We start from the raw sequence: 72,089 nt of genomic DNA, 5'->3' as shown, positions 1-72,089 counted from the left end.
ACATTTTGTTGAGGCACCCTCATGTAGGCGACCTCCTCTTGAGACTAGGGCTAAGAACTCCTTCTTCTTCACCCAACCATGCCAAAAGCAACCCCGGTTCCTATATCAATACCCAAGCTCTTTTAATAGCATAGTGCCCTTCACACGTGCTCGTACACTCTTATTAGTGCCTAGTCACCCTAGAGTCTGTAACCGGCCTCTTGTCTCCCCTAAATCCCCCCCCGTCGGTGCCTTGCCCAGACGGTCGAGCTCTCTAGGCTTCCGTTTCGTTGTCATGACATTAATCCCCCCTTAAGAAGAGTTTTCATCCTTGAAAACGAAATTCGAAAACCTCTTTCTAAGTGTGCTTACCTTTTCCCAGGTAGAACCTTCTTTTGGTCTAACCTTCCACTTGACTAAACACTCCTGTTGTACATAGTGTCAAGTTCTTTTCTCTTGGAAATCCAAGACATTTTTCAGGTTCATGTGGTAAGGATGGGGGTTTGATAAGTTCTACTAGGATCTCTTGACTGATGAGATTATTGTCATCACCCAACTTTTTCGGTCTACTGACATGAAAAATTGGATGAACTTTAGAAATTTTTGTGGTAAAGCTAACCTATAAGCAACACTACCTACTTTTTTAAGTACTGTAAATGGACCACAATACCTTGGAGATAGCTTTGGACTTCTCCCCGTTTTCAAAGATTCGGAATGTGCGGGAACCTTTAAAAACACTTTATCACCTTTCTCAAAGATGATTTGCCTACGATCTTTGTTGGCATAATGTTTAGCATAGTCCTGCGCTCTCTTAACATTATCTTTTGCGATTTTCGTCATCTTCTGGAGATCTTGAAGAAAATCTTTAACCTTTTTTATCTTTTCTTTCTCGAGTCCAACGACCATTGGAGCTCGTGTTTGAAAACCATACATCAACATAAATGGATTAATCCCGTGGTTGAATGCTTGGCACTATTATAAGCAAATTCCAATATGGGTAAATATTCTTCCCAAGGGGTTTGCTTTTTGCTTACATATGCTCGTAGCATGTCTTCCAAGGCTTGGTTGACTCTCTCGGTTTGACCATCACTTTGAGGATGATCAGCCGTACTCATACTTAGCATGGTGTCCAATCTCGTGAACATAGCACGCCAAAAGTGACTATTAAACTTTGTATCTCTATCACTAACTATATCGGTTGGTAAGCCATATAGTTGATATATATTTTCAATGAATAGCCTTGCTAACTCAGGCGTAGTGATTGTCGTTTTTGTCGAAATAAACCGACACATTTTAGTCAACCTATCTACGATCACCCAAACCGAATTGTGGCCTTTGTTCATTTTAGGTAATCCAACTATAAAGTCGATTGAGATACTCTCCCATTTGTCATTTGGGATCTTTAGTGGACTTAGTAAACCACCTACGTTTAGGCGTTCTACTTTATTGACCTAGCACTTTTGGCAATAAGTCTTGGACGTCCTTGCTTAAGCCAGACCAATAAAAATTGTCTCTTAACTAGTGCATATGTCTTCCGTACTTCAGGATGAGCACTCGGACTATCATGACATTCATATAAAATTTGGTGCCTAATGTCTGAGTCCAAAGGTATACATACTTTACCTTTGTAAAGTAGGTAACCATTATCGATGGAAAAAGTCTTCCAACGATTTCTTTCATCACTTTTAAGTGACATGTCTCCTTGAGACATCTCTCGAGACTTATTGCTAGTGGAAGTGTTTGTCTTTTTTCTATGATACTCTGCATGTGGGCATAATATGGATTATCAACGCACTTCCCCTTAAGTGATTCCAAAAAAATCACTCTTTATTTGAGTAAAACTCAACTTGTTAACCATGGGCATATGACTCAATGAATCAGCTACCAAAAAAAATTGTAACATCCTTTTCTATATCTCAGTTGAAAGTCAAACTCTTGGAGCAAATTTGCCTATTGAGCTTTGCATCCTTTCAACTCTTTTTGACTAGATAGCCATTTGATACTCTCATGATCAAAGACTATCTCAAATCTGGCACCATATAAATAATGCCTCCACTTCTTTAAGGCATGAATTATAGCATATAACTCCCTTTCATAAGCTGAATAATTTTCGTAAAGTACTTTGCCCCTTGGATTGATTAAACAACTCATCTCTTCATGGAAAAGGATACTTATTCTTAATCGTGATTTGATTCAAACCACCATGGTAGTCTATGCATAGTCACATAGACCTATCTTTTTTCTTTACCAATATAATTAGTGAAGCCCAAGGCAAAGAGCTTGGTCGAATGAATCCACTTAAGGTATTCCTTTAACTATCATTCCACTTCTTGTGGTTCCTTGAAACTAAGCCGATAAGGAGGCTTACTTATACTAGCTTTGAGCCAGGTATTACTTCAATCGGATGCTCACTTAGAAAGAGGTTTTTGAATTTTGTTTTCAAGGACAAAAAATCTTCTTAAGGGGAGTAATGTCATGAAAATAGAACGGAAGCCTAGAGAGCTTGACTATCCAGGCAAGGCATGGACGGGGTTTAGGGGGGAGCCAAGAGGCTGGTTACAGACTCTAGGAGGGTGACCGGGCACTAATAAGAGTGTTCGGGCACGTGTGAAGGGCACTATGCTATTAAAAGAGCTTGGGTCTTGATATAGGAACCGAGGTTTGCTTTTGGCATGGTTGGGTGGAGAAGAAGGAGCTCTCAGCCCTAGTCTCAAGAGGAGGTCGCCTACATGAGGGTGCCTCAACACTTGGATCCTCAAGCGCTGAAACCTACAAATCATTGAGCGTGTTGATTCCCACAGCCAGGGAACAACACAACATTGAGCACTGTTCAAACTGCTCGCTTTTGGTTAGCCATTGTGAAGGCAGACCTTCTACGTGTAAAGGAGGAGGGAAGCCAGCACGCTCTGACTAAGTGTAAGAGGGGAGGAAACAGTGCCGTTACAAAGCGTCGACTTCCATAGTGTCGACTCTCACATCATTGACTCCTACATGCGCTGTGTGGCCCAACTCGCCAAGCATAGCCAAATTTAATTGGCTAGCCTACATACCACACGTCGGCTAGCACAGCCAGTCACATGCTGGCATCGCAACAATCCTGTGGCTTTGAGGCCAACCGGATAACCCTGTCATCTCCCTCTCACCCAACAGTTACCAGCCAATAGCTCTGCCAGCCGTCTAGAAAATTTAGAAGAAGCCTCCGCATTGTAGAAGAGCAGAAAATTCTTTTAAAAAAAAGTTTCCACAAAGGTTTTTATTTTCAAAGGTTTTAAACCTTTGGAGATAAGAGGCTATTCCCACGGTATGTTCAAAAACTTGTTCCCACGGAGATTGGGAGGCCGTTTTCATAAAATTCGGAGGTGTTTTACCACGACAACCTTCATCTTTTCCTATACGAGTAGTTTTGGATTGTTTTTACAAAGCTCAGGAGGTGTTTCGCCCCAATAACTCTCAGCTTTTTATACCGCACTAGTGATTTCGCTTTGAGGTAGCAATCCGGTCGCTTTCCTAGAGCTTGGACTTGAGGTTGGTGCTTGTGTTTATTCTTTTGCATTGCATCTAGAGAGTCCAAATGGAATCTAATAACCCCAATGAATTTGTAAGTGGAGATCCTAGTCGATTGTCAAACATGGAGAAGGCAGTGGCCAATACTAATGTCGCGATGATCGAAGGCGATCTACTGGATGATAATTTGGTTAGCACTAAACAGTTTAAGGCTCTAGAGTCTCGTACTTTGGACATTGAAGCAAAGTACGATAAGATACTCCTCTTTCTTCAGGAGTTAAAGGATAAAATGCAAGCTTCTACCACTATAAGTACTTGAGTGGGAGGGATGCCAGTTGCTCCCGCCAAAGGGAGAAACATGAATGTCGGTACGTCTCACTCTAGAGATACTATTGCTATTCTAAAAGATTTGAAACCTCTAACCTTTAATGGGGAGGAGAAGTAATGCAATAAGGATGCGATCACACTTTTTTATTGAAGTGGCAGGATTTGCCATCGATTGCATCACACTCTAGAGGAGATACAAGCGCTTGAAGCGAGCTTAACTCTAGGAGGTAAAGCATACAAGTGGTGGATGAGCTTGGAGTCCGGAAATCGCCCTACTACATGGGCTGAATTTGAAAGTGCATTCATGAAAGAATTTCTTTTGGAGAATGAGATGGATCGTAATTGGGAAGCATGGGACAATTGTGAGATGAGAAATGTCACATTGACTCAGTATATCTCTAATTATCGAGAAATCATTCTCAAGTTGAAAGGAATGGATGACTTTCAAAAAATTTGTGGATTTATTCATGGATTAGACTCAGAATATAAGAATCGAGTTAAATAAAATGAGCTAAAAACTTTAGAAGAAGCAATTAAGTTTGCTTAGATTTTTAACGACGCACTCGGAAAGAAAAAGCGTGCATAGAATGCACAATGGACATCTAGTGTGTCCAAGGGTTCCAAGCATCAAGGTCAAAATAAAATAAAGGGACTTAACTAAAAGAATGATCGAAGAAGACTAAAGGACCACATAAATTTTTGAAGCATGAAGATTTTGAAAGAGCTAAAAAAGAAAATTTATGTTTTCACTACATGGAAAAAGGTCATATTAAACTACAGCGTTCTAAGCTAAAAGAAAATGAGAAGAACCAGCGTGATCAAAGTAAAGAAAAGCAAGTGCACACTATTTAAGTGCTCCCTTTAGAGAATTCTCGTAAGTTTAAAGAGATTAAAGTTTATCATGTTGATTCTACTCATGCATGTTGTGTCACGTCATCGATGTGGGTGCCAACATTTGGACCACATGAGTTGGTTCGAATGCATGGTCACGTTAAAGGTCACAAGGTGCGAATTATGATTGATGATAGTGCCATGCACATTTTTGTGAACTATACTTTAGTCAAGAAATTAATGTTTCCGCAAAGTCCAAGTGATCATAAGTACATGGTTTCTTTGATTAACAGCTATGATAAAGATGTCTGGGATAAAGTAGTTCGTGATGTTCCATTAGTCATTCAAGGTCATGAGATGCATTTGGATTTTCAAGTTATGCATATCACTTGAGCATATGTTATTCTAGGTCAAGAGTGGTTATATAACATTGGTCCATCTTTGTCTAGAAGTTGTTTGCATAATTCTTTTGACTTTGAAGTAGATGGTAAGAAAGTACGCTTGCAAGAAGGTGAACATTATGTATCCTCCTCACCTATTATATGCTCTATGGAACTCAATCGCCTTGTACAAGCTAATGAAATAAAAATCATCTTTTTGTGCTACATGAGTCTTGATGATGTCATTTCTTTTTCTGCATGTGAAATCATAAGTGGTTTGAGTAAGCATAGTGTTTACATGACTTCTTTTCAATCAAAGCATGTTAATAATAAAAATGTTAATGAATCCTTAAAGCAATTGTTACAACAATTTAAAGATGTGTTTCCAAATGAATTACTGGAAGGATTACCTCCTGTCCGCGATGTTGAGGCACCCTCATGCAGGCGGCCTCCTCTTGAGACTAGGGCTGAGAGCTCCTTCTTCTCCACCCAACCATGTCAAAAGCAAACCCCAGTTCCTATATCAAGACCCAAGATCTTTTAATATCATAGTTCCCTTCACATGTGCCCGAACACTCTTATTAGTGCTCGGTCAACCTAGAGTCTGTAATCGGCCTCTTGGCTCCCCTGAACCCCGCTTATGCCTTGCCCGGAACGGTCGAGCTCTCTAGGCTTCCGTTCCATTTTCATGACACATTTCATCTTTGGTTTTAAGCTCTTTTAACGCTTTCCAATTTTCCAATTGTTATCTTGAGTGGTCTCTTGATTGTTGATCTTTTTGTGATTCCCCGCTCAAGACACTACCTTCTTCTAGGATGGGATCTAGAGGTCTCGGTGTAGGAATCTTTTGTGGAAACATCATGATATGTTCTTTGGGTTGTTATGAGAATGTATTTTAAGCTCTCTTAAAAATATTATTCTATCCTCTTAGATAATTCGAGGATGCTTAGATGATTGTCTTTGCGTCATGCCAAATTTTGTTAATATCTTGGGTGATGCCATCACAAATATTAATAAATTTGGTTCACATTGACGTATGCTTGTGACTTTTTACATTTGTTGTAGTTAGTTTGTATGGCTTCCTATAGTACTTATGCCTGATGAATATGTGTGTGGTGATGTTTTATATACCTATGGAATAATTACCAAATTTTTATTAATTATTTTATAGGTGAAAAGGACTCAAAAGATTGAGATGCAAGTGCATAAATTATTATTATTGAAAGGTTTTCATATTTTTGGACAAGCTTTGTATATATGTGCTAGCTTGTGCATAACCATTATTTATTTCTACAAGCTTATACTTGAAGCATAGACTTGCTAATATTTATATAAGCTTAGACTTGCTAATATTTATTTTGTGAAACTTAAAAGCTTTCCCCTCGCCCCAAGTAATTTAATATTCAAGAACTCTCTATTTTGGGTAAAGAGAGAGAACCGTGCAAGAAAAAGCACAACTTTTGCATTTTTGAAGGCTATGTCCTATTATTGGTAATTGAATGCTCAAAATACTCATGTGTGGGGAATAGGACACACATGTGAGAGGGGAAGATTGCACCCAATGTTTGTGTTATGTGCAGGAGCTAAGTGTTTTCAAGTATTTTCATATGTTAATTTTTAAAGCTTGGTTTATGTTAAGTTTTTTGCAATAGCTTAAGTTGAATGGTGGAATGATTATTTTTCTTGAGAAATTATTTTCACAAATTCCTAGATTGTGATCCTTGTGTTAGGGGCCCTCTATTTCTAGTTGGGCCCAGAGTATTGAGTCATCTGCTTCACTTAATCTTGAGACCTCCTCTCTTGAGTTAAGGTATTCTTGTAGTCTTTTGGGGAGGGGTTCTCCATATTTTGGTCTCGCTTTATACCACCCTTCCATTACCTTCTTTGGCCATTTCCTGGATCTCATCATATCATGATCGATCTATCACTACCTTCCAACCCTCATTTGTCTCTGAAGGTTCTAGAACATCTTCAATCTCAATATATCATGGGTTATCCCTTGGATTCTTGGTATGTTTTCACCTCTCGTCCCTATGCCAGATTTATGATGCCTTCAAGGCTTTCTCCCTAAGTTCTTATGTTTTGTCCATGAGAATTGGTTTGTCAGGGTTTTCCACTCCTCCCTCTCCATTTTAAGGTGATTTGAGTGGAGAAATATGGAACATCCTCAATCTCAAAATAACCTGGTAGGTCCCTAGGGTCTTTTTCTTTGGTTTTGTTTTCCATCTTAGAACTTTGGGAAGTTCATTGCTTAAGTTGTTCTATTGTAGGCTCATTTGCCATTACCTGTGCCTTTCCTTTGTTATGGTCCATACTCTTTCTTCTCCCTTTTTTTCTTTTAAGGGTTTCTGATGTGGAAGAAATTATGGACGAATGTGGGTTAGGTCGACGATCCGAATTCAAGATCGGTGTGATCACAACAACAATGCATTTGTGGTGGTATCTGGTGCCAATTTCTATGTAGTACATGGGTCTTAACTTTATACCCTCTTCTAAGAGAATATTTGTGGTGGTAGTAGTAGCTGGAGCCGATTTCTATGTATTTTTCACGTAGTACAGGGGTCTTAACTTTATACACTCTTACAAGAAAATATTTGATTGGTACCTTGACAACCCACATTCTGGTAATGAAGGTTATTTACTAACAGACAGTCCCTCATCAACCACTTTCAAGCTTTGGTCTTAGCAACCTAGACGCAAATTTGACGATCTAAATTTGGATGATCTAGATTCTGGTTGATAATTCAAAAATTCTAGAGGGTAAAAAATATATTAAAAAATAAAATTTTAATTTTTAAAGGTTTTTCTTAAATTTTTTTTAAAGGTTCTTTGACATGATAGGCTTACTTAGCAACACTCTAACATCATGATTTTTAACTCAATTTAATAAAAAATAACTACAAAGATTAATCATGCCTTGATTAAACTAATCTTGGTAAAAAAATACTAATTTACACTAATGTCCTAATTAATCTAAGGCTAATGCTCATAGTCATGATGAAATCAACCAAGTGGAGAGATAACCTACCTTAATCACACCCAGGAGAGCTAATGCTCAAAATCAACCAAGTGAAGAGATAACCTACCTCAATTACACCCGGGAGAGCTAATGCTCATAGTCATGATGAAATCAACTAAGTGGAGAGATAATCTATCTGAATCACACCTAATTGCTCTTCATTCTACCACTCCTATGAGATAAAGAATATAACAACTTAATCAACATAAAAGAGGTTAAGGTTAGAAGCAAAGCCTAATCTAAATCTACTCCTAATCACATCAATAGCACTCATACTCACACAAAGCAACTCAGATTTCCTTCACATTCTGCCAAGGATTTGCATTTAAGAGCAAGATAGAGTGGGAATAATAGAATATTTTTTAGTAGCTCTAATTCCTTACCTAAGCCAAGACTAGTTTTATCCTCGGAATAGCAATGGTGTCATTTGTTCATGTCAAGAACACTCTTGCTCTCTAGCACTAGGAACCGTAGTGCCATTTTTTAGATCATTTGTCTTGGATCATGGAAGTCCCTATTAGAGAGGCTTAAGAGGCTTAAGAGGTGTGTTGGTCCCTCTTGTTTGTGCCCTTCCTCTACTCTCAAATCAAGAAGTAATCCTTCCAAAAGACAGTGGTTAGGCTAGAAATCTTGAACCACCTTCTTCTCAATCATCCTCAATCACACTCTCACTCAAGCAAGGAAGTATGCACACTCAACACACTCCATCCACACACACAAGCATGTATCCTAAAAACAAGCAAGCAAGAAGGTAAGAGCTTAAGAGAAGAACAAAGATTTGCACTTGAGAGATGATTGAATTCCCCCATTCACATTATCAAAAGTTACATACATATATATATATATATATATGGGCTTTGCGATCCAACTTAAGTGGGCACCCATTGCCTATCTCTACCCATATATACGAGGCCTATAACTGGATTTTGATGTATTCTTGGCTCAAAACCATGGCCATACATATAATGTGAATAAATCCTTGGCTAGAGGCGTGGATTTCGGATGCACGAAAAATAGTTAATAGACCTACAGCTAGCCTAAATGTTGATATCATATTCTTCTTTGCATTGTTGAATGCTTCTTGGCTCTTGGTCTTTGCTCTTTGGCTTGACTCTTGGCTCTTTGATGTGGCCTTGGTTCTTCTTGCGTGGTTCTTCTTGCGGCCACTTTGTGCTTGGTGCTTTGATTCTTCTTTCTTAAGTGCCATTTATGCTTCATTGCATATGCTTCTGCCATACATGTGGTCACTTCATGCGTGTGTAATTTTGGCATGCTTTGGAGAATGTGTTGTGCAATCAAATTATGCTTTGTGAGATTCTTGATATCCTCATAGTGAAAATAAGCAAAAAGATAAGGAGTTGGAAGAGATAATACTGTCCATGGGGTGGAGACATCTTGGATGACATGATTTTTAACTTTGGGAAGATAGTACCTAGGATTCCCTTATGTAGGTGTGTTGTTAATACACGGGTCTATGAGCTCAAGACAAATCTATCTACATTGAAAAGGGCCTTTGAGATTGATGGCTATGTTGCTACTAAGGGGTCCTTCATTCTCTCAACAGTTGCTTTATAAAATGGAAGCACCAAAGAGATGGATGAGGAGATGAAGGCAAAGTGGGATAACTATTGGCATGCTATGAATGAGTTTGAAAATGAGATAAAGGAAGATGTGGATTGGGCTTTTCTAACAAGATGTTTTTTATATGGGAGGGAAACCACATAATGGCCTCTTGGATGGAGAGTATTAATGAGTTGTTTTCAACAAATAAGGCATGCCATATTAGGGTTCTAGCCTAGTTCATCAATCCTCATCCCAACAATGATGAGATGAAACTTAGTGCAGCATTGCACAGATTTAACTTGTAAGTTAATACTTGTCACATGGATTGAAACTATAATTCTATTTCTATAAATGTTTATGACTCGATTCTTCTTAATCTTGTACTATGTAGGCTCAATGAGATTACTATTGTGGTGACTAATCTCAGAGACTATATTTATACATGAGCACATTGTGTGCATACTCAAGTCTTTGTTGATAGCTTCACTGAAGAAAAGAAGAAGGGCATTGATAAAGATTGTGCACAAGAGGCAATCCAAGGAAAGAGGGTTTGGTACCATTGACACAACCATTATTGACACAAATGTTCTACTCTATGAGTATCCATTATGTAAACTTTGTTTTTGGTTTGAAATATATAAGACTTTCTTGATTGTTGGTCTTCTGGCATGAAGTTATGTTCCTTTTATTTGCAATTGCTTAGGGGAATTGGAAATCATATTTTGATAATATGTGCTTGAAATTTCCATTTTCCATGCCAAAAGAAGAAAGGGACGGCAAGATCATACAAATTCAAAAGCAAGTGTATAGGACCTATTATAGTAGGAGGATCCATCGAGTAAGTGATCATTGTGTGGCTATTTCATGTTTGTGATGTATTCATGGTCCTTATGAGTAGTTTGAGATATTTTCTTTTCAAATCATGCTTTGTAGATCTTGTTTATTGTGAATCTTGCTCATGGTTGACATGCTATGGAAGTTGGTTGACATACTATGCAGGCCCTATGGAGGTTGCCATTTGAGGATCTATCCTCAAGGATCACTTTGGATAAGTTATACCAAGTGTCAATGGCAACATGCTTAGAGATAGAGACTATCATTGTTGTCTCTTTTGGGTGCAATTAGTTATTTAAAAACTCCTTATGGGATGCCACCAACAACTGATCATTTATTTATTGATTGGCTGCTGGCAAAGGAGGTGTGGATAGATCAAATTTTCACAGATGCAATAAAGTTGCTAAATCAAGTAGTTGAATCAAACCATGGGGCTGATAGAATGAAGCTTCCTAATAACCCCATCCTTCAAGACTACTTTGATGATAATTTGTTTTGACATAGAGCAAACCTCTCTGAGCTACTAGTTCGTGACATGGAAATTCCTCCTCCTGCCATGAAGCAAGTTGACCTGCCTACTACTAATGCTTTGAGTCGGCTTGTTTTAGAGTCGTTTCATTGATATTTTGGTTTTTGGAAATTATTTTACATTTTCAAGAATCACCATCACTTATTGGGATATCTAAAATGATGTTGTTATTCATGAGGATTATTTTATATTTTATCAATTATTCTTCACTTGTAGGTACCCCCATCACTTACTTGGGACCAAAATGATAAATGCCATGCCAAATAATTGCAAGGCTTGGACCATGTTGAGTTTGCCTACTACTACGTCTTGTATGTACACTTGTCCTATTTTTAGGGACGACATATCTGCCAAGGGACCATTTCTATTGTCTGAATGGGAGAGAAATCATTTCCCATGACGGATTGACATGAATAAGGGCACATACATTGAAGAAGAGAGAGAGAGAGAGAGAGAGAGTTGTTTGAGAAACATGCCAAGGGCGAGTGTAAGCCTGAATCTAGTTCATGCAACTTGGATGAGAATACAAGAAAGACGTTGGAAGAGGAGCAAACATCCTTGGTTGCAAAACAAGAAGCTGAAAATGAACAAGAGCATAATGTGGGAGGATGTCCAAAGAATATAAATATAGATATGCCAAGTAAATGAGCTACACTAGTATAACAATACTCGGTGACCCTGCTCATATAAACAGAAATCCAAGAACAAGAGAGCTATGAGTCTTATAACTAATAAGACCCATATGAGTAGCAATAGTATGATCCCTATGGGTATCTTGAGTGACTACTGTCCACCCATAGACTACACCTCTCTGTTCGAAGTGATGGTGCCATAAAGAGTAAGAGACCTCAACAATATGGTACGTAGGCCACTAATGTAATGTTTTTGATGCAAAGGCCTACACTGTATTGTAGAGTTCCCTTGCAAAGACCCTGCACCAAATCCCTATGCTCCTAGCACTCCGAATCTCATGGCAAAACCCTAACCTAATTCCTTATGGAGGCACATGATTCAATCATGCTTATAAAGGAATGTCCTAATAGAATGATAGTCGCCCTCGTGGAAAAAGCATCTACCTCTACTTCGACGAGCCTTAACCTATTAAGTATATAAGGAGGACTCATTCACACAATCCCCCTTAATGCAATTACAAAAGACAAGGGTGACAGCCAAAGGAACATCCAATGCTACTAATAAGCACAAAGCCCAAGCTTTGACTTTGAAGCAAGCAGCTAAAGAGCCAGAGATGCAAGCCCAAAAAGCTATAGTAGCCCCTAAAAAGGTCAATGGCTCAAAACTAGAGGTCCAGAAGAAGAACTCAAAGAGTATGCGTAAATGCAACACACGATCATTTGTCAAGGGCAACGACATCGTGACCATTGCGAATGAGAGCTTCAAAGCTACCTCCTTTCTTGCGGAGACAGCCAACGATCTCCCACACACAACCTCACTCTTCCCACAGAAAAGAAACCCATAGACTATGAAAACCTTCTAAAGAAACTAAAGAATGTTGAAGTAAGAGAGAGAGAAAGAGAGAATGAAACAAGTGGTTCAAATGAGAGCCTCAAAGCTGTCTCCCTTCTTACGAAGATAGCCAATGATCTCCCACTCAACCTTGCTCTTCCCACCACACAGAAAAGAAACCCATAGACTTTGACAACCTTCTAAAGAAATTCAAGGATGTTGAAGTAAGAGAGAGATAAAGAGATAATGAAACAAGCCCAAGACTTGTGAGGAAGGTACATGCTTAACTAGAGCCAATGTTAGAGCAAGTGGTCTCGAGTATGACCACAAACCATGCATTAGGATATCCTAGAACATATCCCATAGCTAACTAGAGAACTGGTGAAGGATCTCCAAACTTTGGCCAAGGCATCAGATAGGCCTGTGTCCATTCTTAACATGCTGCAAATAGAACTAGTTCCAGAGCCTCTAAAACCAATCTAGCCAAGCCTTTAATTTCTAAGTGAGGAAGAACTTAGAGGAGGTTAGCCTTCCATGAGTCACCATAGCCAATGCAACATCTTTTCTAAGGTGATTGGTGTCAACTTTGTCACGTCCCCTTCAGAGGCACTACCTCCTAGGAAAGGATCAGTGCACATACCTTACACATTAGCAAGTCGTCATAGCCCACCTTAGATTGAGTATGAGCCTAATGAGCGATATTGCCCGTGGGACATAGTAGGCCTCACAACCTTCTTATCCTCGGAGGTACGAGTTTCGATAAGTTCTCTTTTACAAGGAAATTCTCAACTTTGGAGAGACATATAAGGCTAGATAAATAAGAATTTAAGAGCCCATTACATTTGAACCTGAACCAAAGGAGGAAGAGGATAACCCATGCCCCATTGAGCATCCTCCCTCCATAGCCAAAATCAAAGGATCACCCAAAGTGCCCATAAATAAGCTAGGACACTATTTTGAAAGTGACAAAATGAATGCAGTGCTACCTATTGTACAAGGGACTTACAGTCTCTCCACATTCTTGGATGGTAGTGCTGGCATTAGAATAATCACCAAGGATTTCTAGAAGAGGCTTGGGGTAACCCACCAATCATAGGCACAAGCCTCATGGCCAAGCTTGCCAACTAAGCCTTTAGGCATCCTACAAGATGCTTGCGAAGATTAAGGCCTTTGGACTAAGTCTCCACCACACATTTGTGGTGATGGATTTTCAGAGGAGAGGGTCATACACGACGATGCTCGAAGGCCTTACAAGGCTATTTCATGATTGGGAAACCATTCACAGCTATATACACAAAGTTAACTAGTCCTTGAAGATAGACTTGAAAATAGGAAGACTCATCCCATGAAGGCATTCTCACCAGCGAGTCTGACAACACAAACTGTCCGAACTACTTTAGTTAGCATCTGTATGCAAAGGCAATCAGTCCTCCTTGAAGATAAACATGAAAACAAGAAAGACTCATCCCATGAGCCGAGGCATTCTCACCAATGAGTCTGACACAATTGTTCGTAGTACTTCAATCAACATCTGTAAATGTTACAAGTTGTTGGATGGTGAATATGAGAACTTGTTGGATAGTGAATATGAGAACCATGGTTTACGTACCTCTCCTAGAGCCTAATGACTCTCAGGATTGGGTCCATCTTGCCAACCACAGGCACTCTTCCACAAAAGGTTTGTACAATTGGATGGGACGAAAATCACCTCCCTTTTCCTACTTATTAGTGCAACGTCCCTCTTAGGAGCCAACAACAATTTTGAGCTTGGAATAGCTAGTGACTCATCTAGAAGAACCAAATTTTGCATTATCCACAATCACATGGACAAGAAACAAGTGGTGGATGGAGAAGAATCTAATGCGAGGGAGAAGCGTATGATTAAACCTATTAAGGCAAGTAAATAATCTAGCATGCAAAAATTTAATTATAACACAACACAATTAAGCAAGAGTTGCAAGGGAATGCATATATTGCTTAATGTCAAAATTGACTTATATACAAATGACTAGTTTTCACACTAGGTTGCACAAAACTTAAAAATAGTCCATTGGCACTAGTTCTAGTATTGAGAAACTATGTACATAAAGTTGTAACTTCATGATTTGGCATTAGGCTCAAGCTAAGGCTATTGATAATGCAAATGGATCATTTTCATTAAACTTGATGTGTGTATGCTACCTTGTATACTTTCATTAAGAGAGAGAGAGAGAGAGAGAGAGAGATGTGGACCCCCAAGCGCTTCTTGCTTGGATTTCTACTCGGATCTCGGATAAATTTATGTATTGGAAAGCTCAAGGGTGGCCTATGCACGTGAGGGTTAAGGTAGCTTAGGTTATTATGCTTAGCATGATTTCCTATTTTTTGCCTTTGCTACCTTGGACGCACAAATCTCTTCTCCGTTTGGTTGCTCCCATTCGGTTTATGCTCTGGAAGAGGCAAGGAAATATTATGGGTCAAACATGGATAGCTTGGAATCACATTACGACGCCCAAAAGAATGGGTGGGGCTGCTTTACTGGATGTCCGCTTGCATATGGTGGCGCGTAGGTGGGCGCTTTTTCAAGATATGTGTTTGCAGGAGCAGCCTTGGGTATTCATGGCTCGTCACTTGTTGATTGAGTTGGAGGGATTGTCACATGGACGGACACTGTGCAGGCTTCATGGTGGGACATTGTGAATGCGGCTCATCCTGTTCGTATTCGCTCATCTCACATTTTATCGCATATTCTCCTTTCTTGGCATGAAGTTCTACTATTGGCTCGGTGGGATCCTGGTCATGAAAGACTACTTTTGAACTCTTTGCAGTTCGAAACATTTGTGGAGTCACGTGTCATTGTTTGGCCAGACAGAGATGCTTCACGCATACGACTCAACCGCATGGTCAGGTTAGGCTTGGTTAGAATCCGAGATGCTGTGATACCTGGTCATGACATGCCATATTCGTTTCGTCGTATTCGGCAGCACTTTAGGGTTCCTCGAACATTTCAGCCACTATGGGTTGACATCATGCATGCAGTTGAGCCTTTTACTCCATTGCCTCGGCCATCTGCAGATCACAGCCTTGGCTTGATTGGGCACTATGTAAATCTGGTGACTTGATATCACTTTCAGCTAACCAGGTCTATCATAAGCTCGTATCAGAGAAAGATTGGGTTTCAGCCAAGGCCAATAAGGTGTGGGGATTGCACAAGTCTAAATCATGGTGGCAGAAAACTCTTATGCATGGTTGGCAGTCTAAACTCCCTTACCAAGGTAAGGTTTTCATTTGGAGGATGTTGGTGGGAGGGTTACCTACACGGGATCAGCTCAACCGTCGTAAAATTACATTGGCCTCTTGCTTCTTCTGCACGACATGCACTGAAACAGTTATGCATCTGTTCATGAGTTGTCCAGTGGCCCGTCAGATTTGGTCTTTTGTCTCTCGCGTTTGGGAGGCAGTAGAGAGGTCTACTGTTTCGGCTCATCAGTGGATATTTGGGATTTGTCCTCAAGTCATTACTTCGGACAGGCACCTTCTGATATTCCATTTCCTTAGATGGACAGGACTTTGGCATATTTGGACTACACGGAATGGGTTCATCTTTGATTCCTTGTTTGGAATACATGGACACATTCTACGTATCCGCGGTTTGCTGCTTTGGCAGTTTTCTTCCCTTGTCTCAGCTCAGCTCTACTGGATGCAGATGCTATTTCGTTATGATCTACGGCGGCTCGGCTGGCTCATCTTTGATGCTTTTATCTGGGATGCTTATTTGGCTAGCAGGCTTTCTTATTAGTGTACAGGTTTGCATGGTCATAATCCTTTAGAGGATCTTTTGTGGGGGGTTTTTTGGGGCCATAGGTTCTGTGTGAGCCATGTGGCTGATGTACATTTTTACATATAATATAAAACACCATTTCACAAAAAAAAAAAGAGAGAGAGTTTAAATTGCATTATCTAGATGTGCTTATGCTACCTTGTATACTTTCATCAAGAGAAAGAGAGAGAGTTTAAATTGCATCCTCATTTAAGAGCACATCAAGATGATGCAATTTAAACTCTCTCTCTCTCTCTCTCTCTCTCTCTCTCTCTCTCTCTCTCTTTCATAAGTTTTGAGAGTGAAGATAGCTAGATATGGGGCAAGGTAACTGCACTAGAGGACATGATATGCTAGCTTTGTCATACAGAGGTTGACACAGAGGCCCATTATATATGTTGATGCCCGGTATACTAAGAGATCAAGGGAAGGTTCCACTGTCTCTTCCAAGACGGATTTGGACCACATGGATTTCCTAGATCAGAGATGCATGTGTATCTTTCTTCTAGAGCTCCACAACACACAAGGAGTCCTTATTGCAGCCCAGACCAGTTGCACCCGAGGAGGACCAACACAGAGAGCTCTCACTGACTTATTCCAGACTAGGGCTCTGAGAGAAAATCCACCCACTACACTCAACCTCCAGGTTGATGCAGGAGCCCGACCGAGAGGAGTGAAATTAGATAGAGCCATGGAGCTATGCAGAGCCTAATGCCTCCAACCGTGTGCCCTTCGCCCACACTCTCACCATAGGAGGATTAGAGCCATCGAGCTATGCAGAGCCCCGACGCCTCCAACCCTATGGCCCTAGCCCACACTCCTATCACCACAAGAGGATCAGAGCTATCATTTCCCACCACCATAGGACTTTCTTCCACCAGCTCATCTTTAAGTGCCCTATGCGGGATATTTTAGGGTGATGTGAGAGCTTGATACTCTTTGTATTGGGATTAGCTTTTGCATTTAAGCTCTTATTCCTTTCTTTTATTTTTAGTATCCATGATGATGTATTCCATGGACATGATGTAATCTTTTGGTCTCATAGGTCATTTCGGCCTTTTGGAGACGTTAATATCTCTCTCTCTCTCTCTCTCTCTCTCTCTCTCTCTCTCTCTCTCTCTCTCTCTCTCTCTCTCTCTCTCTCTCTCACACACACACACACACACACACACACACACACACACACACACACAAATCTTACATATAAGCTAAGGTGACAAGGATTCCAATGACATTTATGAAAATGCATGATGGAAATGTGGGAGCATGTTGCTCATAAATTTCAAGAAAATTTTAAGAAGAAGTGGAATTAACCTCACCATGGGAAAGCATCGGCCAAGGTAGAGATCAGAGGTCCAAACCTCTTGGACACTACCAATGTCATTTTTTTGGGATATGGTCATGCAATGTCCATAGTGTTTGTGTCAAACATTTCTTTGAAAATATATCCATGATTAGATATGAAGGTATGAGTAGACAAAGTTATATGCTGGATGATGTAAAGAGGTTGCTCGCTTTGGACAAAATCTTTAAATTCTTGCCAACAAGAAGGTAGAGGATCCCCTAAGAAGACATCATCTGCATCCAACGGTGTAATTCTTTAGAAACATCCACCTAAGCGATGAGATTATCATGCCTCAAAACCTCAAAGCTAGTCATGTAAGATAGGAATGTAAATATATTGCATTCTACCTGATCTTCAAAGTCCTAATGGTATTTAAAAAAAATAACATTGTAATCTAAATTTCATCTTTATATCTCAACTCATTCCAATGTTTTACAATTTTGATTGAGTCACCTCTACTAAGAACATGGATGTAGTAGGAAATAGTTTACCATAAGAACTATAATGATCATGTTTACAACCCAGTCTTACCAAGTGATTGGATGTGTAATATGATAATCATCATGAACCTAATATACATCAAGATCATGAATTATCCATATCGATGCATGTGTTAAGGATGTTATGTGATGGAGTTCAAACTTTCGTCCTCATCATACCCCCTCAAGATCAACACAGTTATAATATGAAAATAATTCCAATTACATGATATTGCAAAGGGAGGGGAGGGGTTGCACTTATTGTGCTGAATCATCCCCTCTTAAGGACAACATCCTAAAGTAAAGGTCAAATTATGCCCTATGTTTTGCAAAAAAAAAAAGATCCCAAAGGCTTTGTGAAGATATAAGCTGTCCTTTTTATCCAATTTGAATTCACTAGATGCAAAGAATAACATCTCCAAAAATTACTCTTTCCCTAATAAAATGCTCTTTTGTATCAATATGTTTTCTTGCGCGATGAATCCGGTTCTTTGTGCAAACATATTTTCACAAAAGAGAGATGTGGGTTGAGTAACATCTAGAAAACCAAGTGAAGAAACCAGTCTTCTAACCAAATAGCTTGACATGTAGCTGCAATTAATGCTTTATACTCAACTTTTGTAGATGACAAAAAATAGTATATTTTTAGAAAGCCCAGAGATGGCTCCACTACCAAAGAAAAATGCATTTCCATGAGTACTATCATTGGGAACACCTACATAATCAAAATCTAAAGAACCGTGTAAGTTTATCAAATTTCCATGAGTATTCCTATCATTGGGATCACCTGCATGATCAAAATCTAAAAGACCATGTAAATTTATCAAATTTCCATCATATGTGAGACCGAAGCCCCTTGTTCCATTAAATTATTTTAAGTACCCTCTTTGTTATGAATTTTGCATCATGTGTCAGACCAAAGTTCATTGTTTCATTGAGGTGTTTAAGTACTTTCTCTGTTATTCTCCATTGGGAAACCTTTGGATGATTAGACATAAAGTGAGCCAACTCTCCGACACTATATTGTATACATGGTATACATGTCCTAGTAATAGTAAGACAGAGAAGTGAACCAACGAAACTTCCAGATTATTGTGTTGTATTCAATGTTGGCTCCTCCTCATACTTGAGAAGCTTGTTGGATGTTTGCATCCACCATTGAAATCTTAAATGGCTTACAATTCGCTATGTTGAACTTCTACAAATACTTCCCTTGGTAAATAAAAGTAGTGTCATTTGACCTATAAATCTCAACTCCCAAACAATAGTGACCTAGGCCAAGATTCTTCATATCAAATTGAGCATGCAAGTTAGCTTCAAGATTTTCCATTAAAACATCATCATTACTAGATGTCATGAGTAGGTCATCAACATTTAAGAAAACAATCATGTTTATAAATATCCATGATCTCATAAAATGCAAAGGTGAGAAATGCCTTTAGTCTTGCATACCAACTTTTAGGTTGCATAACAAATGCTCTCTTCTTTGCATGACAAAACCTTGTGGCTACTCCATGTTGATCTCTTCATTAAAATCATCATTAAGGGAGGCATTTCTAACATCCAAATGCATAATACTCACTATGGTTGAATCAAGCTTTTGCCCATGCATCAAATTTCATATATTTTGCCCACAAGTTTTACCAAAGGCATTCCAATTACATATTTTGTTGTTTCAACTTAATCCATTTTAAATGCCCATGCTGCTTGTGCCATGATTATATGGTAGACAAGGATTCATGGCATTACATGAACTCCTATAATACTAGTTAACAAGCTTGAAAAGCTTGCTTTGCTTCACATCTTTTGCAATCACTTGCTATGCTTGGCTTTGGCTTGAATCAAACATTCATTTTTGTAAAAAAATGATTCTATAACTTTTCTTTGTCATGGCTCCAACAGAGATCCAATAGAGATTGGAATTTTCTTAACAAAACCTTTCATGCCTATATGCATTTGCATGAGAATTCTATCTTTACCTTGGATTGAATTTGGTGTTTTGTCTATTATAGTATAGATGAGGGCTCTTGTATCTAAAATAGATGTGTGTTGTATCTAAAATAGATGAGTGATGTTATATCTAAAATAGATGTGTGCTATTGTATATAAAATGTAACCTAAACTTGAAAATAGTTCTTTACTATGTGCCATATGAGTGGAGGCTCCACTCTCTATCCACTAAGGATAGTGACATTGGGGAACATTAAGCCTCCTCAACAAGGATCCATATTGTAGTCACTGGAATTATGTACCCAAGTTTACCACAATAATGGCATGCAATATTCACCTTGTGCTGGAAATTTTGTTGATTTGGAATGTTTGGTTGCCAAATCTAATTGTTGCCTCTTCCTCTTTGTTGAGGGTCTTGACCATTGCTTGAGTTAGAGCTTTGTCATGGAGTATATTGGCTGTTATGAAATTTGCCTTTGCCTCTTTCTTAACATTTTCCTTGAGATGAAGTCATAGCTTGCTCATTGAATAGTGAGAAATGGAGGGCATAGCACCTACTAAATTCCAACAAAGCATAATGGAAATAAAAAGTGAAAACTATGGAATCTGCCTAGTACCCAGTGATGATCACCAAGGTTCCATATGTGAAAGCCTGATATGATTATATAGCCATCTCAAGACCTCATCTCGTGATAAACGTGACAGGGTCCAAACTCGTAGATTTCCATAAGATAAAAAAATGAGGGAAGTGCTGTGAAAGCTTGACATGATTATATAGCCATCTCAAGACCTCATCTTGTGAAAAACGTGATGGGGTCCAAACTTGTAAATTTCCGTAATATAAAAAAATGGCAAGGGAGGAAAGTGCTTGTGACACCACCTAGTGGTTGATCCTCTGTGTTGTGCTTTAGGCCTCTTATGTATAGTGTCATTTGAGGGCATCTAGCTGCAGCAAATTGTTTAGAGGTCACAAAGCAAACTCCATGGCTAGGTCACTCAATGTGTGTGCTCATTTAGTTCCCTTCAATCTCCTCTTTTCTCACTCAGCTCACTAGCTTGGCATTGTCCAATGCTCTGGAAGAATGGTGATAAGTCTCACTTTGACTCTTGTCATGGTCCTTTCGGCTCCTTTGTCCCCTCAAGTTGGTTTCAACATCATCGTATCTCATGCAAAAAGAGTGGCATCAACATGTTCTCTCTATATATATGACCCCCTGGCTCTCACTCTTACCCTTTTACACCCACACTCTGTCACTTGACAAAGAGGGCCAAAACCACCTCTAAAATAGACATTAAAAAAGACTTCGTCTCACAATACGTCGGGCATCAAAGGATAGCTTGCTCAATCTGAACCTCACGTGTGTATATTTGCAAAACATCAGTTCACACGTGTGGATGGCACACGTCCCCCTACCTCAATATGGAGTTAGCATGATCACCCCCATAGCTGGCTCATGGAGATCCCTAGTGCATGCATCATGAATCCCTAGGTGACTAAACATCCTAATAAAACCATCTGCCCTCACTAAGACAACTATCTCAATATAAGCACATTTTGATCAGGAGTGCCTCTAGATATATTCATGTCCTATGGATGTGCCAAATGTTCTCTCTCGTAACTCATTTCAATTTCCAACTCAATGGATACTCCCCATCATCCACCTCATAGTCTTGGTATACCATCAACAATTTTTGACCCCTTGTGATTTTAAATGCATCAATGAAGACAGAACCAGCCATGGCATCATTTTCTACCCTATGCTGTAGTTCCAAACTGGAAGGTCTGTAAATATGTGCTCAGCTGAAATGAGGCATCTGTATGGTATGGATGCATTGGAAACTCATGTAGAAATACGTGCCTGCAGGTGTGCGAGAGAGAGAGAGAGAGAGAGAGAGGATACAAGGTAAAAGCACCAAAAATCAAAGCAATGCATCAATCTTTCTAAGCTAGACTGCTCAGCACTACAGTTTTGAATAGCAGTCAAATTTCTGTTGAAAAGAACAGCTCAAAAACGAAGATAATTTTTACACTAGACTTTTAGATGGGTAGATCTGCGAACAAATACTTTCATAGCAGGGGGTCATGCCCCGTTCTGATTAACAGTAAGAGATCAAAATATCCAACAGTTATCAATCCCTACTAAGACACCAACAAACATAAAGAAGCTAAGTAAGAGTGCCATGGAATGGCTTCAGCTGCTCCTCTAATAGACCACCTCATTGATCAACTACAACTCCAGTGGCAGAAATAGCCACTTTACTTAATGGTGACATATCTATTAGTACCATGTTTTGCCCAGTGATTCTTCAAGTCAATAGGTTTTGTAACATCTACACCAGCTCCTGCTAACCTTTCCAAGAGCTTCTTGAATGCCCCACCACTCATTTTACGACCTGCAACTCGAGAACCGCGTTTGGTCTGATTCACAGGGAGAGGGTATACTGAGAGAAAATTGGTGCAGCAAGCTGATTGCCAGCCCCCACTACCCCACCTGTAACACTGCTGGTTGGTTCCGGTACACGAGCAGAGAGGAACAGGAGTGGAAGACAAATCATATGGAGCCACATAAGCAACTATACTTTTGGAGACATCCTCCTGCTTAATTTTCTCTGTTTTAGCTGGTCCATCCTGCTGAGCTTGCTGCTTCCGTTTCCTCTTTGAAGACTTGGATCCTTTCTTATCCTGGCTTGCCGTCCCACTAGCTTTCCGTTTCTTGGGAGTCTCATTTTTTGCTTTCTTAACCTGTTGCTTTCCTTGCTTCTGTGGGGGCTTGGCTTCTGTATGAGTATTTTCCATCTCGTTAACAGTACTTGGCAAACACAGTAAATTGGACCCCACAGGAAGGCGGTTTGCTGCAAAGTTGACCATCTGCATGAGCTTTGCAGCACTTTCTGAGTCATTTTCATTGGCTCGTATCATGGTGAGGGCTGTTATGGCACTATCACGCTCCATCCATGCTGTGTTTCTATCTGCATAGGCTAAATCTCTCTGCAGCAAAGCTGCATCACGTTCAGCATATGCACTCTTCTTCTCTGCTATGGCTTTGTCCCGCTCGGCAAACGCAGCATCCCTTTCAGCCACAACTTCTGTTAGCTTTGTAGTTGATTGATCCCTAAAAAAGTCCTTTAGATATGTTTGGTCAAAGTTAGCCCAGTGCCGCAACTCCATCTTTGCAGGGTCTTCCATCTTGCCTTTTAGAAGGATGAAAGGCGAAAATCTAAACTGAGGGCAGCCCACTGAAAACCCTAGTCCAGAACAAAACGCAAGGATGTGCTATTCAGCTAACTATTGATGCCGCATATGATTAGCATTAAGCCCTGGAAATGTCCTGCAGTAAAAGATACGTGGCTTAAAAGAATGAGATACACATTCCAGACCTCACCCCACACTGTAAATGTCCCAAATGAGGTTGCTGAGAAAAACAAAACACACTTGCATGATATCAAAAGAAAGCAACCATGAAATTGTTGGAAAACAACGAGCTTTATGCCAATGAAAAGAAAAGAAATCAGAGTTCTATTTGTTCGAGGTTCAGTGCCAATGGCATCTGATTAGATCCCGCCAAAGTGGCAGAAATCCTTAATTGGGAGATTCCGAAAACAGCATTGATGCACAGTCATTTGTGGGAATTTGCCTAGCATATTCCACCCACATCAACAAGTATTTAGACCTTTCGGCAACTCTCATAGATCTGCTCAAGGGTGTCAAGACTCGTAGGCAACGCATCCACATGACTCCGCATGGGCTGCAGGCTTTCAAAGACCTCAAGGTTGCTTTAACAGAGGCCCCTGCCCCTTGTTTAGTGCTTGCCTCATGGGATGATCCATGCTAACCACCGATGCAAGTAACATCACCATTGGAGCTCTTTTACAGTAGTATGCTCATCCTGGACACTTGTTACAGCAATTGGGCATGTATTTGAGCCATTGGGCACTTGCTATTGCCAAGAGGTAGTGTATCTCAGCCATATTGGCTTATGGACAGATTTATAGGCTTATGATTCAGCCATATGGATTTATGGATAGCTTTATGGGCTTATGATTCAACCATATGGGTTTATGGACAGCTATGTGGGCTATTGGATAAGCCATGTTGACCAGTACCTCTCCGTGGGAGCTCACGTACCATTGCATTAGTATTATCATTTCGTCTCTTGTAAGTCGTGAACCTTGCGAGGCCTATCACTATCCACACAGAATATACATATTCTTGGCAATAAAATAGTCCAAGGGGGGGGGGGGGGGGGGAGGGGGGGAGGGGGGAATATAGGGTCGATCAATTCCGACCGTTATGGTGTCATATGTGCACATCTCTCTTTTATAGTTTGGTGGAATTAAGTGGCATATGTTTAAGGTTGTGGACAATTTAAAATTGCATTAATGGCCAAGTATTTTGTGAAACCCTTGCCCCCACTCGGAGTTACATTGATATCAAAGCCTTAGTTCTTTCACACTCGTGTGAAGATGATCCTACTAATGGAGAAAAACAGGTTACTCACGCTACAACTACAACAAGCAAAAGAAGCAAAAGAAAAGATAGAGCAACCTAAAGAACAGCCTATAGAGCAAGGTCCCCAAAATTTTCAACACATGCTTCTTCTCATGGAGCAACAAAGAAGATGGGAACTTGCCGAGGAGCAACAAATAGAGGAAGCCATACGTAGGGAGACTGAAGACTGACCCCATGTAGAACGCGCCGCGTTGGAGTATCAACATAAGCTCAATTGGGAAGCCATGCAACTCCAGCATTAGCACTTGCTAGCAACTTGTCATGCGCATGCACATGGACAAGGCTGATCCAAAGCTAATCACTCATTTGCAGCATATAAAACATTAGGATCTGAGCTGTAGCAGCTGTCACTCGCATGAGGAGGCTTGTGTAGGGACTAGGACCTTGTCGGCCAACAATTCAACATTCACCTGATGAGGGCAGCATATATATTTATTGGTATCCATGGAATTGGCCGACAGTAGGTTGGCCAATTGATTTAATCCTCCAAGAGCCTATAAAAGGCAATGCCAGTGTTCATTGTAGTTCATCTGATCCCCACTATGTGGTGTGTCAAGAGTCAGTCTTTGAAGGCCATTAATGTGCAAGCACATGGACATGGCTGATCCGAAGCTAATCCCTGATTTGCAAGACGATAGTTGATAGATTCAATAAATTTTGTATGCTTATACCATGCAAAAAGATGGCCACAGTAGAAGATATCGACCGGCTCTTTCTCCGACATTGGTATCCAGTCTGTGGTTTGCCACAGCCCATTACTTCAAATCGGGATCCGAAGTTTAATCTCACTTCTGGTGAGCTCTGTTTGACAACTTTGGTACCAAATTGCAATTGTCCAATGCATTCCATCCTCAAACCGATTGCCAAACTAAGATTTACAACCAATTGGCTTTCGATGTGCTTCAAGCATCGAAGTGCGAAGTGCCCGTTGGTGCAAACAATTCTCAATGACACACACTCATCAAGCGTTGGTAGAACTCCTTATGAGGCAACCTTTGGTTGAAGATTTTCATCCCTTCTCACGTAGATGATATATCCTTCTTGGAAGCCAACAAGACATCAGAAACATTTTCAGCCATCATTGAGTCAGTTAAAGAGCGCCTTACCAAAGCTCAGGAGGCTTATACTAGACATGTAAACTGTTGGGTATGGGGGAAGAAGCCTGCACATAGACACACACACACAAGTGCAAGAGAGAGAAGAACTGGTGAAGCTCAAGAGTGCTGGAAAAGATGTACTCAATAATAATATGAAAGTACAATGTGAGTACATAAAGTAGCCTAGGACAAAGTGCCCAACACACGTGTGTTCACACGGGGAAAAACCTGTGTCCAGTCACAGGGAAAAAGTGCCTGTGAGTAAGCTATGTTCATACCTGAACTAGCCGGGAGTGGTCATGACCAACAAACCCCCCTCAAGTGGGGTGTGAACGGGGACAGGGTGTAGCAGACTACCCTGGAAGAGGCTGTAAGCTCAAAGCTTTGCGGAAAGCTTCAAACTTTTCCCTTGAAAGAGGCTTTGTAAACCCATCTGCTATATTGGCATGTGTAGACACATAAGCCAAGTAAATCTCTCCTCCATGGAGCCTTTCCCTTACATAATGATAGTGAACCTCAATATGCTTTGTGCGGGCATGAAATACTGGGTTTCGTGCAACTGCCAAAGCACTCTGACTGTCAGTGTAAATGGTGGTAGGGGACTGCTGTCCAACACCAAGATCGGCTAGAAGGCATCGTAACCAAACACATTCCACAGTAGCTGTAAAGGCTGTCCTGTATTCAGCTTCACAACTAGAAGTGGCCACTATAGGTTGCTTCTTACTAAGCCATGACATGCATGAGTCACCAAGAAGAAAACAATTACCGCTCGTTGACACTCGTATGTCATAGCAACCTGCCCAATCACTGTCTGTAAATGCAAGCAAGCATAGTGTAGAAGAACTGCCATAAAACAAGGCAAAGTTTACAAAGCCTTTAAGATAGCGAAAGACACGCTTACACGCTTGCCAATGCATAGTGCTCGGACAATGCATGAATCTGCTCAACTGAGAAACATCATACTATATGTCCAAACGAGTAGAGCATAAATAGATAAGGCATCCCATAGCTTGCTGATAGGTGGCAACATCAAAAGGCTCGCTAACATGCTCAAGTGACAATTTTAGACCTAGTTCCATAGGAGTAGAAACAGGTTTACAATCTGCCATGTGAAAACGCTCAAGGAGCTGCTCAACATATCTGCACTGAGATAACATGATACCCCCCTCAAAAGGTATAAACTGTAATGGGGATAGCTTTACTCCTTGTGACACTTTATATGTACCAGACATTAAGAAGAATCTCATTTCTGTTTCAGTCCTTGCATTATCTGGGTTTAAGGTTCAGTTTTTGGCCATTGTTGCTCACTGTATGACAGCAGAGATTCAGCTTCTCTTATGCTTTCTGGGACATTATGCAGTGGCTTGTATAAGCTTGATATGTATGATAGGAGTACTCATTCTCATGATGCTATGCTTGCATCCACCTCCCGTGTGTTGAGTGACACTGAGTTATGGCATGCTCGGTTTGTTCACTTGAACTTACCATCTCTTGTACGCTTGTAGAAGCAAGGTATGCTGCATGAGCTTTCGCCTATGCAGGTTCCCTTCAAGCATGTATGTGAGGGATGCATCCTTGGAAAGATGCACAAGAATTTCTTTCCTAAAGATGGGGCTATGAGGGCTGTCCAACCATTACAGTTTGTTCATAGTGATCTTTGTGGCCCCATGAGGGCTCCATCTTTTGGAGGACACTTGTACTTCATCACGTTCATTGATGACTACACTGGGTTTTGTTGGGTGTATGGTTTAAAAACGAAGTCAGGTGCCTTTGCAGCTTTAAGAGACTTCCGTCCCATGGCTGAAAATGCTTGTGGACACAAGCTTGTCACATTGGGTACAAATCGAGGGGGGGAATATTTGTCAAATGAGTTCATAGCTTGCATGTAGTTACATGGTATTTCTCATCAGTGTACTACCCCCTATACTCCTCAGCGCAAAATGGAGTTGCAGAGAGACGTAATCGTACACTTATGGAGATGGCACGTTGCATGCTCAAAAGCAAGGATCTGCCTAGCAAGTTTTGGCTTGAGACGGTTATGTGTGCCAATTATGTGCTTAACCTGTTGCCTCATTAAAGCCTTGAAATCTATGACTGCCTATGAGGCATGGAATGGCAGGATTCCAGTGGTGACTCATATGAGAGTCTTTGGGTGTTTGGCATATATACATGTGCCCACACAACAAAGACATAAGCTTGATGCAAAGGCAATCAGCCTGTAGATGCCTTTGTAGCCCTGTCCAAGTATCCGACACAAGAATGATATCATCAGCATATAATAGAATGTGTACAGTCGTACCTGAGATGTCAATCCCAGAGCCTTCTCCGTGTATGATGTAGTCTGCTTCGTCGATGTATAAGCCAAAGAGTGTCGTGGAGAGAGGGCAGCCCTGCTTCACACCAATGGTGAAGGCAATCATATCTGATAGTCCCCCTAGGCATCTAACTCGTCCAAACACTTGCTCATATAATCTGTAAATCCCCCACATCATGTCAAGGGGTATGCCCAGTGTCTGTAAGCGGTGGAAGAGGCGCTCTCTCGGGACTGTGTCGAATGCTTTGCGGAAGTCCACAAAACAGCAATAGAGTCTCTGTCTCCGTGCCCGAGTTTGGTCAATCAGGCATCTCAGGGTGAAAATGCGATCAATAGTCGCCGAAAACCTGCCTGACTAGGGGCACGAAGCCTCTCCCTCTCAGCGTGTGCGCTCAATTCTGCCTCCAGGATAGCCCCATAGAGTTTGGCCAAGGTATGACCAATCATGATAGTCCTGTAATTACCGGGGTCCAACATGTCCCCAGCTTTGTGGATCGGTATAATAGTGTGCATCGTCCACTCAGCCGGGAAACCTTCTACCAGAGCCCTGTTAAAGAGGTAAGCAATAAAAGGAGAGAGTGTGTCAGTTGCATAAATGAAATGCTCACCCTGTAAGCCGGTGTGATCCTCAGCTCTCCCATGTTGGAATCTATGTATAGCTCGAGATACCATATCGGTAGTAAAGAAAACCGATGAGGTCGGTGGAGTCTCGGTGGGGCGAGGGATGAGTGGCTGGTGCGGAACATCATAAAGCCCTTCTGCATAACTCTGCCAGCGTTGAGGATTAGTTATCGGGGTGGGGGGGCCGTGGCTCTCTGAGTCGTCGCCAAGCAGTGGCTGCATCTTTGCTCATGAGCATGTGGTAGATGTCCCAGTATTGAGCCTCCTCATATGTGCGTCGCTTACGGCGTGTAAGAGACCGCATCTGCTACTGGCCTGCTGCTGTGTTATTTCCCCTTTCGCTATCTGGGCTCGGAGATGTCGATGAAGCTCTCTGCACTCATTATCATACCATCTATTTTGGGGCATGTCCCCGGATCTAGGTGGCTTCCCTGTCTGGAGATGGTGTGGAAAGCTGTGGCTAGCTGCTGTGTGCAGTATGTGTGAAAGCTGGGCCGTCAATACATCGATGGGTGCTGTAGGGTCCATACCAAAGAGGCCATCATGTACTTTTGAATCATAAACGTCTGCAAGCTCCCGGGTAAAGTGGAAGATGGTACGAGATGCCTGAGTGGTCGGGGGTGGCAGCTCAAGAGAGCTCCTAAGAGAAAAAGCCAAATAAGTATGGTCCGCACCAATGGGACATGTAGGGATAGTGAAAGAGTCTATCAGGTCTGTGCTCTCCCGCGAGCCCAATATGTAGTCCACAGTGCTGCTGCCTCCTGATGATGGGAAACATGTGAGTCTTCTCGATTCTGGCCATTGTGACATCCCGTTATAAATAACGAGATGGTGTCTAGCTCCCAGGTCCAGAAGGTGTTGCCCATAACTTGTACTGTCTGGCCCACTGTCCTCTGACATCCTCGTGGTCCCTGCATCTACATCGTCTAGTGCCTGTAGGATGAGGGGATCTGGACACTAATTTCATCATTGAAGTTACCCGACCTGTTTTACTGCAGCCGACAGCCTCTTCATGCATTCCACTCAGCCGACAGGTCTTCTTGTCCACTCCAGTCCATCCCTTGCCATAACTTGCACACCAATGCTCCAAATCTGTGTCTTCTAGTGAGTCTTTATCATGTTGCCTCTAGGATTAGCCTTGAGATAAGCATGTACATGTGTGTGCACATGACACACAACTTCCAGTCATGTGATAACCTGAGAGTAGCTATGAGAATTGCCACCTCCAACACCCTCCTTCAATTCAAGCACCTTGATCAAATAGAGGTTAGGACCGCCCAGGACCACACACGCCGAGCTCTGATATCATGTCAAAGTTGTTAGAATCCATGCATCTCAATGTTTTGGGGATCTACCATTTATTTAGTATGTTATGTATTTTCTCCTATTTATTTTGTCCAGTGCCAGTCGGCCAGCCCTAGAGGCAGTTGGTCAGGTCTCTCTTGCACTATATAAGGAGTTCCCCCAATATTCACTCATCATCCACTTCCCTTGCACAAGTTCAACACTCAGTTGCTGGCTATTGCCATTGTAAAGCTTTCCTGCTATTAGAAAAGGTGATCTTGTCCAACTCTCTCAATCTCCTTTGCACTCTCTCATAAGTTTTACTGTTCATGCTTCCACCTGTGCATTCTCCATCATGGTATCATACGCTTAGGTCCAGGCTGCTCCAAGCTCTGCAAATCTGCCCACCTTTCTTTTCTTTGCTGTACGTTTTCCTCCATCACTCTTCCGACTGCAGATCCAAGACAACAATGGCTGCGTTTCCCAACTGTGCTGCGTTTACAGGTCCAGCCACCCTGTTGTTTCCTGTCGGCCAGCCCTTACAGGTTGCATTTTCTTCTACAGAGGCAAGAGGTAGAGTTGTGGCTGTGTTTTCTGCACCGGCATCTATTTTTTGGTGAGTTCCTTGCATTTGGTGTTGCCAGACAAGCGGCCCTACATTGTCTTCTTCCTCCACGAGTCCCTGCCCTTCCGGTAGGAGGTTCCCGGTGGATCTTGGACTGTTTTGCTGCTGTCCAACCTCTTGCTCTCTCAGGTTTGAGAGGGGGCTGATTGTTCTTGGTGCCTCGCTTCATTGGAAAGCACTTGAGAGAAGTATATACCTAGATGAATCCAGAAACATGCCCAACTTCACCTTTTAGGAACGTGCATGTTATATACTCATGGTAGTCAACCCACAAGACTACATAACTATCAACTCCATTATGCATAGTATGGAGTGCAGGAAGGTCATGTAGTGGCCTATGAATCCCGAAAACTTAGAACACATGAGAGAAATTATCCCGTCCATGACTTGGAGTTATTCTCAGTAGTGTATGCTCTGAAGTTGTGGAGACATTATCTTTTGGGACAAAGGTTCACCTTGATGTATGGTATGTTGATTCAGGTGCTTCAAACCACATGACAAGTCATGGTGAGTGGTTCAAGGAGATGAAGAGTGGTTCAAGGAGATGAAGAGTCTTGAAAGACCAGGTTTTGTTGAAACAGGGGATGGCACTACTCATCCGATTTCCCATGTTGGAGATGTGTCATTGTCTATGCAAGATGGTAAGGTGAAGTACCTTGTAGATGTACTTCATGTTTCAAATATTATAAAGAATCTGGTTTCAGTTGCCCAGATGATTGAGCAGGGTTTGCAGGTTAGGTTAACCCTGATGGCTATTATGTAGAAGACTTTAAAGAGAAGTGCAAGTTGGTTGCAAAAGGCAACACAGTGGGCATAATGTTTACATTGAATGTAAATATGCCTAAAGTGAGTGCTGCAATGTTTACAAAACAGTTCAAGAGTTGTTGCAGATACAGACATTTGGCATAAGATAATTGGGCATGTAAATGTGCAAAGGATGAAGTCTATGCAGACTAAAGAAATTGTGACATGGCTGCCTAAGTTTAAGGTTGAAGATATGCAGAAAGTATGTGAAGCATGTAAATTTAGAAAGCAAACAAAGAATGTATTTTCACGACAAAAATGTGAGCACGAATGTGCTAGATGTTGTACATTCAGATGAACCCAACAGTGGGTGTAGAACTCTGTATCAAGATATGCTCTCACACACACACACACATATAAGAGCATATATTCACACAAAGCCCTTCGTACTGAGTTTCTATCAAACCTCCGGAGATGCAGGCAGACTCAGCCATAATGAAGCCTAGCACTTAGACTTGAGAGAAGTGTTTGAGAGATAAGATTTGTTCTTTGTTGCTGTGGATATGGCTCCCCCTTGTACGAACAAGGATGCCAAGTTGAAAGGCCATGCTCATTGGAAGCTTCAAATGCGGATCTGGTTCATCCACAAGGGTTTGTCGGACATTGTTTAGGGCATTGAAAGGAAGCCCGAGCGTCCTCAAAACTCTAGGCGGTGGACTCAGGAGGATCGGGAGGATGAATTTGTTGCGGAATTACAAGACTGGGAGAATCAGGACTCGAAGGCGCATTCTGCGCTTGTGCGGACCATCACAGAGGAGGTCTCACCAGCGGTGCAAACTCTCACCAAGTGCTCATCACGTATGGTCTAAATTGGAGGATCTCTTTACTAGACATTCATCAATGAGGACAGTTATCTTGCAAGGACAGCTCTACGGCTTGTTATTCCTCCCTGAAAGCAATTCCATGCAGTCTTTTCTCATGAAGGCCAAGGTTATCCATGACCAGTTACTGGCTATGGGTGTTGCTTTGTCCTCTTCTCAGCTGGCTGCTCTTATCCTTAATGACAAGTTCCCCCAATATTCACTCATCATCCACTTCCCTTGCACAAGTTCAACACTCAGTTGCTAGCTATTGCCATTGTAAAGCTTTATTGCTGTTATAAAAGGTGATCTTGTCCAACTCTCTTAATCTCCTTTGCACTCTCTCATAAGTTTTACTGTTTATGCTTACGCCTGTGCATTCTCCATCAAAAGTCACGCAGCAGCAGCACACACACCACCCTAGGGCACTGAGCAACGTCGGAGACTCGACTCCCATCTCCCAACTGTTGCTTCCCCCAAAAACCCGGTCGGAGGAGATATCTATGACAAGGTGCCACCACACCCTATATATGGCTCTTCGACTTCCCGTTCTCTTGCATATAAGATAATCCACCACAACTTCCAGTCATGCAATAACCTGAGAGTAGCTACGAGAATTGCCACCTCCAACACTAAGGTCATCAAAATCCAACTGAGTGGTTGTGACCTGGCACCGCAAAGCTCGAGAAACCACATCATACTCTGGGTATAATCACATGGGACGCGAAATGGGGACGGGGAACAGGGACGGAAAAGATTGAGAATGGCCATTCCCTGTGACTATAGAGTGACATGGGACGGGAATGGGAACGGGAAGATGCTGCCATCCCCAACATTCCCGAGTCTAAAAATGCCCATTCCCTGTGACTATGACTCCGGGGAAAGCTTGGTGAGGATAAGTGCAGCCAGCTGAGCAGAGGACAAAGTAGCACACATTGCCAGTAACTGGTCATGGATAACTTTGGCCTTCATGAGAAAGGACAGGATAGAACTGCCAACAGGACATAACAAACCGTAGAGTTGCCCTTGCAAAGTAACTGCCCTCATTGATGAATCTCGAGCAAAGAGATCCTCCAATTTGGATCATATTTGATGAGCACTGGTAAGAGTTTGCACGGCCAGTGAGACCTCCTTTGTGACGGTCCACACAAGCACTGAATGCGCCTTCGAATCACAATTCTCCGAGTCTTATAATTCCGCAAGGAATTCATCCTCTTGATCCTCGGTCCATCTCCTAGAGTTCAGAGGACGCTTTGGTATCTTCTCACTGCCCTGAACAATATCCCATAAACCCTTGCGGATGAACCAGATCCGCATATTCAATTTCCAATGGGCATAGTTGGTTCCGTCCAACTTGTCATCCTTGTTCGTACAAGAGGGAGTCATATCCACAGCAACAAAGTACACAAATCTCAGCACTCCAAGCATCCTCTCAACCACTTTCCAACAACGAAGTGAGGCACGCCTCTCAAATCTGAGAAAGAAAGAGGATGAACAGCAGCAAAACAGTCCACCAAATCACACGAAAACACCCAACCGGAGGGAGGGAAGCCGGGGAGGAAGAGGACCAAAAAGAGCCGCTTGTCGGGCACCTCCACACGCGAACAAAACACATTCAGCTGTTGTCGACTGAAGAACAAGTATGCACAAGCGGAAGCGTAGACAAAACAAGAGAGAGGAGGGAGCAAAGGAGAGAGAGCTTGTGGACAAGATCACCTTTTATAATAGCTTGAAGCTTTACAATGGCAATAGCCAACAAGTAGTGTTGAACTGTGCTTGGAATGAACTACATCAAGTGAATATGAGAAGACCCCTTTTATAGTGCATATGTGAATTGGCCGACTGCCACAACTTACTAAGATAGGAAAAATGATAAGAGCCCATAAAATAGGCAAACCCCATGAATAAACTGAGATGCACAATTCTAACAATAAGATCTACAAAATTTTGGCCAATCTACTGGCTTACACTTGGCTGCAGTTCTTCAACTTGAGAACTACGAGAGTCTTCTTCCACAAATATGTGCCATTTTGAACACCTGCCAAGGTTACCCTGTCCATAGATTGACTCCTTTGAAAAAAACCAATACTCTAAAAAAGAAGAAACAGAAAACAGAAAAGGAGAATTGAAAGAGGAGGGAGGGGCACATGCCACTGGACTTGGAGCCCAGCACGGTGTCACGTGTACTTTCTCTCAGCCTTAAAAACTGAATCCCATGGATTTGGTCTTCAACCAGTTATCCCTCATTCCATGCTGCTCACCTTGCACATACATAAATACGTAAGTATATGAGGTAAAGATAGTGTGATCATTCCTAATACACCACAGATGCAATGATCATTCCTTCACAAGAATCCCAATGTGGCTAATACGTACTCAAATTCATCTAGCTTGATCACCACTATTCTTTACAAGAGCTGGTACCAGCTTGGATGAGTGCATGTCTCACGAACACATCACCTACCTTCAGTGCATTGTATGGCCATACAATTATGCAAAGAGTCTTGATCACTGACACATTCAATCTCATCTCGAGTTCCAGACCTGACAAGTCTTGATCATTGATGCATTCAATGTCATCCTCAGGAACTAAAGGAACACATCATGAATGGATGAATGGCTCTACAAATTAACTATACACATTGCAGGGGCCTTGTCCAATCGCATTCCCTTCCTTTTGGGAAGGAACAAGCTCCTCCAGTTCTTCTCATATGGGTAAGCACTCCCGTATCATCCAGCCAACTGCAAGTAAACAAAATGCCTATGCTAACACAAGCTGGGTATGGATGAGGGAATCACAAGTCTAGGAGAAATCCAATGAAGATTTATCCTGCTGCCAGCTTCATAGTCAACATATGGACGTACATGGCTGAGGAATTGAGGTTTGTTTGGATTTTTACTAGAGTTTAGGGTTAGGGTTAGAGCTGGGTTTTTACTAGAGTTTAGGGTTAGGTTTAGAGCTGGGGTTTTATCTGTGCCCTTTGAAACATCAGCTTGCTTTAATTTCTATGTATTCAGGTCTTTCAATGGTTTAGGCTAATTCTACTCTTCTACCTTACGCCATAGCCATGGCCATCTGATCTTAGGGTTTTGACTGTCAATGGATCTTCTGTTATGTACCATATGCTGATACGTGCTCTCATCGTTGCAGGATGTCGAATACTGGACTTTTCTTTGACATCGCCATGAGTGGCAAACCTGCTGGCCGAATTGCGATGGAACTCTTCGCTGACTAGAGTTCTCCGTGATAATCAGGGCAGTCATAACAAAAGTGGGCATCGGGGCAGGAAATAGAGGGAGGAGGTAGAAAAAGGAGAGAGATGCCAGAGAGAGAGAGAGAGAGGAGAGTACCTGGAAAACTAAAGCTTTGCCCGCCATAGCCTAGATCTGCAAACACACCAACACGATAACCTTCAAGCCTGTCCACAGAGGTAAGCCCAAACAACAGAACTGCATTTCTACACGGCAGAAGAGAAAAAAACACATCACCTGAGCTCCAATTACAGGTCTCTCTCTCTCTCTCTCTCTCTCAGCTCTCTCTCCTCTCTCTCACCATACGCAATCTCTTCACACACGGCCCCCAAACGTGGGACGCCCAGCCGCTACTTGACGCGAGCCTTGTCGGACACGGGCGGACATCCACTTTTGCGCACGCCAACTTTATTTGTAACCTTTCCCACAAACCACATAATTTTTCAAAAAAAAAGGGGGGCTTTGCAAGAATCTCACGATATATTAAATTTACTAATATTTCATTAAATTCCATTTTTTCACTATGCAAACTCTCAACCCCAAAATAGTGCAGGTGAGTGATACTTTTTAAAGCAATCACATTAATGGGCCATTTACTCTAGGCATGCATCCATTTGGCATGATGTCTAAGGTTAGCAAGACCAAGTGCTTCGCTATCCACCATCAGGTTGGTTACACAAGGGGCTCAAAAATGTGCAAATCATTGTGGTGCGTGTCGTGTCCTCATTTTAATTAGCCTTTAAATGCATGCCCATCTGATATCCAGCCTCACATGTACACCCAATGTACGCCCAAGTTCTGTGGGCATGACGACATCATCATCAGTAATTTGAGAGACATTGCCTTTTTCTACATGGCAGGGGTAGAGGATCCAAAATTAATGCATTTTTGGGCCAATTCCCACACTTGCCAATTTTGTCAACCCTTCCAAAAAGTAGGGGTTGATTTCAATACTACTCTTATACATAAGTCTTTTTATACTAACTATCCACACACAAGGTAGAAACCAATTGAAAATTTTTTACGGCATGGAAGCTGGACCTTTATTAGTTATCTTCCAATTGAACTAACAAATATAGAGGGATCTATATGTAACTAGCCTAAACATATGGCTTTATCACATTCAACGTTAGATGATAGCATATGATAGCATTGTCTAAAATCATGTATGTAAGCTAAACAAGTTCAATGTTCTTCTCACCCCCAAAGTTTTGTTTTTAAAAAATGTCTAGCCCAAAATTCCTTGGTGGGAGCTTTACATGTAAAGACACCAACTCAAAAATAATCATACTTAATTCATCTCTTGTGATTCTAAAATAACCTTAAACTTTCTGAAGGTACACGGAGTATTCTCATTAAGTTTATAATCAATGGCTTTATAGTTTACTTTCAATATAGATGTAGAAAAAGATGAGAACAACATAAAGGATCAATGCTTAAGCACTTAAAATTCCTCAAGTCTCCTTTCATGAAAATAAAAATCCATTATGGCTACATTATGCACAAGGGAAGACTAAAGACTCTAAAGGTGCTAAGAAAGACTATGAGAATTCAACAAAAACATTATGAAGCATGAACACAAATGATGATATGGTTCTTGTGTTTTAACACCCTGCCACACCCCCCCCCCGGCAAAAAAACAAAAAAAACACCACCACCAAAAAAAAGGAAAAAATGTCTCAACTTGTAAGATGTAAAAGAATGCCTTATGAAGATAAAATTCATAATTGGAAACTTTAACATTCAAAATTGTTTTAAAAAAATGACAAAGGCTTAAAATTAAAAAGAAATGGATATCTACACCCGGCTTGTGTAGATAACTCATACACAGCACTTCCGGCAATTGGGTGCACAACCACTATAGTCAGTGAGAGGATCGAACCCAAGGCCTCTGGGATAACACTCATCCTCCTCTACCAATTAAGCTATTGTCATGATTGAAATTGTAAAAATTTTAAAAGTAGGTTGGGTCTTCTCTCCAATAGTAGAATAAGTTCACTTTATAAATAACTCTCGATATTAATGTGACATTAACAAAGATAGCACCCAAAATGATGAGATTTTGGATCTTTAAAATTCATCAAAGGATGGTAAAACCTAAAAATGCTTAAGCACTCAAAAGTCTTATCAAAACTTCAATATGGCTAGAAAAAGACACACTTTGATGCACCAATTGAAGATGAAAGACTCTAAAGATGCAAGAAACACTATAAAGAATATGATTTTCAACAAACAATGCCATGAAGCACTATATATTTAACACAGATAATGGTAGAGAGAAGTGGAGCACTCTCATGTTAAAACCCCCTAAACACTCAACACAAAGAAAGCATGCAATCTATCAAGTTGTGACTATAAAATAAAAGACAAAATTACATTTGACTTTTTTTCCCAATAGTGGACTCGATCTAACTTCACATAATCGCTCAAGATATTATGTGATAAAAAGGCTTTAAAAAGATGACACACAAAACCGAAAATCATGTTGAATTTTTTTTTAATGATCAAATCATGGCAAATTGTAAATGCTTAGTTTTTTTCCATTGTTAATATGACTATAGAAGAGAAAAACACACAACTTTTGCACAAAATCAATAAACATACATTTTTTAGATGTTGAGAAAGATAATCTATTTCCAATGGATAAGGTTACAAAGCATTATACAAGCAACACAATTGATGGTAGGGAATGGGAGAGTCAATAAGTCCTTTAGGGCCCATTTCTACTTTTTTTTTTTGTAGTTTGGAATTGCAATGGCTTATTTTAGTTGGCCTTATGAAATTTTCTAAATATTGGGGATGGCAAATATCATTTTGTTTATGGAGGTAGACAAATACCTCCTCTTGGAAGAGTTAATAGAGAATAGTATGCCCCTATTGATAAAGGTATAAAGGATATAATAGACCTAGCAAATATTTCCAATAAACACACAACTTTTTGCACAAAATCAATAAACATACATTTTTAAGATGTTGAGAAAGATAAATTATTTCTAATGGATAAGGTTATGAAGCATTATAAAAGCAACACAATTGATGGTAGGGAATGGGAGAGTCAACAAGTCCTTTAGGGCCCATTTCTACTTTTTTTTGTAGTTTGGAATTGCAATGGCTTACTTTAGTTAGCCTTATGAAATTTTCTAAAGATTGGGGATGGCAAATATTATTTTCTTTATGGAGGTAGACAAAGTAAAGATTGGGGATGGCAAATATCATTTTCTTTAGGGCCCATTTCTACTTTTTTTTTATAGTTTGAAATTGCAATGGCTTACTTTAGTTAGCCTTATCTAAAGATTGGGGATGGCAAATATCATTTTCTTTATGGAGATAGACAAATACCTCCACTTGGAAGAGTTAATATATAGAGACAAGAGAATAGTATGCCCCTATTGATAAAGGTATAAAGGATTAATAGACCTAGCAAATATTTCATCTCTTCCATTAGATCAATTTGGATATTAGATTACCTTGAGCATTATTGATAGAGCCTTGTCTAAATTGATTAAATGTCACCTTGCTCATAATCTAGAAGTTGCTAAGAACATGATTTTAAAAAATTCACCCCATTATATGGAATTTTTTGTGAATATAGTTGTATCAAGCGATATTGTCGAATCAAGAACCTACATCACGAAAAATTGCTATATAAGCATTCCAATCCATTTTAATAAAAGGATGCGCTATTCATTTACATGCATTGGTTTTTATGGGGGTCCAATGCAAAACTTGGCAACAATATAATGGTGCTCATGTAGTTTTATCTCTAAAAGCTTTTTTTCATAATAATTTAAAAATAATTATGGAGTTAAGCGTTCTCTCTTTGTGGACGGAGATAGCAAGTCCTCTCCCATTTAAGGCCTAATTTACCAGCTACCAAGCACTAGCAGTTTAAAATAGGTTTGAAATGAATTCTCTATAGTTAATTTATGGATTTGGGGATTGGTATGTCTATTCAGAAATTTGTGAACTATTTAATGAACCCTCAAAAATCTCATTTCCATTCTTATGATAATTGATTGTAGGGAGCCATAGTATGTATGTCTTTACAACAATTGGTTATGTTATTTAATCAACAATCAAAGGAACAACTGTACTGTATAATTAATGAGACTTCACAAGTATCATCATGTACATGGATACAAACATTGATAAATAATGAGACTTCACAAGTATCATGTACATTGATACAAGAAAAGGTTTAAGTAATGAAGAATGATAAACCGTTTTTCAATGTGTAGAGGATAAAGGAAGAAAACCGACAAAAGTTTATGCAATGGAAAAATGATGGATAAGATTGTGATGAGACAACCTATCAGCAAGCTACTAGGTTGTTTCACCATTATATCTATTATAAACATTGTAGATCGAGTAAAGGTTTTGGGTATTCACAATGAGCTACAATGAGCTACAAAAGCATGTGTCCCTTCATGTGTAAAGAATACACTACATAGTGCTATCATGATTTATGTTGTGAGAGCTATGTGAAGGTGCATTTTCTATCAAATCATCCACCCGACAAGCGTGTGATAGTGCATATCCTAGAAAAGGTGTAACATTCTCCATGTACATTGGTTATTTTTATGATGGTTGTGACCTCCACCAGGGCAAGTATGGGATAGTGCAAATCCTAGAAAAGGATTAACATTCTCCATGTGCATTGGCTATTTTTACAATGGTTGTGATAAAAAAAAGCATTAGTTCCAAAGTGTAAATGTAATTTAAGCATAACTTCAAAGTTTGATTTAACTTCTTTTTATGATGCCATGTGCAAAAGTAAACATCATCATCAATTAGGAGGCATTTTACAATTCTTATGGAAGTGTCTTGCATTAGTTCATTGAAAAAGCAAGGGGGAAGCATGGAGACCACTTAAAACATTTATTATGACATGACACTCAAGTATAATTTCTATACAACATCTTTTCTTGGCCTCATCCTTGTTGCATAGAAACACATTTTTTATTCAACATATTATGTGTCATAACCATCATAAAGCAATAACATTGTGCAACATCTTAGACTAACCATCATAAAGCAATAACATTGTGCAACATCTTAGACTATGGAGAAGGACAAAAACTATTATCTAATGGGTGGAATAAGCCCCTTAATGTAAATTAACACCATAACTATGCTTCCTTGTTTGCTAATTTTAAATCATTAGAATAAAGATAACTTTTTTAACATAAAGGTTCAAACCTTAAATCAAGGAGTATACAAGGGCATCATCATAATCTACACTCGATGTCATGATCAATAATCTATGATTTTTTACTAGCTTGGTATTGCATAGAGAAACACCATGGCCATGGTCTATAATACCTTTATATGGTTTCAAGCAATTGATCCTCTTGCTAGAGATCAAAATTTAAAATTGCTTCATCATTGAGATCTTTAACTCTATAGCAAAGTTTCTTGATGATTTCTCTTGGAAACCAAGAGTTGCCATGCTACCCATGGTATGTCATGATACCACACCATGAATGGCATAGAAGGATAGCCGACATATGTGCCTAGCATGCCCCTTCCATGAGGGTTGATAACACCTTGGAGACATACACATCTCCATGGGCATACAGAGGCTCTGGCATGCTAAGACATGTCCCCACTTTGCCTAACCAGCCCTCCAATCTTTCACAAAAGGCAAGCTTGGAGGAGTTGAAGATAGGCGAGGGGCCCTTTAGACTATATACCCTTTCATCTTTCACACCCTTGGCATCCCTTTTCCCATCTTGTAATCCCCACTACCCATGCAAGATTTACACCTCCACCACCTCCCTTCAATCGAGTACGGAGGTAAGTGGGTGGCCCGAGACATGAACTGGGGCTTTGATACCATCTTGGAAACCAAGAGTTTCCACGTCGTCTATTGTGTGTCATGATACCACACCACAAATAACATAGATGGTTGGCCAACATATGTGCCCAGCATGCCCCTTCTACAAGGGCTGCTGGTACCCCTGGAGACACACACATCTGCACCGGCTTGCAAAGGCTCTTGCATACTAAGGCAAGTCCCCATATGTGCCTAACCAGCCGTCTAGTCTTCCATAAAAGATAATCTTGGGGGAGTTGAAGATAGTAGGGTTTCCTTTGGACTATATATACCCTTCCATCTTCCATCTTGGAAATCAAGAGTCACCACACCACCCATGATGTGCCATGGTTCACACACTAAGAAATAAATTGATGTTAGCCACATATGTGCCTAGCATGCTTTCTAGAGCTGCTAGCACCCTTGGAGGCACACACATTTACATGGGCCTACGAAGGCTTTGGCATGCTAAGGTAGGTCCCCACTCTACCTAACAAGCCCTCCAATCTTTCACAAAAGACATGCTTGGGGGAGTTAAAGATAGAAAGGGTCCCTTTGGACTATATATACCCTTTCCTCTTCCACACTGTCTTTGCACGTGGGATTATTGGCATCCCTTTTCCCATCTTGTAATTCCCATTAATTACCCATGCAAGATTTGTACCTCCAACAATTGCATACTTAATTAGCATATTTGGGTTGGACCATACACATCCACATTGAAAGGTCAAGTGAGAGGCTAATAGAAATTAACAATCCAAGGTCAATTCTTATGCATCTAGAGTAAGGATGCCATGATAGGAGTAACCCCTACCTCCTTAATCATTATGAGAGGATAGTTGTGAGGATGCTCTAAAAATGTCTAATTAAATCTAAGTGTGATTTTAAAAACTTTTTCCAAGTTCTTCTTCAAAGAATAAGGCAATGCATTGAACATATGTGTGGGTGTTTGGGAAGCATTGCATTATAATATACTTTCCAATATTTGTGGTGTAAAAAATAAAGGAATTCTCTAAGTTGGTAACATGGTTGCCCTTCCTTAGCTTCATTTGTGATTATTTAGTGGTTTGGTTGTGTTGCATATATCCATCTCTATTATTAATTGAACAACCTTCTTGAAATTTCCTTATATTTAGAATCCAAAGGAATGTCATTGACCAAATTTTACATGGTTTTAGGCTCAAGAGGAGTTTACAATCTAGCTCTCATATGGGAGTGAAACACCATACCCAAGAAAGGTAAGAAAGCTTGAAAGCTTGATTTGATTAGTAAAATGATTATATCCTTGGTTAGTGCCCATAGTTGGTATTTATACCTCCTAAATTTACACACTACCACTTATTAATGTCCCCCATACTTGGGCATCCCCCCCCCCAAGCCCATTATCTTGGCCCTATAGGTTTTGTCCTTGAAACCTTGCATCAATTAGATAATCCACATCGATAGGATGCTCTTCTTTAGTACTAATTTAGTGTTGGTATTTCCCTTGAGAGATGCATACCTTGATTTGGGAATGCGTAAAAGCACCCAATCCCCTTCTTTGAACTCCACAAATTGCCTATGGGCATCGGCATATTGCTTCATACTTCTTTGAGTAAGCTTTAAGTTGTCATTGCATTGTTGTAGAAGAGTTTGCATCCTTTCAACCTCTTCTCTATTGATCACCATTGGTGAATTTCACCTTGTATCCATAGATGGCCTCGAAAGGAAACATTCCAATGCTCACATATAGTAAGAAAATTCTCCGAAGGTAACCAATTGACCAATAATTTCCTTATGCTCGCATGCATATCTTCCTTGTTATCCTCGAGGCTCTCTTCCCTGTAAAGTTGTAACACATACACATAGCCCATTTTCTTGAGCTCTCTTTTGAATTGAGTGGCATTGATCAAAGTGAGCTTTGATGCATTGACACCCACCAATGTGGTACTCTTTTCCCTATGCTTAAACCGCATGAAGCGTTGCTCCAAATTTATGGTAAAAGAGCTAAGACTTGAGAGCTAGTCACATCCCAAAACCATATCAATGGGCCTTATGTTAGCAGTCAAAAAATGAGCTTTGCACATGTAATCCTTTCAGAGCTCTAAGTTAACATTATGACACACCATTGTGAAATCCATAAATACCCCATTTGCCACTTACACTTCATGTAAAAGTTGCCAAAGATATGGGCTGTAATTTAACACTGCACAATGACACTGCATTGACAAAGCTATGTATACTTCCACTATCCACCAAAACATGAACCACTCTAACATTGAAAAAAAACATCCATCGGCTATGAACAACACTTGCTATAGCAGCCTCATCAACCACATGAACAAGTAGGTGCAATTGAATGGTCATCATGAGAGAGACTGCATAAAGTCGGCTTCATGCTTGATCCTCCATTAGTACACATAGGTGTAGGGAAACCATCATCATAGACATATTACCTTTGCATCGCACCATTGAACTAAAAGAAAATTCCCCATCAAACTCATAATCAATATCACCATCCACAAACTCATGACAGTCATCAAAAGTCTCATTGTCTCCCTTATATTTATCTTCAATACTTCCGAGAGAACCATGTTGCTAGTGACATCATCCTTAGCCTTACATGACTTCAAATGTACTTTTATGCTACCTCTCACCATATTTGTAGGCAGAGACCTTTGCTCCTCAACTCATTGACACGGTCTTGCTTCATAAATTTTCTCTTATTGGCCCCATTGGATAGCTTTCCATCCCTATTGGAAACTTTTGAATGATTAGAACCAAATCTTTAATTTTTCTTCGCACCACTTCCATAAACATTTCGATATCTAGGAATGGTGAGACTTGATGAAGCATCTTTTGCACTCTTTCTAAATGTTGAGGCATTAAAATTAGCTTGATGGATGGAGCATCATGATCCCAAAAGCCATCAACATGTGGAAACTTAAATGCCACTTGCTTCCCTTTTGCATCATTGTATGACGTCGAAGGTAAATGTGTAGGCAAACTTCCAAAGGACAATGAAGTCGGTGACATATGTTGCCCATTTGCACATGCATATTGCCATGTGATTGCTTATTTCTCTTCATGTTACCGAGAAGGACTTAATCCATTTCCAAGATTGACCACATTAGTATCTTTTTGTGTTGGTAGTTCTTCAACATATGCTTGTTACTTGTGAGGAGTCCCCTTCATCGTCAATTCATCTCTAATGGTAGACAAATCCCCTTTGAAAGTCTCCATCATCAAGCTAGTTTATTGATTGTTGAAGTCATCCATCATATATCATCATCGTTTGCATATCGTTGCTCATGACCAGTTCAACATGTGCACTTATATTGTCATTTACATTTGCACCATCATCAACCTCATTGCATGAGTATTTACCAATGGCTCACCATAAGCATGCATTGAACCATCACCCACATTAGCCATATCAGCCACATTATCTTGTTCAAGCATATCCCCATATCATTTGTCATTATCTTGTTCAAGCATATCCCCATCATTTGTCATTCATACCACATCACCTTGACCAACCATGTCGGTCTCCTTCAACTTATTGGACTTTCCCCTTATTTGACCAAAAAACACAAAATGGGTGTATCTTGTCCAATCGGTATCATAATTTATCAAGTGTTAGTTTGCCACATCCATATTGATGAGAGGAACACTTTGAGCACCCTGGATCAAACTTCAACACTCCTTATATCTCCATGTTTTAGGGTTTTTGCCAAGAAGCCTCCAAAATGGTTCACTGTTTAAACAATGTCTAAATGTAATGATCTTTATATCATCGAAGTTCTTAATGAGTAGAATGAGGATATGTAGTTATAGATTTGAAAAATTTAACACCCTATTGACTAGAGTTGACCGTGAAAAGAAAAAATTAACACAACGTTTCCGGACCTCCGATTTGAGTGTTTGAGAGCTTGAGAGGTAGCCCTTGTTGAGTAGAGTAAGATAGTACGATCCCCTTGCAAAAAATAATTAGGATTCATTCAAATTTTAAGGTTTTAGTCAATTTCAACTATCAAGAAGCATGCATTTTGACCAAATTTTGGCATGGCCGTTGCACACGAGCAACCAAATGTCAATCCCAATAGTAATGTAGCAATATATAACCAAAATTTAACCAAACTTCAATCCAATTCAGCATTCAATGCCCCAATGCAATGCAAGTCAATGCTCATTGTAGTATATAACAAATCCATTGCATTGCCTCATTGCATTATTTGGCTTCAATTGCTTGTTGATCGTTTGGCTCTACCGTACCCAATGGCATCCAATGTAGTGTGTATCGATGGAGTGCTTTTACTTGCCGATCTCTTGGCCAAGTCTTCCCATCCCTTTACCAAGTTTCAAATTGCAAGGCAAAGGTTGGGGTATGTCTTCACTGCCAATACCTAGGATCTCTCTCATGCCATGGCACCATAACCTCAGGTGGCTTAAAGCTCATGAGTGTTCAAAATCACTTTGCCCTTGGCTTCTCCACCAATGTGCCAAGGGCACCCTCGCACATCCTCCTATCAATTAAACTATGTAGAAATGGAGATGTGTAAGAACAAGGATGTGGATAGAGCAATTACATAAGCAAGCACATATAATACATGCTTGTTCCTAAGTTCATTTCCAATAATCTCCTTGCTTCAATTTTTCTTTTCCACATCCTCAATGATCACTGGGAATGCAAGGTTTTTGCACTAGCCAAATCGTTAGAACCAAGATAGTTGGATCATTGAGAAGCTCGATTGTCAAATCGTGCAAGCTGGATCGTTGGGTCGTTGATACTAGATCACTTGCAATGATCAAAGAGTCGAATTGGATCATCATTATCGAAGAGCTGAATCGGATCGCTTGATGCTGGATCGTCTACGATCAAAGAGTTGAGTCGAATCGCCTATAATGTTGGATTTAAAAATCAAGTCTGATCCTCTGCTGCTTCCCTAGATCATCTCCTTCTTTGGATCGTCAGTGTTGATCAACTGCTTCTACGATCAAAGAGAAATCGGGACGTATAACACCTATTTTGCGATTTGAAGTCCCATAAACATATTATTTGAGTATTCTATGTCAAAAATTTGAAAACCATTTTTGACGTTTGAAAGGTGATCTAGTAGTGGTGACTGTCTACGTCCATGATTTGAAACTAATCTGAACGTTTGAAGGCCAATCTGAATGTTAAAGTGCTAGAAGTCACCTGGGTTGTAGAGATCGTGAGCTGTGTGCTGAGATCGTCGTCTCTGCATCAACGATTTGAAGGCCGTTTAGAGCGATGAAAAGCTATAATAACCAGTGGTCCTAAAATTGTCAACTATGCTAGAACTTTGAAGTAGATCTAAGCATTAGAATGGGAAAGATCACTTGTGATGTTGAGGAAAAGATAACAACCCTAACCTAGCCATGACAAAAGCCGACCAAGATCGAAGAGAAAGCTTTGATACCAATGAAAGGAAGCAAATTCAAAGGAAAGAAACATGATACTCATTGACTAGAGTTTACATTGTTTTAGGCTCAAGAGGAGTCTACACTCTCTCTCATATGGGAGAGAAACACCATAGCCAAGAAAGGCAAGAAAGCTTGAAAGATTGATTTAATTAGTAAAATGATTATATCCTTGGTTAGTGCCCATAGATGGTATTTGTGCCTTCTACCTCTATGCACTACCACTTATTGATGTACCCCATACTTGGGCATCCCCCCAAGCCCATGGCCTTGGTCCCATTATTATAGATTGCCCATAAGAACTTCATTACACAAATGTGGTGATAACTCTATTCTAAATGGAGGATGTGGGAAAATCGACTGGCACTAGATCTATTTTAATGTTTGGAAGTGGTAGTGAAGGCGTTTATTGACATTGATCATGGTCAAATACTCTCAAACTATACTTTTGATATCCACTTGAAAGCCCTTGGGAAAAAAACAACTGTAAAATCTATAGTGCATCTATGATTTTTGTGCTATATTCTTTGATGTATTCATATGTTGGGATGACAAGATTCATAATCGTGGTCTTATACCTCCTAGGCAATGTTTTGGCTAATATTGCAATAACCTTATCATCTTGTGTAGGACTTTCACTAATGTAGAGGAATGTGGAGCAAAACAAGCTCATGAGACACCTAATGGTAGTCATACGAGATGTAGGTGCAAAGGTCTCATCATTATTATCAATGCCCTTTTGTTGGGCATACCCCTTTGCAACGGGTTTGCAACAAGTCTGGCCTTATAGCGATCAATGCTACCATCTGCTTTGTGTTTTAACTTATAAACCCACTTAGTACTAATGACCTTCTTGCCATGAGGTAGATTTGTCAAATACCAGGTGTCATTCTTGAGTAGAGAGTTATACTCATCCTACATAGCATGCATCCAATGATCATCATCTTGTACTTCCTCAAAGGAAACAGGTTCCTCCTCATTACATAAAGTAGAAATGAGAACATGATCCACATGAGAATAATCTGTATGATGAGAACTTTCACGAGTTCTACTAGGTAAAGGAGCTGCCAACTTGCTATCCCTCAATGACTGCACAAGCCATTTTGGCATACATCTAGATTCTTCTATGGCTACTCTCTCCTCATCCACTACATCCTCAATAATTGTCTCATCAAAAGCTGATTTGTAGGCTGATTTTGCACCTGCAAAGGCTGAATTTCAACACTTAGTTGAGTATTCAATTGCTCTACATATGGCTGAATTTCAGCACTTAGTTGAGCATTCAATTGCACTACATATGGCTGCCCTTCATTAAACAAAGGTAGGAGTGAATCAAACATATCCTGTGAGCATACATTCTATTGTTTTTTGCATGAAAGCATGGGTTGAAGTGAGTTTTTGACAAAAACAACATCTCTACTTACCAAAATATGCTTTGAGGCCGAATGGTAGAGTCTATATTCCTTGCTTTCTGAATTATATCCCACAAATATGCATTTAATTGCCTTATCATCAAGCTTTCTACCTTATCATCAAGCTTACTGCGTTGTGGCTCAGGCACAAGAGCATAAGCAAGATAACCAAAAACATGCAAATGAACCACAAAAGGCTTCTTGCTTCATAAGGAGTTTTAGACTGCAAGGCCTTGGTAGGGCGTTTGTTCAACACATAGTTTGTGCACATAGTTGCCTCTAACCAAAAACCATGAAGTAAATCTTGGGCTTTCACCATACATCGTGCCATCTCCATGAGAGACCTGTTTTTTCTCTCAGCCACACCATTTTGTTGAGGTGTGTATGGCACTGTACATTGATGCCTTATGCCTTTTTCAGCCATGTATGCATGAAATTCCTTGGACATATACTCCCCCCCTTGATCTAAACGAAGGGTGCCAACTTTACATTCACATGCATTTTCAGCCATGGATACAAAGTGCTTAAAGCACATAAAAACCTCTGACTTCTACTTTAATGGATACACTTTTTTGCACTCATTTATGTAGTGCGCTGGTTTCCTGTAATAGTGACACTTTCCCTTCGTTTTAGGCTTATCACCTTCTTTCTCTGCATCATTACTTGAGGATTATGATTTTGGCTTATAGCCACCATGCGAAGAAGCTTTACCTTTGCCTTTGTGACTGGCAACAAAAGCTTGTTGGTCACCAACTGGCATAAAATATCTGTTTTGCCTAGATTGCTTTTCTTGAAAGAGTACTGAAACCAGCTCATCAAATGTAGGGGCATTTGGATTTTCCCTCATCATGAGTCTAAGGGTAGAGGCAAAACTCTGATAAGAATCCGACAATGCATTGAGAATTGTGGGCACCAATGTACTATTAGGATATATCTCATCCACACTAGCGAGCTGCTCCTTAAAATCTTTGATCGTGGTCAAGAAGCTATCCATTGAGTCTCCCTCATTCATGTGCTTAGACTCCAACGCTTTTTGCAAATATGCAACACGTGCTTCATTGTGCACCTAGTATAATGCAGCAAGTGCATCCCATGCCTATTTTGAAGTCTTACATGACCAAATATGAGGAATAATGCTTTGCTTCACAGAAAGTGCAAGCAATGCATGTGCATGTGTGTCTCTTCCATCCTATCTTGTTTGAGCAGCAGTGGGAGATACTGGTGGTGCATGTGGAGGAGCCACATCTGTATATCAGATTCTACTTCAGATGCACCTGTAACACCTGGTTGCACTGGTAGTTGTAAAACAGATTCTACTTCAGATGCACCTGTAACACCTGGTTGCACTGGTAGTTGTAAAACAGAATGAATTTCACTACCACTGACCACATTCCAAAGGCCTTTAGCAACCAGTACATACCTCATCATATAGGACCATAATGGGTAGTTAGTCCCATCAAGTTTGTCCTCAGACAGCAGACAACATGTTGAATACATCACTACTACTAGCTATGACTGTCTACCAAATACAAAATCTTTCAACACACTGCATGCACTGGTAGTTGTAAAACAGAATGAATTTGACTACCACTGACCACATTCCAAAGGCCTTTAGAAACCAGTACATGCCTCATCATATAGGACCACAATGGGTAGTTAGTCCCATCAAGTTTGTCCTCAGACAGCAGACAACATGTTGAATACATCACTATTGCTAGCTATGACTATCTACCAAATGCAAAATCTTTCAACACACTGCAAGTACTCAGTATTCATTGAATGCAACCTCGGATGGCTGCCAACTGACTGGATCACCTTTGCAAAGTGTATGAAAAATAACACAAAGTAGAGAATAGAGTGTTACTGCTAAAAGTATGATGATCGATGTTGTTGAAGACATTATAGATATTGCTGTACACCAAATCTTTGCTGCTGCATAGACCAAACATCCAAAAATGAGTAGAACCAATCCAAAATGACGCTTCTCCAGAACGTTTACAGAAACCTTGCGGTGCCCAAAACACGCCCGAGTCACGTCTCGCGGGCCTCGATGTTAATCCATTCCTAGGGTTAACAAGATCTATTGCTATTATCTTACCTCAAGGAGCCACGATAGATACACCAAAGGGTCATACATTCAAGATATGAAGCAATGGTGTCCAAATCTATAGCTTGGATGGGCGCCTGTAATGGTGTAACGGAGTATTTATGGCAATTCTCGCTTCAAGAGCGTGTGGTAGTAAGTTAGGATGAAGTCCTAATAAGTGATGTACTTCATGGATATATTATGAGATTAGTCATTGTAATAGCATTAGGCCTCTTATGAGCCTAAAGTGCCCGATTGGCCATAGTTTAAGTGAGTGTGAACACTTATGGCCATGTATATAAGTGAATATCTCTCATAATACAAGATACTCTCCCATTGTGCAATTGAGTCTTGCTCTTGCTAATCCTCTTGCTAATATCTCCCTAGTGAGTGTGTGAGTGAAGTGAGGTGAGAGGAGGGATGAGTACCCGTAGTGCAACACGGCGATATGAATGCTCGCGCAAGAGGCGCGGTGGAATTGCTTCTCAAGTAGTTGCAAAGCTTGGAGGCCTCAGGGGTTACGAGCTCGGCCATTGGAAAGATCCTCACAACAGTTGCAGTTCACCAGGTAATCGTTTGTTGGATGTGTTTCTAGGAGGGTTAGGGTGAGCCTTAACATTTTTGGCGCTGCTTTTGCCGGGGATCCATCCCTTGGCTTTTTCCATTGTTTTTCCTCTAATCTATGCATTACCCATTGCCCATTATCTTTATTAATGGTTTCCCATGAAAGAGATATGGATTTGATGGTGATTTGTGTGTGATTTGGTGTAGAATAGCTCTCTTTTTTGTTTTTGTAAAGAATGCTTTTTGCTTAATTTTTAGCTTAATTTGTTGTTTTTGTTGTTGTTATTATGGTTTTTCATATTCTTAAGGCTTTCACATAGGTTGTATTAGGCTTAGCTTGCATCTGTTGTATCAAACAATGCAATAGAATGTAATTTTTAGTGAATGTTAGCTTTCTTTAGTGCTAAACATAGAACTAAAATCATTAATTTTAGCTTAATTATGTGTTGGTTGTTGAAATTGTTTGTATTAGAGTGTTAGCAAGCATTAGGAGTAGCTTCATCCTTCAAACTTTCTTAAAACCATAAAAGCACCCTTGAATTCGACTAATTTCTATTAATGGACTGGTTTTTGTCATTAAGGGTGATTAATCTTGTTCAAGAGGTAAACAATTTAGAAAATGTGTTAATTGGGATCTAAATTGATCATACGAGTAGTTGAAATTAGTGTTTTTGAGTGTTTTGAGAGCATCTAGATGCATCAAAACACCTAATTACATCAATTTCTTCATTCATTAGAAGAAATTAACTCTCTTTGCTCAATTTTTCCTTAATAGAGGAGACCAAAATTAAAAGGCTAATTAATCTCCTATTTTAGATTAATTTACACATTGGTTTATGCACATATATTAGCATTCCCTTGCTCTATCCAATGATGTGCTCGATTGTGTGAATTAATTAGAGATTAGTGGTTAATTAGAGTCCTTGATTAGTATAAAACAAAGAAACATTAGTGAAAGGATTAATCTTTGATTAATATTTAATCACTTTTTTTATATAACTCATTAAGGCTAATGAGCATTCAATGAGTAGATGCTCATGAGTTGTCAAATTGTCCATTTTGGGGGTCATTATTTTATGAAGGGTATAAGAGGTGTCATAAAGAGGTTGACTTTTTTGATTCCCACTTACCTTTTTGGGAAAATGCCCATATCTTCTTAATTTCTCCCAAAAAAGGAAATTCGTATTTCCCAGTAGACTCAAAAAAAAAAAACAAAAAAATGGTTCACGCCGTGAACCATTTCTGCACTTTCACGGCCTAAGGTTTCACGCCGAAAAAAAATATCGAATTTAATTTTTTCGTAAAGTCCGCTTCACGGCGTGAAATGCTAAGGTTTCACAGCGCGAAACCCTTTGTTCATGTGGCAAAAAAAAAAAACACTATGGAAAACACCCTTGTTTGGAGGCCCGTATCTCCTAAACCGTATATCTGAAGAAGGCACTCTAGAGCTCATCGGAAAGCTGACATCGAGCTCTTCAACTTTGGACTCAGCCATACGAAGTTAAAATTGATTGTTTTGGCTTCTGACCAATAGCCTCAAAATTCGAAAAACAGTCCAAAAAGCACAAAAATCGTAAAAAAACAGCGCGAAAACAACGTCGAACCATATTCAAGTTACTTTTTGAGGGTCTAAATGATAAAATCACGAATGACTCAAGGAAACAAAGTTGTAGTACTCCAAAAATACTACAACTCTCTCATACAAAGTTTTTCAAAATTCTTTTTGAAACACCCTAAAAAACATGCAACGATACAGGGAAAAAAATTTCAATTTTTTTTTTCATCTTGAGGCAGTGATGGAAAATAGGTTTTAGGACCTCCTCTTCCATCTGGGAAGTTAGTAGAATGCACTTTTTTTCGAAAAAAGAGGTCGTTCATGTGCATATAGCGCCTAAGCTAATTAGGGCGAACAGACACCCGTTTGACCCAACGAAGAGAACGCCAGGGCTCTTGAGGCTGTAATGGGTTGTGAGAAAATATAAAAAGAAAAAAAAACACATGTATGCTTGCTCATTAAGGAGAAATTACACAATCAGACATGGCAACGATAGAGGGATTGCTAGGGATCACACAAGGACTGAACCCAATGGCTGACATCTTCGAGCCATTGAGATCTATGCCATTAAATGCACCTCCCAATACCATTGGCCATGGCTATAACAAGCATGTCATCGGGTTTTACACCACTTGTCACTTCGATTCCACTGGGCTTTGGTTCCTTACCTAACATTCCCACAAATCCTATAGGTACCAACGCTTTCCTGGATGCCTATAACAAGCATGTCATCGGGTTTTACACCACTTGTCACTTCGATTCCACCGGACTTTGGTTCCTTACCTATAGGTACCAACCCTTTCCTGGATGCCCACACCTTGGACATACTGACTAGTCTAGGAAGGGGGGTAGCCCAAGGACTCACTGAGTCTCTCCCAAACAACAAGAGCACTCACACACACGGTCTCAGTGACTCATAGAGAAATACGGCCGTACATATTTCCAAAAGTATGGGCAAATATGATGGAACAGCAGACCATGTTCAATTCATTCAAATGTTTGAACAAAGATGTGAAGCCTTTGGAAATCCCAATTGTCCCACCAGGGTACATGCGTTGAACCTATGCTTAGAGGGAAAGGCTAATCGATGGTTCATCACATTGATGCCAGCAATCAAGACCAACTTCAGAACCTTGAAAACAGCCTTTATCCATAGTTTTTCAAGACAAGGTGATTAGTGGAGTGCAGCAAAAGAACTCTATTCAATTGAGCGTAAACCAAATGAATCCATTAGAGACTTTATTCTCCTACGGATAAAACTCTTGGACTCACGATGTGAGTCATGGAAAAAATTTAATGATTTTCAATTGAAGAGATGTTTCATGATGGGCTTAAAGAAAAACAGCTTACACAAGTTGATCATTGTATCCAACTCGAAAACATTCGATCAATGTTGTAAAGAAGAAGTATGTTTAGATGACAACATGTTGGAAGATGTTTCATGATGGGCTTAAAGAAACAGCTTACACAAGTTGATCATTGTATCCAAATCGGAAACATTCGATCGATGTAAAGAAGAAGTATGTTTAGATGACAACATGTTGGAAGATGATCATGCTACGAGATGTTCCTCATCTAAACTAAGTGAAGCAATGGCAAAAGAAAGATTGATCTCAAAATTATCATTCCTTAAATTTTATGCAGCCATGCTTAAAAGCTTTTAATTGACATCTCTAAGAGAAGATGAGCTCCTTCAAAACCAAACATCCTTAATGCCTACAAGTGAGGAACGAAATGCCTTGTGTTAAGTGCAATCACTACAACCATCCCAATCCCCATTGTGCATACAAGGCACCTGTTTTTCTGTACTACATATATTGTAAAACCTTGATCATGATACTAAAAAGTGTCCCACTTCATCCACAATTGTCACAAAACCTCCATCCCTTGTGCACCAAACAGAAACAGTCCAAAGGATAGAAATTGCTCAGGAAGCAGTTAATCGAACACTTCAGTGTTTCTATTGCCGTGGACCTCACAAGGTGGTAGACTACACAGTTTGGAATACTTCCATGCCCATAGTCACTGAGACTTTATGACCCATGTGTGAACGATGTGGCATTGATCACATGTTCCAAGATTGCCCAAGGCGAGTTGTTTCAATGCAACTTGTCTCACAAAATACAACTCTAAACATCTTAAGTGTACAAAATGGGCAATTGTTCACGGTACCCTTGAATGTGCTTACACGCTTACAAGCTAAGGCATGAGAGACGGTAAAAAAGAACGCAAAAGACAATACCTCAACATGGGTAGAAGAACATGCTTTAAAGTAGAATTCTGCTTTAAAGCTTTAAAGCAGAATCCAAAAGAAAAAGCAAAACCTTCTAAACCTAAGAAAAACAAGGGACAACAAACTATCGAAAACAAGGTTGAATTAAAGAACAAGGAAATGGAGCATGTGGAGGTCATAAACCCAAAAGGGGACATGAACCCATAAAGCTAAAAGCTATACATGATGCAAAAGCATCCACCTCAAAGGCCACCACACAAACCACAAAACCCATATGTGCGACATAGGATCCAAAAGCTTAAAAGAAATTCGATCCCGTCGCATGGGCAAACATAAAGAAAACCTGAGAATCCAAAGAAAGTCAAAAGATGAAACAAGTTCTAGTACGTCACTTCGTGAGGATGAAACAAGTTGTGACTCTTCACTCAGTGCACCTCATAGACCAATCAATAAACTAGAACCCACCCAACCTCCCCAAATTGAAAATCATGATCACATGACATATGCGGAACGCAAAAAGCAAGCTCAGGAGAGCATGCTTAGCTTGGTTAAATAGGCAGATTGCACAAATCATGCGATTGAGAAAGCATGTAAGGAATTCGATAATTCCCGTACAAAATTAAAGTAGTCTCTCAAAACCTCATTTGAAGGAATACTTTTCTCTCATGGGGTGAAGCCAACATAATATCAAAACTTGCACCTTTAAGGGCTCAACATGAGTTATACCAAGACATAAAGAACGAGATTGTGAGGATTCGCAAGTTTCCAAACAGACCTCATTTAGAATTGTCAGAGGGCCAAGTGTGCCAGTGTACACATTGGCTACTCTTGAAAAAGCTGAGAGCCAAAAAGAGGATGAAAGTGAGTGGGAATATGAAACACAAACGGGATTTGAAGCTGAAATAAAAAGTGAAACATCCATGGTTCCTGATTCTATCATGGATAGTTAGATTTCCCTACAGGCAGCAATGATGTTAAGCGCAAACGCGCATTGATTAGCCCTCGCGCTAGTAACATCATGACAATAGACACTCGGGTGTCATTGGGATAACCTAAACTTATCCCTATAGACAATGGTCTTGCAACAAGAGGAGCCAATGGACAAAGCATGGAAGTTCCAGGCTACTTTAGCTATGATACTCAAACAATCGGTGGAGATGTGGAATTTAGATTCCATGTTACTCTAGATTCCCTTGAGTATAATGTCATCCTTGGTGGAACTGGGATACGTGACTCGTTGTATTCTATAGATGAATCCATGCAAATAGTCACCTTGAATACTCCTCCAGGCAATGTACAATTGCTAGGAAGAGACCTTGGAGGAGTTGGAACTTCTAACATATCTTACTGAAAATATCTCTAGGATTTTGGTTGGATTAGAAATTTCAAATAAAATCACCACAGCTCAAGCACAGCTTTATCCAACACGAGAACACAATCTCATGACCCTTGAGTTATGGGATTTGTTAGGTCAACCAACACTCATGACTCACCCTGAAAGAATTCCCTTTACACAACAAGACTTGAACATGCCATGTTTGGGGTACTTTGAACATATAATGTATATTGCAACTAACCCCCTTACTTACAAGTTTTTTGTGGTTGAGTATGTGTTGGAAGTAGATTTGATCTTGGGGCATAAATGGACTATTGCTGTCCAAGCACCACTGTGCTTTGCTACCAAGTATCCATTCTGACTCTTGAGGCAAAGGGTGTTGTAGTTATGTTGATGAACTTAGCAAACATGGAGAGAGAAAACTGTTTGTTGGTGGTATTCTCTACCCTTTTTCTTGGACTTGTGATTTTCCTCAAGATAGAGTACATCTTATATGTGAAAGTACTTAACTACTCAAATATTCAAGGCCATAGCGTGAACCAGACTAGATGAGCTGGAGCTATAACTATGCCATGACTCAAGTAAACTAAAGTGGTTATCATGCAACTTAAAACCATTGGAGGCATGTAAATCATAGTCTCACCAAACATGCTAATGGCATAAGTGCAAAGGTTTCATCCTAGCATATCATTGATATATATGCACTAGTTGAGATCGATATCTCAACACTCCCTCTCGAGCTCAACTCCATACACTGCACTCCAAGTAAGCTTCTAAACCTGTGAAGCTTCCCTGTACCCAATGCCTTTATAAAGATACGATCCACATGATCCTTTGTGCTGACATAAACTAAATCCACATCATCCTGCTAGAACCTTCCCCCTCATAAAATGATAATGCACCTCAATTGCTTTGTCTTAGCATGATAAGATTGATTACTAGCCAATTGTATGTTGTTCATGTTGTCACAATAAATGATAATTGCTCTATCCATGGGCTCACCCATATCTTTAGGTAGCTCTTCTACAAACCAAACTATCTCACACGATGTCACTATTTAGTGCCCCTCTATTTAGCCTTTGTACTCAAATAAGAAACCATTGGCTACTTCTTCTTACTCTCTAGCTAACAGCAACACTCCCAAAAGAGAACATAAAGCCACTAGACTAGGGCTCATAACATGCTCTTGGCCCATTAGAAAGGGTGACTGATAGTCATAGAAGCTACAGAATGTCCACATGGCACCCTAGGACAATGGTGCATGTGATATTCCCTACTTAACTTGTTGGTAGGATCTGAACCACTTCCAAGTAATTTACCAACATCGATGGGTTCTGTTTGAAGAAGTCCTCATCTAATCACACCGCTCTGTGTGTATCCTAGCCTTTGAACTTGGTCACGAATTGCTACCTTCTTTTGACTATTACCATGATTGAATCGGTACACTGGCTCTAGGATCTCGACATCATCGATGAATATGTTCCTACTTACTTTGATTTTTATTCACATAACATTTGACCACATGAAAGGCCAACTGATTGTAGGTTAATTGTCCATTAGTCTATGGAAGAAAAACACTCAAAAATTGAAGCTTAGTACCAAATGATTCAAACAAGGCATGGCAAAAATGTAAACCAAATTTAGCATACCTGTTAGAAATGATAGTACGAGGCAAAGCACATATTGGATACACATATCAAATACCAATTCTTAATGAAAAGCCTAGCCACATCTATATCAATTACATTGGCCTTCTATAGTATAAGCAGAACAAACTTGTCAAAACAATAAACAATAAATGTTATGACTATATGAATTGGGAGGGAGAGTAGTGACGAAGTCCATCCATATATCCTCAAAATGTCCTTCTGGAATAGGCAAGGGATGACTTAATTCGTGTTGTTTCCCATTGGGGAACCTTAGCTTTCTAAAAAATCTCACACTTGGACACATAGTCAAAGACATTTTGCCTCATTTTAGGCCAGTAAAAGTGCCGATCAAGGTTCTCCAAGGTGCTAGTTATTCCTTGATGAGACCACCAGTGAACCGTGTCATGCATGTCATGGAGAAGATGTGGTCGGTATGCCTTAAGAACACAAAGATGGTTCTTATATGAGAGCCACCTATCATGTATCATGAAGTCATATAGCTCCGTGGTTGCTACAGTTTTTGCCCATGGAGTACCAAAATTGCCTTAGTCCTAATAGTGCAATTCCATCTCGCCGAAGACTGTATCATGAAATCATATGGCTCTGTGGTTGCTAGAGCTTTTGCCCATGGAGTCCCAACTTGCATTAGTCCTAATACCACACACACATCACATGAAGACTATTACCCTCAAGGTCTAGCAAGGTGGGGAATGTGTGGGATATAACTGACGTAGCTCCCTTCCAACTCAATGTATCGGCCACCACCACTAAATTGGCCTCACCCAGAAGATATTCAATCATACCACCAAACTATTAAAAGATCCGACTCCAGAGAGCCTAGCAATCACTCCACGAAGCACTATGCATGGTCTATAGCCACCTAAGTTCTTGATGATCCATGCGGACACTAAATTCATGCCCATATAGAAAATGTTTCTAGTGTTTCATGACTTGGATATCACGACAAGGAGTTCTCTATTATATGCCGGGTAATTGCATTCTACGGAGTCCAGATTACAACTTATGTAAGCAATAGGAAACCCATCTTGTTGGAGCATGGCCCCAATGACATTTTCTAGCATCCATGAATCTACTAACCCTTGGATGCCTGACCCTAACCTTAACCCTTAAGGTTAGTCCTAACCCATGCTCCACTAGAGCTTGTTCCCATGCTCCCATGCTCACAAGCCTAATGTGGGTTAGCCTCCTAGTATATGCACACATAATGTGTATATAACATAGCACACATAATGTACATATAACATACTTCCCCTCTCTCAAAACATTGCACTCTTGCAATGAAAAGAAGGAGAACTGCGCTGAACAATCTCAACCGACTCCCAAGTCGAATCCTCAATTTCCCTATCTTTCCACCTAATTTTAACCTCAGAGATAAGTCAACTACAAAGTTTCCTTTCCCTGAATTCATGTACCTTATCAGGTTCATGTGGAACATAGGATAAATCTTCAACTTCAACGAGTTCTTAAGGAGTAACTGTGTTATCCTCACCTCCCAGTTTTCCTTTCAATCTATTGATATAAAAGACTGGATGAACTCTAACATGTGGAGGTAGTTTTAAGTTCAAACGCAACTGTGCCAATCCGATGTATAACTCGAAAATGGACTACAATATCTAGGAGATAAATTCAAGCATTTTTCCATTGACATGTGGATGAACTCTAACATGTGGAGGTAGTTTTAAGTTCAAACGCAACCGTGCCATTCCGATGTATAACTCGAAAATGGACCACAATATCTAGGAGATAAATTTGAGCATTTTCCCATTGACAAAGTCTGAAAATCTTTAGGAATATTAAAATAAACCAACGCTCCTGGTCCAAAAGATCGAGATGAGCATCCCCTATCAGCATAAAATCGTGCCCTATCATGAGCACTCCTGATAGAATCCCAAGCTTCGGTCAGCATTTCTTGCATATCTCACAAGAAATCCCTCGATGCATCAAGCTCGATGTCCTTAAGACCGACATCAATAGGTGCTTGGGTTGATACCCATACATAATAAGTATGTACAGACTAAAAAATAATAGCCGTAAATTTAAAACTGTTATAGGCAAATTCCATCATTGGAAGATATTTTTCCCAATATGATGATTTTATAGAGACATGCACGAAGCATATACTCGACAATCTGATTCATACACTCTGTTTGCCTATCAGACTGATGATAAGAGAAATTCACATTCAAAGTAACTTCCTCGTTGTAAACCTTTTAGAATAAAGTAGGAAAACATGGCATTATAACAGCAGAAACCAGGGATTCATCGGCGCCCCGACATACCCACATCTGCATATGGAATAATCGACGTCTCGAGTTATCCATATCAACATAGAGAGTCATCAACGTCTCGACGAGACACATATGTCCATCCATAAACCTATCAGGTTGATTGTGTAAATCACCTAAAGTACAGAACTAAAGAAAGAAATGCCAATAAAGGAAGAATCCAAATTTTCTTACCCGAACACAACAAGATAAACTTGTTTGAACTCTAAAGAAAGAGATTTCAGCTATAGATAAAAGAGATTTATCTAGAGAATGCCCACACTATAACTTCTAGTGAATTTAGAAAATAAGATTGTCTTTGAATGTTGAGGAGGTCAACATGCTAAGTGATGTAAGCAAAGCAACAATCTTGAGCCCAAATTATCCCATAAGATAATATATGTGAGGGATCACTAGCGTCCCATTCCACCATGATACCACCCATACATACCTTAACTCTTTGAAACTCCCTAGTATGCTGTCTAGGAAATATGAATAAAATCCTGTATAAAAGGAATAAGATGGCCTTATCCAGACTTTCACATACTAAACCTGTCTCTATATACTTGAGACTACATCAAGGAATAACTCCTTCTGAGAGTACATCATTAGAAAAGAAATTGAATTATTGGCGCCTTTCTAATGATAACTACCCAAAACACAATAAAGTTAGGATAGAAAAATAACTCACCTAGATATATAAGCAACTAGGTATCCGAGTTGGAATATACACAAGAGTACAAGAAATATACTCCAAAATTATGTGCAAAAAACGAAGGTAAGTGCTACCTTCAAAGCACATGTAATTATTCAAAAGATCAAAAGATCCTTATAAAACCATGGATAAAAGCATAGAAGCTCCTTCAATCCATAAATAACATAGTTGATCATAAAAAACAATGCATACCATCTAATGGACATTTAATCATGCCAAAAGAAGCATTAAAATTGGTGGCCAACTCATCAATCTAGAGTATATGAATGTTGTGTTGTTCAAATAAAACTCCAAAGTAAGAAAGTGAAACACATGTGTGTAACACTCAATAAAAAAAAACCCCTAGACACAAGTGATCTAGGCAGAACCTGATGAGTCCATATAAACTTGAAAAACATCCAATAAAATCCACCAAAACAAACCGATCAACTACCCATGATATAATTTATCTTAGGCTTAAGAAATTAAGCACAATCCACACTTTAATAAGTGCCAAAATAAATTATCATGGAAAAGTGTCAAAGGTGAAACACACTTTGAACGTAAATTATAGCCATCAAAAGAAATTAAGGAACATGTCCAAAAAGAATGGCTAAATAATGGTAAAAAATCATGAATACATCGAACTTTAGAATTAATCCAAACATAAATATCCATTAATACGAGGTATAATCTTATGGCATTCCAAACCTATATTTTTCCAGAAAATTTTTAGCAATTTAATTTGCCAAAATATATTGATATTTTAAAAATATCAATTTTTAGGATTTTTAAAAATAATTTCAGAATATTTCTAATTTTTCTCGAGAATCCCATCGTTCATAAAATTTCCAATTCCGCCCGACAATTCTCAAATCCAATGAAAATTTTTAATTTTAATGGATTTTTCTAAATTTCTCGGTCCAAAAATATATTTTTAAAGGAATTTGAATGGTCACGAGCGCCCGAATGGACACACCACATGCCAAACACCAACCCCACATTTTTCCAAAATTTAAAATAACATGTCTAATTTTTCACTAATTTTCAAGATTTTTTAAAAAATTTTAAATTACCCCGAACTTATTTAGAATACGAACGGTCAAAAAATTTCGGAATTCCAACGGTTTTTCCGGAATACGGAAAGCCAAAAGTTTTGGGAAAATGAAAAGACAAAAAAAATCGGAATATGAAAGGTCAAAAGTTTTCGGAATACGGAAGGTCAAAAGTTTTTTCGGAATTCGAAAAGCCAAAAGGTTTCGGGAAAACGGAAAGCCAAAGGTTTTCCGGAAGATGAAAAGCCAAAAATTTTCAATAAGAAATTTCCAAGAAATTTTCAGAGATTTTTTTCCCTCAAATCCCAAATTTTTCAGTATTTTTCAGGCTTTTTTCCAAAGCTTTTTTCTTGAAAAATATCAAAAAACTGTTTTTTAAAAATAAAAAACTCATTTTTTTTAAAAAATAAAAAAAATAAATATAAGCTTTAATTAGCTTACATTGTAATTTGATTTTTAAAGGGGGGGCGATTTTTTCCCCCCAGCTGCAGCGCAACCCCCCGGTCGCCTGCGCGTGGATGATTAAGAGAGAGAGGGACTCTCTCTTCTCCCCTCTCTCCTCCCTTTCCTCTCCATTTCCATCTTTCTACTCCCATCTCTTCTCTCTCTCTCTCTCTCTCTCTGTGTGTTAATCAGAGAGATTAGCTTAATCTTTGATTAAGATTTTTAATTAAACTCTTAATCATAATTAACATTAATTATGATTAATGTTAATTTAAAAAATTCATTTTTAAGAGAAATTTCACGGAAAAATGAAGGAAATATCAGATTTGAGAGGCGGAGAGGACTCCACGCACATGGGAGAGCAATTTATGCATCAACACGCTGTCCCCTATTGAATTTCAGTAGAAAATTGACAGAAATTTGATCGCATTCCCGCGGAAAAAACCCGCAAAAAATGTATAAAAATACATTTTAAATCAAAAAAATGCTTAAAAAATTCCTAAAAAATTAGAAAAAATTTCTAAAATTTCTAGAAATTCAAGGAATCCATTCTACAAAAATATCCACCATAAACTTTATGGTATTTTTGTAAAAAATTCCATTAATGCTTGATTTTAACCATAAAAAATAGAGAAAAATAGCATTAACTCACGAAATTTCCTCGCAACGTCGATTCGTCCATTGAATTGTAGTTACACACGTTCCAATCACCAAATCGATGATCCACGTGCAATTCATCAACACAAATCAATAAAAAAATAACATTTTATTAGTAAATATTAAAATTTACTAAAAAAATCAACAACAATTAAATAGAGATTGCTCTGATACCACTGTTAAAACCCTAAGATCTCTCTAGATAATTGTTATGCATAAACATGCATAAATCAGGCATAAACTCAACCACCCAACCACCCCCGAGCCCAAGGGATGCACACATGAATAATAATGAAATACATCATACCTCTACCTTGATGTCCCATACCATCAAGAGGTATAACTCCAATCCAATAGCATGTAGCTAAAGTGTGAAATGGTAGATGAGTAGATATGGACCTCTACACAAGAGACCATAGCCCAAGCCTCCAAGCCTCCAAGCCCCCAAGCTCCAAGCCCCTTTGAGTGTGCCCCATGTCCCTATTATATAGGAGGGTCCTCAAGTGACTCTTGACTTTCCATTTCCCATGTGTGACCCTTGGATGCCTGACCCTAACCTTAACCCTTAAGGTTAGTCCTAACCCATGCTCCACTAGAGCTTGTTCCCATGCTCCCATGCTCACAAGCCTAATGTGGGTTAGCCTCCTAGTATATGCACACATAATGTGTATATAACAAAGCACACATAATGTACATATAACAATGGTCCTACACACGAGTCTAAGGTTAGGTGTGCACTGTCCTGCACATGAAACAGTGCCAGTCCGCGTTGTGAGTCTCCCTCTAGAATGATGTCAGTGATTCTGTGTATTTGGTATGGTACCGGATGCCAGATCACTAAGTAGTTAGTGTTTAGAACAAGGGGCCAGCCCATACGGCTAACCCGGATCTTAGTGTGGGCATGGGAATGGTGTGGAACCACCCCCATGAGGGCCAGGAAGGCCCAAGCTGAACCCACCAGCCGGCCATGGAGGGGCTGTAGGACAGTCCTAGGGCAAGAATAAGGCAGATTCTAGGAGTTTACAACCTATACGTGGCTGTAGGGCAAGTATGGGGCAACCCATACTTACAGGATGCCTAGCCCTTAGGATGTGTGTAAAAGCTTTGCCTAGCCCTTTGGAATCAGGCGCATTACCTTCCAGCCTGTTAGGAAAAAACGTAGCATTTTATGGGATTTAATTCAGCATTTATTGCTGAATTGCTGGTCGTGGGAGTATTTAAGGTCGCCTCCTGCTGTAGCTGCTGCTATAGCACTGGTCGACTGCTCCTGTGTGGGTAGTATAAATAGCCTAGCCCACAATCCCATTCAATCATCTCATTTTCTCACCAAGATCTCAAGCATAAGAGGCTAGACAAGCCAAGAGGGTGCTAAACAAAGGGGTGAAGGATTTCAGGTCAAGGGCAGGGAATTCCCAGCCAAGAAAGGTCCAAGATTCCTGTATTTTCTTTCAGATTTACATCATTCTAATAAAGCAAATACACCATCCGTGGTGGGGGCCCTACAGAGGGTATTTGGGACCCAATACTGTGTCCTCTCCATCTCTCTCTCCCTCTCTCTATTTTCTGTACATCTCCTTTCAATTTGTACGTTAATTGCCGTCACGAAAAGAGTACTAATTTTTGAGTATTGAAGTTACTGATTCTTCTCCAAGGCTTCCGCACGTTATAGTGGTATCAGAGCCAACTTCAAGTACAAAGATTCAGCAAAGAAACCAGAATCTTTTCTCGCTCGTGTGGTTGGTTTTTAGACGCTGGTGGACTACCCCTTTTGGAGTGACTCTGTCCCTCGAAGGACGGTTGGTTTTCAGCCTCCGGACGTCCCCCACACAGATAGTGGATGGTCAGATTGCGTTTCGGAAAGGAAGTGCTTTTTCATGCTATGGTGAGCTTCGACCCAACGAGAGAGACCAAGAACCATGGGACCACAGTGCACCAGGCAGCCCACCAGCTAGGGCACCAGGCTTGAGTGTTACAAACATGTTTTAGCAGATGATGCGAGCAATCGCAAAACAGACAGCCAAGTTGGATGAGCAGAAGGCGCAGATCTTGGCTCTGGAAGAGCGTACCCATTCTCCAGCATCGCGTTTTCCATCTCCTCCTCCCTCTCCTTCTATATCCCAGATTCCAGATCCTCGTCACAGAGGGACCCTCTTGCGCGGTCACAGCCACAGCCAAGCTCTTTGCTTGAGTTGCAGATGCATGCATTGGACATCCGACAACGAGAAGACGAAGCCATGCAATGCGTGGAACACGAGCGTTACCTCAAAGCATTGGACGCCAAATTGACACCGGCGGCGCCCTCGAATCATTTTCTCGAGAAAATGAACTTTAGTAAGTATAATGTTAAACTCGATCCCACAACTCTCTATTCATGGTTACATCAATTTGAAGCTTACTTTGCCATAGTTAGGAAAACAGATACTGACAGAGTGATCTTAGCCAGTTGGTACTTGGAAGGTAAGGCCATTCCTTGGTGGACTCAGTGGACTCATGCCCACACCAGAGTAGGTATGGCAGTTTATGTGTGGGACGAGTTTGTCCCACACCAGAGTAGGTATGGCAGTTTTTGTGTGGGACGAGTTTGTCCGCGACCTTAAGCAGCGGTTTCTACCGCCCCACCACCTTAAGTGACTCGAAGACGAGTTCAGGGGAGCGCGTCAGAATGCGCAACCAGTCCTTCAGTTTGCCAATAGAATTTTGACTTTATGTCTGCAATTAGGCTTATCTGATATACGGACAAGAAAGGGCAATTTTTGTATGGCCTGGACACGCAAATCCAATGGGAGGTGCGTATGTTTAGGCCAGCCACCTTTGAGGACGCACTCTCGCTTGCGCAGAGTGCAGAAATGAAACATAATGGTGGCAAGCCCAAGACCTCCCAGCCGGCTTCTCCGAGGACTACCGCCTCGGGGGGCAAAAGCCAGAACCATACGGGGTCTTCCCCAGCACAGAGCCTGGGAGCCTTTGGCTCCAAGAACTCGAACAATGCCTCAAAGCTTACTCTAGACTAGAAAGCGGAGGTAGGCAAGACAAGTGGCAAGTTGAGTGCTGAGGATCTTTCTCAGTACAAGAAGGAGGGTAGATGTTTCTTTTGTCATACAAAAGGACATACTTCTTGGGATTGTCCGAAGAAGCCTCCAAAGCCTGCCCGCTGCCGCCTCCACAGCTTCCGTGGTGGTGAGCTCAGCTCCCACACAGACCCCAGTGGCTACCCCTAGTTCTTCAAACCCCGGTGCTTCAGTTGGAGAAATTATTAGTCGGGCGAGAGCTCGAAGATAAGCAGAAGGGAGCCCATGACTAGGAGTATGAGCGCAACGAATTGCTCAAGTCCTTTGGCTACATAGGTGGCCAGAGAGTCGTTGTCTTGTTTGACAGCGGCAGCATGGAGGATGTGGTCCAGAACAAGCCGCTAGGCGTGCCCGTTTCGATCTGACTTCAGTGGACAAACAGGTTGAGGGTTTTAGCACAAGCATGACAACGAGCGTCAAGTATGAAGCTTTAGGTGCTAAGCTAGTTATTCAGGGCATAGAGTTTGTGCGTGATTTTATGGTTGCCGCTCTTGTAGGAGCAGACATAATTTTGGGTTTTCAGTGGTTTCACAAGTTTCTCCCTGATGTCTTGAAAGTGGGACAAGCACACGTTCCAGATCAATCGGAATGTGTCAAATGCCCAAGTGACCATTAAGTGTGAGCGAGGAATTCTGAACTTTCCGCTCATAAGCCACTTACAAGCTAAGCGAGCAGTCAGGAAAGGCGCACAGTGTGCGATGATTTACATCCAGACAGCCCAGACGGTGGCCAATGCTTTCGAGAAGTACTCGGTTCTCCATGAAAAGTTCCAGAAGATTTTTCTTCGGGACACTCCCTCCCCAGCTCCCCCCATCCAGACCGGAGGACCACAAGATAGACCTCCTCCTAGGCTCGGAACCCCCAAGCAAGTTTCCGTATCGCCTTTCCAAGGCAATGGAATCGGAGTTGGACCGCCAACTCCAAGAATTGTTGCAATCTGGCTTCATCCGCCCCAGCGTGTCGCCATTTACAGCATCGATCTTATTTGTCAAGAAGAAAGATGGGTCTTCCCGTTTGTATGTCGATTATCATGCACTCAACAAGCTGACTATCAAGAGCAGATTCCCGATGCCTCGAATTGACTATATTCTCGAGAGGCTGAATGGAGCAAAGGTGTTCTCGAAACTAGATTTAAAGAGTGGGTACCACCAAGTGCGGATTGTGGAGGGTGACATCCCCAAGATAGCCTTCCGTACGGAGTGGGCCCACTATGAATTTGTGGTCATGCCATTTGGCTTGACGAATGCCCCAGCTACATTTAACCGCATGATGATGCATGTTTTTCGAGATTTGATTGGAAAGTGTGTGTTCATATTTCTGGATGACATACGGGTTTTTTCAGCTATACGGTTGAGCAGCATGACATTGATGTGGAGAAAGTCCTTAAGTTGCTGGAAAGCAACGAGCTCTACGTCAATGAAAAGAAGTCAGAATTTTATCTATTCCAGGTGCACTACTTGGGATATATGATTAGTGCTGACTTGATCCGGCTAAATTGGCCGAGATTGTCAACTGGGAAGTACCTTAGACAGCCTATGACATTAGATCTTTTGTGGGTATATGCCAGGCATACTCCACTCACATTGACAAGTTTTCTGACCTCTCGGCAGATCTCACGGATCTGCTAAAGGGAGTGAAGATAAGAAGGCAAAAGATTTGAATGACTCCACGAGCATTGGAGGCATTCCAGAACCTCAAGGTGGCTTTGTCAGAAGCGCCTTGTTTAGCACTTGCCTCGTGGGACGACCCATTTCAGGTGATCACCAATGCGAGTAACATCGCAATTGGAGGTGTATTACAGCAGAATGGTCATCCAGTAGCTTACATGTCTCGTAAGTTACTGCCCGCCGAGAAGAACTACTTAGTCTATGATCGTGAACTCCTAGCAGTCATACATGCCTTGAAACATTGAAAACATTTTCTGTATGATCGTGACTTCGAGGTTTGCACTGACCATCAGGCATTATGCTGGATTCAGACAATGCTAAGTGCATAGTGGAGTGATCGACAACACCGCTAGAGTCAAATATTCCAGCAATTCGGTGGTATGATTGAGTACCTTCCAGGAAAGGCCAATCCAGCCGATGCTTTGAGCAGGAAGGGACAAGTGACTACGATTCAGACCACTAGACTAGATCTTGTTGTTGGTATATGACTAGATGACATGACGCACATGTACGCGGATTCCGAGGAATTCGGTACACAGTGAGAACAGGCATTGGATGCCATAGGACCATGCCACTTTCTGATACGCGATTGCTAGCTTTTCTACAAAGGCCGACTGTGTGTCATGAAGTCGTTTAGGGCAGCTCTTCTCCATGATGCCCATGATGCCATTACAGGTGGTCATAGGGGCATGAATTCAACTATGGAGAAATTGGAATGGCAATACTATTGGCCAAAGATGAGGCGTGATGTGTTTACATATGTACAATGCTGTGACATTTGTCAAAAGGTGAAAGCTCCTCATGGAAAGAAGATATGGTTATTACAGCCCTTGCCAATTCCTGAGGGTCCTTTCCAAGACATTTCCATGGACTTTATCACGAATCTGCCTCTCAGTCCGAGTAAGCGTAATACGCAGTGCTTAACTATTGTTGATAGGTTTAGCAAATTTGTTATGCTTATTCCTTGCAGGGCCAATGTGACCGCCGAGGATGTTGCCCAGTTGTTCATTCGGCATTGGTACCCAATTGGCGGGATTCCTAGGACCATAGTGTCAGACCGAGATGCCAAGTTTACCAGTCATTTTTGGAGGGCATTGTTTGATAATTTTGGTACTAAGTTGAATTTTTCCAGTGCATTCCACCCACAGACGGACGGCCAGACAAAGATATACAACCAGTTGGCCTTTGATGTGCTGAAGTGTTATGTCCACGATCAGCAAGGTAAGTGGGAATCATATTTGCCTTTGGTTTAAGCTGTTTTGAATGATTCTTTTTCTTCAGCTATTGGCAGGACTTCATATGAAGCAGCATTTGGAAGACCTTTCCAGTCGTTGTTGACCAGGACTTCGTCTTCAGTACCGGAGGCGAATAGAGTAACGGAGTCTTACCAGGAGATTTTAGAGTCAGTAAAAGACAGATTGGCTAAAGCGTAAGAGGCCTACACTCGACAGGCCAATAAAGATCAAATGGATATGAAGTTTTCAGAAGGGGATTGGGTTTATCTTCAGATTATGAAGCAAAGATTGAAACAGGTGGGCAAACGATGCCCAAAGTTGTCTTTCAGGAGCTTTCGACCTTTTCCCATCAGGAAAAATATTAATGAGGTGTCTATGGAGTTAAAGCCATAAAATCAATCCCTTCAGCGTCGTTCAAAGACGAAGCAGAACCAGACATTGTTGATGAAGCAGAAGTTATGGTTCCAGAACTTTTGCACCGTTTCAAGCATGGCTCAGGCCGAAGACTACGACAGTTCCTCACAAAGTTTCACGACCGGGGAACCCATGAAGCGGTATGGCTCGACAAAGAGTTTTTCGAAGGATGTAACGTGCATCCCGCACTTGGATGCCACGTAGACATTTCTGTACAGAAGGTGCAGGACCTGGGAAGGTGAACTGGTCCCATGTGAGCTCCGAGTCAGCCAGGGAACCATCTCAGTTGTCCGAGGTCCAGGTGTGCATGGTCCTGCAGCACAGGAGTCTAAGGTCAGGTGTGCACTGTCGTCCTGCACATGAAACAGTGCCAGTCCGCGCTGTGAGTCTCCCTCTGGAATGATGTCAGTGATTTTGTGTATCTGGTATGGTACCGGATGATGGCAGATCACTGAGTAGTTAGAACAAGGGGCCAGCCCATAGGTATGTCAGTAATTCTGAGTATCTGGTATGGTACCGGATGCCAGATCATTGAGTAGTTAGTGTTTAGAACAAGGGGCCAGCCCATAGGGCTACCCCTGATCTTAGTGTGGGCATGGGAATGGTGTGGAACCACCCCCATGAGGGCCAGGAAGGCCCAGGCTCAGAACCCACCAGCTATGGAGGGGCTGTAGGACAGCCCTAGGGCAAGAATAAGGCAGATTCCAGGAGTTTACAGCCTTTACATGGCTGTAGGGCAAGTATGGGGCAGCCCATATAGGCTGCCCAGCCCTTGGGATGTGTGCAAAAGCTTTGCCCAGCCCGTTGGAATCAGGCGCAATACCTTCCAGCCTTAGGGAAAAACGCAGCATTTTATGGGATTTAATTCAACATTTATTGTTGAATTGCTGGTCGTGGGAGTATGCTACTGTAGCACGGCCGACTGCTCCTGTGTGGGTAGTATAAATAGCCTAGCCCACAATCCCATTCAATCATCTCATTTTCTCACCAAGAGCTCAAGCATAAGAGGCTAGACAAGCCAAGAGGGTGCTAAGCAAAGGGGTGAAGGATTTCAGGTCAAGGGCAGGGAATTCCCAGCCAAGAAAGGTCCAAGATTCCTGTGTTTTCTTTCAGATTTACATCATTCTAATAAAGCAAATACACCAGACGCGGTGGGGGCCCTACAGAGGGTATTTGGGACCCAATACTGTGTCCTCTCCATCTCTCTGTCCCTCTCTCTATTTTCTGCACATCTCCTTTCAATTTGTGCGTTAATTGCCGTCGTGAAAAGAGTGCTGATTTTTGAGTATTGAAGTTACCGATTCTTCTCCGAGGCTTCTGCATGTTAAAGTGGAATGGTGTGGAACCACCCCCATGAGGGCCAGGAAGGCCCAGGCTGAACCCACCAGCCATGGAGGGGCTGTAGGACAGCCCTAGGGCAAGAATTAGGCAGATTCTAGGAGTTTACAGCCTTTACATGGCTGTAGGGCAAGTATGGGGCAGCCCATACAGGCTGCCCAGCCCTTGGGATGTGTGCAAAAGCTTTGCCCAGCCCTTTGGAATTAGGCGCATTACCTTCCAGCTCGTTAGGAAAAAACGCAGCATTTTATGGGATTTAATCATGCATTTATTGGTGAATTGCTGGTCGTGGGAGTATTTAAGGCTGGCCGCCTGGTGTAGCACTGGCCGACTGCTCCTATGTGGGTAGTATAAATAGCCTAGCCCACAATCCCATTCAATCATCTCATTTTCTCACCAAGAGCTCAAGCATAAGAGGCTAGACAAGCCAAGAGGGTGCTAAGCAAAGGGGTGAAGGATTTCAGGTCAAGGGCAGGGAATTCCCAGCCAAGAAAGGTCCAAGAGTCCTATATTTTCTTTCAGATTTACATCATTCTAATAAAGCAAATACACCATCCGTGGTGGGGGCCCTACAGAGGGTATTTGGGACCCAATATTGTGTCCTCTCCATCTGTCACTAGCGTGGACATTCCCAGTCTGAAAGGGGTCTGGTGGACTCCAGGATGTTTAAATATTTGGAAAGTACAAGCTTTGGGAATGGGGGATTATCCTAGAATACAAAGGACCACACTCCTAAAATTTAGGAGAGTTGCTATTTTTGGCCCGACTCCGATGGAAATTCTATTCGCGTCATTACATCTGGAATTGAGTAGATACAAAGAGTTGGCAAAGTGCCTATGACAGAATGTCTACCAGTTGGGATATTTTTAGAGGTAAAGATTATGGAAGGACCCATCTCTTAGATTGGGACATGTGGCAAGAAAGTGGACCAAAGTGAGACAAGTGGGCTGACACTTGTTAGAAAAAGGGATCAAAGTGAGACAAGTGGCCTCACACTTGTCACTTCAGCTATTGTGTGGCTCTCCACTTGTCATCGTAACCTTCTCTTGCCATTTTAGCTCATGGGAGGCCCAAATCTATAAATTGGAGCCCTCTCTCTTCATTAATAGAGGCTCTCTTGCTGCACACTAGCCTCTACCACCGTTACAGGTTGCCCTAATGATGGCTACTCTGCATACTAGCCTCTACCATCGTTAGAGGCTGCCCTAATGATGGCTACTCTCTTTCTCTCTCACTTGAAGGCTACCCATGAAGAATACCGGCTGTTGGGGACAGTTTTGGAGGCTTCCATCGTGAAGAAATACTGAAGGCAAGGGTATTTAATCATTTATTATGATTTCTAGCCATTGTACTTGTTGTACCAGCATTTGTACTTATTGTACTTACTGTACCAGCCCTTGTACTAGATGTACCAGCTTTTGTACTTATTGTACCACCCATTGTACCGATTGTACCAACTTCTGTACTTGCTGTACCAGCCATCGTACCTGCTGTACCAACCATCGTACCTGCTCTACTAGCCATTGTATCAGCTGTACCAACCATTGTACCTACTGTATCGGCTGAATGGAGAGTTGTACTTGCTGTACCCTTTCTATTGCATGAAGACCCGTGGTTTTTGGGGAAGAATCAGTACCCACACGGAGGTATATGGATTATATTGTTGGCTCGGCATTGCTAGAGCCTATGTTCCGGCTTGGTTGCCTCGTGTTGGGCTGTGTTATGGCATTTGTATATGGATAATCTGGCATCACCCGTGGGGAGAGTAAGGCCCTCAAAGCTTGTACATGATATTATTCTCCTTGGGTAATAAAATACTCCAAGGGGGGGTCGACCCATTCCGGCCTC

The 72,089-nt window shown here is 40.8% G+C and overlaps 1 protein-coding gene across 13 annotated transcripts; it reads right to left on the bottom strand.

Annotated features, from left to right (window-relative positions):
* Window positions 1-22,066: 22,066 nt before the first annotated feature.
* LOC147617298 (uncharacterized) lies at window positions 22,067-35,655 on the bottom strand. 13 transcript variants are annotated; one of them, XM_086776932.1, is made up of 5 exons: window positions 35,548-35,646; window positions 35,410-35,445; window positions 34,210-34,311; window positions 34,027-34,096; window positions 22,067-23,332 (listed from the first exon to the last, which is right to left on the bottom strand). In XM_086776932.1, exon 5 carries the CDS (start codon window positions 23,188-23,190, stop codon window positions 22,261-22,263), a length of 930 nt encoding a protein of 309 aa, XP_086633058.1. In that variant the 5' UTR covers window positions 23,191-23,332; window positions 34,027-34,096; window positions 34,210-34,311; window positions 35,410-35,445; window positions 35,548-35,646; the 3' UTR covers window positions 22,067-22,260. The 13 variants fall into 13 exon arrangements, with proteins under 13 accessions (XP_086633058.1, XP_086633056.1, XP_086633062.1 ...); XM_086776930.1 differs by lacking the exon at window positions 35,548-35,646 and having other exon boundaries at window positions 35,410-35,541; XM_086776936.1 differs by lacking the exon at window positions 35,548-35,646 and having other exon boundaries at window positions 22,067-23,321; window positions 35,410-35,541.
* Window positions 35,656-72,089: the final 36,434 nt, after the last annotated feature.

The sequence above is a fragment of the Cibotium barometz genome, chromosome 37 (genome assembly GCF_041138505.1).
Source record: "Cibotium barometz isolate CiBa-2024 chromosome 37, ASM4113850v1, whole genome shotgun sequence".
NCBI lineage: Eukaryota > Viridiplantae > Streptophyta > Polypodiopsida > Cyatheales > Cibotiaceae > Cibotium > Cibotium barometz.
Note: the sequence above shows the minus strand (reverse complement) of the source record. Positions and strands in the feature narration are given on the sequence as shown.

What these genes read in the sequence shown, in the direction of transcription:
- LOC147617298 (XM_086776935.1), bottom strand. Translation starts at nt 23,190, where the DNA reads ATGGAAGACCCTGCAAAGATGGAGTTGCGGCACTGGGCTAACTTTGAC.